At 39.3% G+C, this 51,500-nt stretch overlaps 1 protein-coding gene and 1 long non-coding RNA gene across 2 annotated transcripts; both read right to left on the minus strand.

Moving 5' to 3' along the window:
* Nucleotides 1–860: 860 nt before the first annotated feature.
* On the minus strand, nucleotides 861–19,001 carry LOC149011639 (putative beta-1,3-galactosyltransferase 12). Its single transcript, XM_089160745.1, has 8 exons — nucleotides 18,440–19,001; nucleotides 17,369–17,521; nucleotides 17,186–17,268; nucleotides 12,797–12,896; nucleotides 12,600–12,710; nucleotides 3,091–3,233; nucleotides 1,213–1,465; nucleotides 861–1,103 (listed from the first exon to the last, which is right to left on the minus strand). Exons 1-7 carry the CDS (start codon nucleotides 18,886–18,888, stop codon nucleotides 1,377–1,379), a joined length of 1,128 nt encoding a protein of 375 aa, XP_089016871.1. The 5' UTR covers nucleotides 18,889–19,001; the 3' UTR covers nucleotides 861–1,103; nucleotides 1,213–1,376.
* A 20,820-nt stretch (nucleotides 19,002–39,821) lies between these two features.
* LOC149011640 (uncharacterized) lies at nucleotides 39,822–45,588 on the minus strand. The gene is made up of 3 exons (XR_016174330.1): nucleotides 45,313–45,588; nucleotides 44,369–44,521; nucleotides 39,822–44,272 (listed from the first exon to the last, which is right to left on the minus strand). It is a non-coding gene; the product is annotated as an uncharacterized LOC149011640 (long non-coding RNA).
* Between the last annotated feature and the right edge of the window lie 5,912 nt (nucleotides 45,589–51,500).

Consider the following 51,500-nt stretch of genomic DNA (forward strand, 5'->3'; position numbering starts at 1 on the left):
TCTAGGAAATAATAAGTCCAAGCAGTCTCTGTTGTGACACTAAGTGGAAAGGAATATTATGCACCTTTGTCTACTCCTAAGCAATTGCCATTGATCTTGAGAGTCGAGAATATGTTGATTTGACCCATAAGAATGGTGATGATGCATACAAGCCTAGTAAAGAGACACCACTTGTGAGTGTTCTCCATCAATTTTCTTGTAAGAGATTACACATTTTGATTGTGGAGGGTTCTACTTCTGAATCTTATATTACAAAAGCCCCCTTCCATAAAGTTATTGAATCCTCATTTCCAGATTCTATAATAAATGCTAAAATGCAAGAGATGATTGACTTATTCCAACAAAATCATATTAATCTCCCTTTTATTGAATGTTATCAAGCAAGTCCTAGCTTATGCTTAGTTTCTAAAGGATTTAAGCACCTAAAAGCGTAAGTTGAAGACTTAGGGCGTGCAGTATAATTAATGGATCAGAGAAGAAGACTTTTGCCAGAGTCAGACATGATCAGCCTTCTTGTCACAGTCCTTCGAAATTAAAGAATTACTGAATGAAAATGACGTGACGTTTTCATAAAACGTGGATATCGATTCAAGGAAAACGGCCCTTTTCTTTACATCCTGGATATCGATTCGGGAAAATTCTCATTTGTTCCACTCAACTCACTCGCTGTGGTGGCAGTAAAAACTGAAAAAAAAAAAAAAAAAAAATAAAAAAATTGAGGACAGGAACCCTTATGTGATGCAACTGATTCACTTCTGCATTATGTTTGCCGGCACCACAGATATGGACCAAAGCACGTCATACATTGATATAATACATTGTACGTATTGATACAATATTAGGCACTCTAACCAAAAAAAAAAAAGAAGATACAATATTAGGCACACGTAAGTAGTTGATTCAGAAAATGATGGTAGTCCCCAGGAACAGAAGTTATTCTATTCTTCGGTAGTAGATTCAGAAACTGATTGTAGTCCCCAGGAATAGAAGTTGTTCTATTCTTTCTTTTGGTAAACCCAGCAACAGAAGTTCTCCATGACAAAATGAGGACAAATTCATCTTGCTTGCTCTGAATGTCAGGTGAGAAGCCATACAGATTCTGCCTGTCATCATCAAATGCTACAGACTTAAGAGCTCAAATTCCTACAGCTAAACCCCGAAATGCGGATAAAATATTGGGGGGGGGGGGGGGAAGCATGTGGAAAATATAACCTTCTTATGGTAGTAGATTCAGAAACTGATTGCAGTCCCCATGAATTGAACTTGTTCTGTTCTTCTTTTTTTGGGTAAAACCAGCAATAGAAGTTCTCCATAACAAAATGAGGATAAGTACATTTTACTGGTCTCTTAATATCAGGTAGGATCCCATGCAAATCCTACATGTCATCAGATGGTAGTGTTGGACTTTTGGAGCACATACTGATATTGTGCAGCTCCTTCAGCCTATTAACTGGGTTACATAAACCTGAAAATTTTTCCAGAGTTAAAAGTGTAAAGCATTTTATAGAGTAACTAATAATATTAATCATTCAGGAGGTAGTGGGCATTATAATCCATAGAAGAGCAAAAGGAAGATCACGAGTTTGGATCACCTACCTTGTGGGGGGGAGGAGGGGAGACAACTATACACCACACAATGAGATTATCAGATCTCAAAGGTAGGACCCCCACCCTGCATGTGGTATAGAGGATCTGGACTCCTTTTAGATGAGCAGAACTAGATATCTACAGAGTAAATTTAGAGTTCCAATATATGATATTATCATCCCAAACCTAGGATTACAATTATTGCTGGAGATTTCCAAATAAGTACTAAAAGAAAGGATATTTATTTGTCAATAACTTCCTAGTGGATAATCTTTGGAACCTCTCATCTAGATAATCTTTTCTAGAGAAGGTACCAATGTTTCAGTTGTAGACCTCATCGATCTATGACCTGCTAAACAGAAGCAATTCAGCCCTATACCAACTAAATGGGTCAGCTACATGGATACCTTCCCTCCAATCAGCTCTATTTGAGATTGAACGCAACCCCCCAATTGAACCTAAACTAAATGGCTGAAATCCTGTGATGTCAAGCTCTCGGTGTCCTCTTTGGTTCCATGCCAACACCACTACACCCACCCTTACCTTAATGGCTTCACTCTAACTCACACAGAGAAACTCAAAAAAGAGTATAACAGCCCAACAAGTCAGGGGTATGCTATATTGATGCTTCATGCTTGCCCTCTAATAGGTCATAATAGGAAAAAGACCTAGACCATGCATGTGCTTTCTCAGAATTTCTCTTATGGTCATTTTAACAATTTACATTTGAAGGAATCTGATGGGCACACGACACTCCAGATACACCTTCCCAGTTAATCAATCCCACTTTATTTCTTTGTCAAACGTCATCCTCTATGTCACCTTTATTTATCGACCCGAATATCAAAAATGACCACACTGTGGTATCTCTCTTTCCTCGATTTGCACCATGTCAGCATCAATTGTAGTATGCCTAAGATCATCGTATACTTTGTCTTTATTCTACTAATCTTAAAGCCTCTCGGTTCCAAGGATGACCTCCAAAGCTCTAACTCTGCATTAATTCCTGCTTGTTTTGTTCACCAAGGCACCAATATGATATCATCAGAGAAGAGCATACACCCTGGGACCTCATCTTGAAAATTAGGCTCTTTTAATAATGATCAAAAGCATAATCAAAGGTGTATGCTGCTAACAGAGTTTATCTTAAATCTGAGACCTGCTACTTACCAGCCTTTTCATATGACTCCATCAGAAATGTAAAATAATAAATTTAATTTCAATTGATCTCTTAGATTCTGAATCCAGGTAAAAAGTTATTAAAGATAGAACCTTCAAAATTAAACTCTTCTTCTTCTTCTTCTTCTTTTTTTTTTTTTTTTTTTTTTTTTTTTTGGGGGGGGGGGGGGGGGTTTAAGAATCGAAATTAAACTCTTACTGCCTTACTTTTATGCACTTGATATTTTGCCCCAACTTTCCTTTGATGCACTTCTAAACTGTAGGTGCCTTAACAAAAAATAAGAAATGAAATAAAAGGAGGAAACTACTAATAAACTTGTATACCTGAACATCCTGGAAAATCCCAGACAGCAATAGATGTAGGTGTACATTGAGGATCACATAACGCTCGGTTGTCTTCATGGTTGACATTCACGGACAGCATCCATAATCCAACAGAGACGTCATCATTGCTAAACATTCTCAGGCTAAACAAGGAATATGGCATTTAAACAATAAACAACTTTAGGATTAAAATAAGATACACTTGAAATTTGACCATAATGTTTGATGACATATTTCGTACTTATCATAAAACGTCGTCAAAGATACTGATTTTAGTAACTACAGAAGAAATAGGATCATTTAATATATTTAAAAATAAAGAACCAACATTCTAATGAAAATCATACAAAGAATTTGAAGTGAAAATGCTGTCTTTTTATTTATTCGAGGGCACAGGGGTGAGGTTTGCTGCAATGAACTCAATATGTAGAAACAAGGAACAAATACAATCATGGATGGGCAATGTGTACAGGATATTCCCCTTTGTGCGAGATCTGGAGGGATCTACCAAATTTGGACGGTATCAGCCGGTAAGTATGGAAAAGATATGCGAGAAGAAGTTTCCACCAAAATCAGCTTTGGAACCTCATCAGGAATAAAATTCAGAGGATGGACTGCTTGGCAGCATAGTGGGTTCCTGATCGTGTCCCGTTATGCATGACCAGAATTGTCGTACCCAGCATTGAAGCAAAGGGATCTCAGTTTTGGTGGGTGACTCAAATGCCCCGATTTTTGAGATCGGTGATGGAAGCAGAGGGATCTTGGTTTTAGATTGTGGGGGGGGGGGGTACGGTACAACCCGACCTGATGGGTCAACCCGTTTACCTGATTAAATTCTACAAATATGTACCTATGTTCTGTTATGAAGTCATTGTGAGATTTGGAATTTCTGCCTCAGGGTTTTGGGTGAGAGTTTTGTAACACTGTTTTTGGCAATCGGTTGAGAGATCTCCATTCTAGTCTTCTTCCTATATAATGAAAGTTTATCTTCTCACACAGACATAGCACACCGGTTGGTATGTGAAGTGTGAACCACATAAAATCTCTGTTTTCCTTCGATTTGTTTATGTTTTTGTTTGTGATTTCTTGGTTGTCCCTAGGCATTCATTCACCACCTGGAGATGTCTTAGGGATGCACTTCCAACTAGGGAGAACTAATCCACAAGGAATATTCATACGTAAACAAATTGCACTTTCTATCAGGCAGGCATGTATCACTTGTTTTACCAGTGCACATTCTGCTCTTCAGCATGGGGCGGTATATTTGAAAGACTAACCGATGAAAGAAACCTCATGACACAGGTGCAAGAGGCAGCACTATGGGTAATATATCACCAGGATACAACAGCACTACGGGTAACACATCACCAGGATACAAGTGACAATATTGTAGTGGTTGGTAAGTTAGCCACGTGTGACGAGAAAACGAGAAATTACAGAAGCAAGCATTGACACATTAGAAGACAAAATATCCAGCAGCTTTGGACTGAGAAATTACAGAATATCCAAAGATACAACGAGAGACAAGGACCAGCTGGTAGCAGCAAGCATTGAGGGCATTGAGGACATTGAGGACATTGAGGCCAAGTGTGGAGCCTTAAACATTACAGGGAAGCAGAATACTATGGCAGATTATTTGGCAGAGAAATGGAGCATCCTTATTGCCTGGCATCTGGAGTTCCTAGAGCCTGCGGTTGGATCAAGCCTTCCACTCACATGGTGGCTTTGCATTGCAATGGAGCTTTAGTGGATCCAGCAGCAGTCTACGGAGGTGTGTTAAGGAATGATATTGGGAAGGCCTTATTAGCTTATGCAGGGAAAGGAGTGGAGTTATCGGTTCAATTGAAAGGAAAATTTGCTCCATTAGAAGGAATTCAAACAAGTAAGCAGAGAGCAGAATCAGCCATCTGAGTGCACCGTTGCTGTCAAAGTGGATAATGGACAGCTTGTGTGGACATCTGAGGAGCTGCATAGAGCAGAAGAAACCAGCTGATTACACTGTTGCTGTCAAATCCAGAAGGATGCAGAGTCATATGTGCTTAAAAGGGGTAACTGGGTAGATCTGTTTTGGACACTGGTTCGGAGGGAATGACCTCGGAGCACCCTACCCCCTCTTCATAAATGGGATCTAGGGGGCTGCCCATTCTGTACTTTTTCTCATTCTAATAAGAAGTTTCTTACTGGAAAATAAAATAAAATAATTCCAATCATGTAGTGTGATAACCTCAATCCATAGACCCGAGGATTTAGAGGTGTTGATTCCAGTTTCTACACCAACAGCTTTGGCTACTCCAGTCCTAACATGAGAAAGTATATCACCAAAGTAGAGGTTCCAAATAATAGGACATGCCTAAGATTGAAAATAAACAAAATATGTTGGATAATGACCTTTTTTTTTTTTGGGGGTGGGGGTGAGGTACTAAGGCTAATAAGCGCTGACTGTGAATATTGCCATTTATATAGCTTGGATTGTCTCCAGATTGAGAATAGTTCATCTGATACTAGAGAGAGTACCAGAATCTCATGAGCCTCAAATTGGAGAAAGGAGTTGCACCATGTTGAGTTAATGGAATCATGGACCGAGAACTCACAACATCTTGCTTGTTTGACTTAGTGAGACAAGATGAGCATTGAATTAAAAACTACACAATCTCACTCAAAATCTTGGTAGAGTCAAGATCTAGGTTTGAGATTTTGGTTCAACCAGGTATCAAACCAACGCATGCCTCAAGTATGTCCAAACTTTATTTAGATTAAGATATCATGACTCATCTTGCTTAAGGTTTTGCACGCTTTGGAATTCCCTCTGTTAGAACCTCTCAACATTCTTCACGTTTTTCCCTAGAATCTTGGTTTGAGACTCCATTACAGGTGATTCCTAGGACATTTACACTACATCTACAAGTATCAAAACCCATGTTCATGTCCCCCAATGAAGCTAACCATTTACCCCTAAATTGATTTTTTTTTTTTTTTAATTTCTTCAAATCTCCTTGGATTTGTTTGCTTTGAATATTTGAACTACAACTTTGCCCAATCTGAAAGTCTTCATTGTAATTTGACTTGTTTATCAGAGACTTGTTTGTACATGAATTGTATGAGTTGATTACTTTTTGTTTGTATAGAATAGGGCATTTTAAGAATTTAATTCATCAAAGTGAATATGATTTATGGTCTGAGATGGAACACTAGTTTAGACTTGTTTTTTCATCAACCAGAGGGCACCACCAGGTTCAAAAAGCCTCAAATAGACTACACAACAAGTTCCAGCCCCATGCTCCATCATATACCCTAAGAGATGACCATTCAAGTTGTGGAAGAAAATGCAATAACTTGTGTACATCTCAAGTGAACTCAGATCCTTAAGGGATCAAGTTGGTCCTCAAGTTCGATTTTTTAATCCATGGATGGAATTTTGCAGATAATTGGATCAACAGAGTAGCTAGAACTGACCACAAGAGAAGCTATTTTTTTTAGTAAAACTGATTTCATTATGTTGAATTGAAAATAATTAGATTAACAGGGAAACAACATCCCCCTCGTCTCTACTTTCCCTAATTATACATTCTTCCCCTTGACTTTCATTGTTACACTCAGAGCCATCCTAGCCAACACCATTAGTCTGCCGTTAGCTACAGTTTAGAAAAAGACTACTTTATGTTTCTCCGTGTCAATTAATGTCTGGTTTAGTATAAAAGGCATACTTATCAAGGTGGCATTTAGAATGTGGATTTTGGGTGGTCCAGGCAGTGACCACCTCATTGGCATCAAATGCCTCATTGCTTATTTACACCAAATGTCATTAACTAAATGATTTACAATGTTTTGTGAAACAATTACTCGATATTGTTCAGAAATAAGCAAATATCACTTATTTGAATCTAATAAAAATATTAAAAAATAAAGTTCCAGAAAGGGGAAAAAGTCAACCTCTCTATTTGAGAACTAAAACTGGAATTTTAGCAGCCAGTGAAATCTTCAACTTTCTACTGCTGGATTTTCCAAACTAAGTTTCTATATATCTTAATATGGTAAATTATTAGTACAATCCAAAAGTGTGCTAGAATATTCATATTTATTTTTTGGTATCTAAAACAAGATTTTCATTTAGAGTAACTTAACAGTATTCACATGCACTAACTGAAGTTCAAGCAGAATATAACTCCTTTGATATAAATCAAATTCAAGCAAACTTGAGTTTCTTGAATAGTATAAACCAAGTGTGAGATAAGGAATGTCATGACAATGACCAATTCCAAAAAATTTCAAATTAAAACATCTTCTTGTTCTATGTTGATTTTTGATGACTTAATGTGGCTCAATATTGTTCTTTGATAACTTGAGGTAGCTCAATGTTGATTTTTGATGACTTAAGTAGCTTAATATTGATATTTGATGATTTAAGGAATATATAGTAACATACTAAATAATGTTGGATAAGAGAAGGAGAAAAAAAGAAAGCCGTAGTTTCCTACACTTCTTGAAGCTCCACCCCCTCTTGCCTACCCTTTCCTGTCTTTCTCTTACTTCCATCAACCACTTTCTATAGAGAGTGGACTACTTCGGAGGTAAAGGAGAAAGAATAGCCATTCTTCTTGCTACTAGTTGGCTCGCCATTTCCAAAGATGCTTGAGCAGATGAACTATCTTCTTCAACAATGATTCTAAACCACACACACCTAGTACTTTGTCCTCCTCCACGGCCTTGGATAATCTTGGCACCTTGACAACTATGATAAGGCAGGCCCCTTCACTTCTTCAACCACCACTGTACCCCTAACACCCACCACCATGCACCCTCACCGACCCACCAACTACTGTAATCTCAGACCAACCCTGCACAAGTTGGGAAAAATTACTCGACTTCTGAGTTTAGATACAATCTGGCAGAGGTAAAATTGCAGAAGATTATGAGTCTACAGGTATCAGTACAATTCTGGTTTTATTGGGGTAAAGGAGCACAGAAGGAACTGTTGCAGCCGTAGGACCTAATATAGATGATGAGAGCTCGATTGTATTTGCTGTCACCTCCACTGTTTCTGGTTCATTTTCAAAGGACCCCAAACCATTATCTTTTTGGGATGAATAAAAGGGTTCATTACCAAAGGAGAGAAAGAAAGGGGGGGGGGGGGAGAAGATATAAAGGCACACTAAAGGCCAACCCCAACTAAAAACTCATCAAACAAGAATTAATAAGACTAATAAGCAAAAATAAGGGCAAGCACCAAAAGAAAGTAAGCGGTAAATTAGGCTTAATTGGAGAAAGAAACCAGATCCTCATTCCTCCATTTGTTCTTTTTGTTCTTTTTACCATAAGTCTTCAAGTCTATAATGAAATCTCCATCTACGTGGTGGCGCCTCTTGGTACTGTGATTGCGTTGCCTACAATTGCCGCGGTCCAGCTCTGCAACATCTTTAAGGATGTCAATATCCTCAATAGCTTCAAGGATCTCACCATCCTCAAGGGTTGGGTGGGGGGGGGGTGTCTGAACCATGGATCTCAAGTTTAGGGGGCCCAACATCTAACTACCTCCAAAGGAGAATTCAAAGGGGTTAAAGCCGCAAGGGAATCAGTGATAAGGAAGGGCTGGCAAGGCTTATTAGGAAGTTAGAAATCTCCATTTCGGAGGGAATAGTGGCTGGGAAGGAGGGAGGGGATTTAAGGTCTAGCCCAGGCTCAGAGGAAGGGAAGGGGGATGGGGGAATTAGGCTTGGTGAGGGGGGGGGGAGAGGTGGGCCGAGAGGGTTGGCAAGGGTAGGGGAGAAGGAGAGGGATTGGATCAAGAAGGGGTTGGGGGGAATTGGACCTGGGTCTAGGGTCAAAAGCTCGAGTTTTAGATGATTGACAAAACTAGACAGGCAGTGCAGGGAATCCTAATGAGTGTAGGGTTGCAACATGGTAGTCAAAGCGGTGACCATCAAGGAGGGGTTGACTGGCGAAGGTGACTGCAGTGCGGGGGAGAACAGAGATAGAAGCCTGAGGACATCCCAACGATGAACTGGAAACTGAATGGAGAAGGTGTTGATAGTGCCAACCCCAAATGTGCGCACATAAGGGAAAGAGTGGAAGATGGTTCCAAAGCAATGAGGTTTGACATAAGGTTAATGGTAGTTGGGACAAAGATGAGAAGGGAGAGCTGGTTTTGCTAGAGAGTGGGGGCCTACAGCATTTATAGATGAAGGAAGGTTTTTCCTTTGGGGTGGGGTTGGGGGGGGGGGGCTTTTTGGAGCAGTCGGAAGTAGAGTGGTCAAACACCTTATAGTGATGGGAAAGGGGAAGGAGGTCTTCAAAGTGGATAACTTGATGGAAGCTGAGTCCATTATCTTCCCTGACCAAAACTGAAGCGGGCAACATGGAAGAAACAGAAATCTCCACACAAATTCTAGCAAACATTTTGCTTATAGGTTTTCGCGTCCAAATGGAGAAGCTTCCCAATGAGAGAGGGGATGTGGCATGCAAATTCAATTTTTCTAACTTAATTTTGGGATCCCATTACTGAAGGTAAATCTCTTTTTTCCTACTGAGCACCTTTGATTTCTCAAAGCTCAGCTTCTTCATCAAAGCAATGGACATGCGCCTTTATACAGCTTACTGAGGAAGCTTGAGCTAGTATGAAGGGTTGATGAGGTTGGATGAAGTTTTTGACAAGGCATGCCTTCCACTTCGCAATACCAAGGGCTACAGATGAACAGGGTGAGGTTAGTGTTTGTAAAGGAGAGGGTTGGGGAGAAAAGGAAGGGCCAAGAGGAATCCATAGGCAGAGGAGAATGGGAAGGGGGTGGATCTGTCATGCCTCTACTCCTTTACCTGGTAAAAATTCATTCCACTATTCTTGGTTGAGTTTAAATTCAAGAATCATTATTTCTGAAAACTAAAGCTCTTGGGTCCTATAACAAACTACAACCTCTTTGAGGTGCAGCCGAAGGCAAGAAGCTGAAGAAGAAGAAGAAGAAAAGAGAAGAGATTGAAGAAAAGACGTGAGGGGGTAGAGACCAGCTCCAGTAAGTTGCATCTCTACCCCTAAAGCTTCATTTATAGATGAAGATTACAACCCTAATCACTTACTAATTTAGAGTACATTCCAAAAAAAAATGGACTTTCTAAGACATTAAAGACAGTTCCCAAAAAGGAAAGATAATATTAAACTAAATCTACTAGGAAATTAGTAACTTTCTAATTTTGTAGAACACTCAAAACTTTCCGATTCTGTAATAACTTTTCCTCCAAGCTAGCACTTTCTATTTTCTAACAGCCTGCACTCCAAGTTTCCACATTTTTGTTTTTGGAACACCAAGTCATCAAGACTTGCTCCCCAAACTTCTATTTAGCTGTTGGCAACCCCCCCCCCCCAAGCTGAGAGAGTATTGATCACCAACTCCAAGCTTGCGGCATCCTTATCCACTTCTATGTGTTTGGTCCTCTCCTGAAACACTGGATTACTAGCAATGTAGATTGCTGCCTGATTATCAGAAAACATCTCAACTGGCTCTTCAACTTCAATCCCTACTTCTTTTAGGAAAGACTTGACCCAAAAATTTCAGACACCGTATGAGCCATAGCACGATGCACAATCTCAGCACTAGACCAAGCCACTATAATTTGCTTCTTATTCTTCCAAGTAACCAAATTCCCTCCAAGGAAAGTACAATAACCAGAAGTTGACATTTGATCATCTTGTGATCCTGCCCAATTTACATCTGAATAAGCACACAGCTCTAGAGGAACATTTTTCTTGTACACAAGCCCTTTTCCTAGAGCCTTCTTCAAATACCCATAGGATACACATCACGGCATCTCAGTGAGGCTTCTTAGGTGAGTGCATAAACTGGCTAACAATGCCTATAGCATATTACAAGTCTAAAGGACTCATAATAAGATATATAAGCTTCCCTACTAACTGTCTATACCTCTAAGGATTTGCCAAATCCTCTCCTTCGTCCTCGGTGATTTTGAGATGAGGGTCCATGGGTGTATTAACAAGTTTACATCCAAGCATATACAAGTTCAGTCAGCAAATCTAGCACATACTTTCGAAAATTATATACACGATTTTATTTTAACCTATATACAGAAGGAGAAAACATCAGTGTTGATCTTCTGATTTTCAAGGATTTATGTTAATCATAGAAGAGGGTGAATTGTTCTGGATCCAATTGCTTTATTTCACTGATCTGATCGTCATTCCTCCCCTGTTTCTTATCCATGATTCTCTCTGTTTTGAGTTCTTTTCTTCTAAAAATGTTCTCAATTCTCCCTCTTCCACCCTCCCTAGTCAAATATAAGTGGTTCGATGGAGTCAGAGCAATGGGAGGAGAGAGATCGTTGTTAGAAGTGACTTCCTCTGGAGAAGATGAAGCACTAAACAGACACTCGGATGCTTTCTCAACATTCCACCCCCCTAAAGGATAATAAGGTCATGGCACACTCACTCAAGGTTTGGGGATAAAAAAAAATACCACAGATGATGGCAATAACTTATTGTAAACTGTAGGAGATACATGAGTAATAATGGAATGTTGACAGTAGCAAAGTTTAATTTACCCTAAATAAAATATCCAATTTAGGGGTGCAAGTTTGGCCCTGGTGGCCTTGACTTGCCCTAAGCCGGAATAGGGCTTGTGCTCAACATTTTGGCCCTAAGGGCTAGTTAAGGCCAAAATATTCTAGCCCTGACTAGGGCCAAGGGCACGCTTAGGATTACTTTTCGCCCATCGGGCCCGTCTTAAACCGTCCCTAATTTTTTGCCTTGACCCTAGCCCTAATTTTGGCCCAAGTCTAGCCTTGATTTTAGCCCTAGTCTTAACCCTAATATTGGCCTTAATTTTGGCCCTGATCTTAACCCTGATTTTGGCCTTGATCCTAACCTAATTTTGGCCATAATCTGCCTTTTTACTCCATCTTCATATACCTTAATAGCCTGATTTTCTTGGCTTGATTTATTGCTTGGTTCCTTTTCTTTGGTTTTTACCCCGGGTCCGTCTTTTGTTCCCCTTTGCTCTTTCTTGCCTCCCTGGTCAAACTTTCGTTGTTGCTTCCTTTTTTTGCCCTTGATTCTGATATAATATATATATTTTGTTTGTGGTTGAATAGGGATATTAATTTATTGAACAATTGTGAATGAAAACATACTTTGTTAAGGATAGGGCCAATTAGTGTCAGGGACAAGGCCAGGGCCAATCAAAGTCAATCAAGGCTAGCCAATCAGGGCTAGGGACAAGGCCAGGGTCAGGGCCAAGGCCAACCAAGCCTAATCAGGGCAGGAATGGGCTTGCTCGAACCTGTAGGGCTTAGGACAATAATCCTTGGCCTTGAATTAGGGTTAAGACGGGAATGGGCTTAGATTAACATATATAGGGTTGGGCTTGGGATTGCAAAAGCCCGGCCCAGCCTGGCCCTATTGCAGTCCTAATGTCCATGGAACAATATCATTGCTGATGCAAAAGAAAGAATGAAAACCATCTATCATCCGGATATCAAAACTGTAAGTGCAATAAATTAAGAATGCAGACCTATTACTTCTTGTGACTGCCAATGCTGCCACAATCTCTTCCGAGAGAACATATATCGAACCATAACCATAAAGGAAATACTGTTTTGCAAAATGTCTCGACTTTTCAAACCTGAAAGTTCCAGATGAAAACATCATGAAAAATTGAATATCAGACCAACAAATTTCATCATAAACTATATAACATAAGGTCTTTACCATTGCATCTGCGGGTCAATAATCACTCCCACTCTCCTCATGCAGCCAATGTAAGTCATTGGACCAGTCCGCTCCTTAGCTAGAAGTGTTGCAAGTCGATCTGAGAAATGAACAATGAACAAATCATTTATTCATATTTCTAGGTACAGCGACAATTCCATAACCTGATTCATAATATAAGAAGAAAATGCAAATTCATCCATTACAAAACAGCTTCCAGGCAGTTGGTGACAGATCTCCAAGGGGTGGTATAAGGTACCATATAAAGCAGGAAGTCTCAAAAATGATACAACTGGAAAAGCCTTTTTCAACCTATATACAGCATTTGTTAACTGAATAGACTCAAAAAATATATATATAGATAGATAGATATGTAGATATAGACATATTTGAGTACAGTAGTTAAGATAAGTAATAACTAATAAGATGAAACTTATAAAGAAAATTGCAGGGAATTAGAGATAACCCAAAACACAGCCATAACCCAAAGAAGTAAAGGATGTGTTTAGGCAAAAACCATCCATCTATTGTAGTGGTGACTGACAAGGTGGCACATTAAAGGGAGTTGCTTCAACAATCCCCCACAAGCAAAACTCAATCACCAATGTTTGAAATGCTAAAAACCAATTAGAACTCTTAACTTCGACCAAAATGGTCTTTTGTATTTATTTCTCTATCCTGATCTTGGATTGCACTGCTCCAAGAATTTAATGTTGCACCATCTTAAATTACGTACAAAAATGAGCCTAATATCCAATATAATCTGATAAACTTCTATTTTCTGGAAAATATGTTCCTGCCCTTTTGCTCTTCTTCTTTGTAGCTTAGGTCCTTGATTGGGCTTCTACGTCTATAGATGGCTTTATCTCATAAGAACATCATCTTTGTCCATTTAGCATTTATTTCTATCAATTGACATTTTCCTGCAAATTATAGAGAAATATCCAGGTAGCTCCATTCTAAGTATGTTAAAATGCAGGCTTTATGGCCTGAAATTTCAGTGGCACATAAATGTGCTCATCAGTAAGGCAATGCATAAATTAGCATACCTTATTGACTGAAAATCAAATTGGGGGAGGTGAAGCTAACTATTGTAGGGTACCAACATGACATGGTGGAGGCCGTTGAAGGATGAACAGGGGTGTATCGGCTTCCAACACCATGAAACCTAGTTTTAAGAGATGACTACTAAGGAATGACTGCAAGTATACCATAAATGTGGGGTCATTCAAGGTAATAGGATTGAACACCCCACATAGAATGCAGCCAATCAGTTCATCATTGGCAAGAGGCTAACCAACAGCACAAGAGGAGTTAACAAGAGTCTTGCCCAAGGTAATTGGTGCAGAGATGTGTCCTTTTCTGAGTGCAGATAATTGAAGACATGTCTGCATGGTATGAGTATGACTGAGAGCAGAAACATACATTCCAATTTGGACCAGACCTAGCACAAGGCCTTGAGTTTCACAAATTCAGTATTCTAGTCCTCGAAAAAACAGAAAGTTAGCATCCCCAACAGTCTCCTAAACTAGTAAGCAGACATCCCTAGCCTTGCCTTTCTTCCACCTTAAGTCGCACCCTTCTTTTTTATTTTCTTGAGTTTTCGGACTTTTTTAGGGACCCAAAATTCAAGGTCACATCTACCAATCTAACCATTAGATCTGTCCCAAACTTTAGGAACCTCATCCTCCGAACCCTAGTGACCTTAGATCCCAATTTGACCCCATTTTGACCGTCCGAATTCAAGATGTAATTGTCTTCTTGAATTTTTGTTTCCTAAAACCCTTAGCCATCCAAACACCACCAAACTTGGGGATCATATCCTTATATTATTACCAAATTCCTCCAAGTTTCAACTTGGTCTGACACATATAGTCCTAAGTTTCCCATCTCAGGGAATTTATCCCATATCTCCCATGGGATGGGTTATGTATCCTTGAGATCCCTAGAATATATTTGACCACAAAACATTAATCCAACCACCTTTCCCCTTAAGAAATCATCCTTTCACATTCCATATCACAAAGGATCCCCATATCCCCTAAACCCAAACAACCGTAATCAGACCCATCACCATAACCACAGGGTTTAAGGACCTTAATTTTACTGTTGATTCAATTGAATTGATCCTGAAGACTGGCAATTGACCTAGGGTTACATCAAGAGGGAATCACGAAGGTTGGGATCAAGTAGAATGCTGTAGAGTTTTAGGCCAGGTGATACAGAGCCAAGGCTTCCCACACCCAATGGAAGGCCAAGAAGCCCCTAGGCTTCCTGCCTAGCAGCACAAACATTATTTTTTCATGCTTTTAGCTTGTTCAATTGGGCAAAGCCAGTTCAGTAATTCTGCCAATCAGAGGGTATTTTGGTTATTATTTAAATTAATTTACGTGTCATTAAAATCCCACAATTTGGGTCCAAACCCATCTACAGGTCTGACTTATAAAGACCAAATTAGCCAGCAAGTTAGTTTCTCTATTCCTATTTTGAATCAGATTCATTTCTATTTTCAGTTAGAGGTTAGTTAGAAGTTCTATTCAACAACTCCAGATAATTGTTCCCGCTCCCCCCCCCCCCCAAAAAAAAACACACACACACACAATGGGAAGGCATATTAATTCAGAATTCAGATTATCAATAAAGTACTCTAAGTTCAAGTCCCCCTTTGTAAGTATTGCTTCTGCAATTGGGTTTGTTCAATTTGGAAAGTCCAAGGTGAAGCCAGGCCTGGCTTCTTGCTGTGGCTGAAGAACAGTGTTCTACAACTTCATCTCCACTCAAGCCAACCTTCTACCTAGCCCTGTCCAGGAATCTGGTAGCCTACCTTATCCCCTATCTTATTCCCTTCTATTTTCCATTCAATACCCCCATTTCCAGGCTTGATCCCTTCTTTTCACCACCAATCAAGAATAATGAGATCCTAGCAACCCTCCATCAAATTTCAACCAAACTCCAGACACCAGAACACCACCATACCCTTTACCTTCAACCCCCATGCAGCCCTAAAACATGTTATCAATCCACAGATCTACACTTTCTTGATTTTGACATACTCATTTTCCTCCAAAGTCAAGAATCTCCATAACTTGAGATCCCACCATCCAAATTTGACGGAACTTGATGAGCCATCTCTTTGGTAACAGCACTAGGTATAATGTGTCATCCCATTCCATTACCATTAAGCCCCTAAACCTATCTGAAATTCCCCCCTTTACCGTATTTTTGGTACTTCTTGAAACATCCCCCAGACCCTTCAAACCCATTCAAAACCACCCCATACAAACCATGACAACTTCCCTATCCCAATCATGGGATTCAGAAACTCTTTTAGTTCAAACCCAATAAGGATCACCATCTAGAGGACACCCCAGAGGCTATAACCAAATTCACCCCAACCCTTTATTTTGAGCTTGGAAATAATGCCTGACCTGAAGATCTTGGTAGTTTCACCCACATTCAACTGAGGCTACATCACTTGGATATAAAATAAAAACTCTAAATATGTTGAAAGGCTTCTCAAGTGCGCAAGAAGAGATTTATCACTTTATATATATTCGTATGTGGTTCATTTGTGTAAAGTAGTTAAGATTAGATGGAACTGTACAGTACAGTACAGAGAATTACTAAGAGTTTCAGATAAAGAGAAAAACTACACCGAACTGTAGATAACCCAAACGGCTAACGGACACTCTCCAGGCAGCAACCAGCTGTCTGTTGTGGTGTTAACTGCCGAGCTGGCATATAAAGCACAATGCTTCAACATTACCGATCAAATCTTAGAAGAACTAACAAATACTCCTTACTCTCTTTTTGACTGATGCAACTAAGCGTTACCGTAAAAACAGAATTAATACTCCCCAATTATAAGCAAAGGATCCCATTTTTAGATGGAATTAATACTCAAATATATGATCAAATCTTAGAAGAACTAACAAATGCTCCTTAATCTCTTTTTGACTGATGCAACTAAGCGTTATCGTAAAAACAGAATTAATGCTCCCCAATTATAAGGATCCCATTTTTAGATGGAATTAATACTCAAATATATATATATATATATATATATATATATATATATATATATATATATATAGAGAGAGAGAGAGAGAGAGAGAGAGAGAGAGAGAGAGAGTATTAGTTGTGCTTACTATAAAATATGCTTAAATTGGCCTACGATTGGAATTATTGCTTGGCTGATTGAGTACTAAGTTATATATATAGTAACAACTATATGTTTATTTCTTTACACCATGCAAATTATGGCACACTATGTACATCGTCTATCACAGACAGGATAAATGAAAAAGAAGTTCAAGCCACTGTGCAACAAAAACTTAATGAACAAATTAATCAGTTAAATACAATCAGCAATGCATAAGTGGCACTTACCTGGTCGTAAATAGATGTTATCATCAACTTTGACATAATAATCTGCTTCAAAATGAGCATAGGCTGCTTTGAAAAATGCCAATCTACAATAAATATGAAAATGAACAGACCAAAAAAAAAATAATGATCACAAGTAACAAATTTGAAAAGTTAAGAGCAGCGTCACAGAGTTTCTGGTCTCACGTTTTATTTGGCAGACTTAAGTATTCTTCTTCAACATCTATAAGCAGAAAACCACCGTATATTTTTATCTCTTTCTCAAGATCTGCCATCTTCTTTGCATCTTTCAATCGTTCAGTGACAAAAAGGAAACCTAAGCCGGTAGCCTGCTCCAAACTGCAGAGGTTGAGATCAAGTTAATATGCAATAACTGTAGACGAAAAGTGCTATGAGCAGAAAAATCAAATAGATATTCTGTATCAAGCGTCTAGGACATCAGTCTTTGAGCACTAAGGCCCTCAAATCAATAATCATGAAAAATCAAACTTGCAGGAAAGAATTAAATTGATCTGGCTGAGTTTCACACTGCCAGCCATAAAAGTTGGTCAAACTCAGCTACCTCCAGGGAATGAGTGAACATATACGAAGTATCTTGAGTTGATTTGGCAAGTAATCATGTTTCAGCTCTATTTCCACAAACTGACCATCCAAATTTGCAAGATGAAGTTAAAAGCGGCAGCAAGGTGCTGCGAACCACCACAGGTGAGGAAGGAGATGCAGAACCAGAGATCGAAGGTGAGGAAGCCATGAGAAGGAAGAAAAAGAAGCAAGAACCATCACAAATGACCGAAAAAGTGATGGAAACAAGGAAGGAGATGCAGAATCAGAGGCCGGTGCAACCAAGAAAAGCAATAACCATCAAGAAACGAGAACGGGAAAAAAAAATCTATTGAAAAGTACACGTGATAAAAATAGTTTCAATAACATGGGACCTCTAAGGTTTACCAGGAAAGAAAAAGAAAAAAAAATATTGTGGGACCTATAACAACCGTTATTAAATTTGTTGTTAGGAACCGAGTTATATTATCGATTTGGGCGATTTACAAGAACTAAGTGGCAGGTCTTGATGAAAATTGCTTAGATTTTCTTTGAATTCAGAATATTAATTAATTTGACAAAAGCGCAAATGCTCTGTTAAAATGATGACGTGCTTTCAGCATTGAGTCCAAAACTAAATGAGCGAAATGAGAATTTTACTTAGATGTTTCTTCTGAAAATTGGCAAGAATGAGTAGAAACGATTGGGATTAATTACCGGAGATGGGCGTCGCGGTCGGAAGGGAACCAAGTGGAGCGGAGAGCAGCTCGGCGATCGACAGAAAAGAAGCTAGTCTGAACCCCAACACATCCGAGGAGTTTGGGGCGTTCGGTTTGGAGATTCTTGTTGCCGTTGCCAAGATTTCTTGAACTATTGGAGAAATCGTGAGGACGACTCAGGTATGTGTCTTGCTCAGGAGCAGTCACTACGGTAATGACGGAAACAAGGATTCCGGCGTAGACGGCGGCTAAGATGATAAGTGGAAGAGTAATGAGAGACATAGCAGATTGACGGCGGAGGTCACGCAGGCGAGTCTCTTCCCATCGTTCTTGGAGGTAAGAACGACGAACGTTGTAGACGCCCAGCCTTTCACGATCCCGCTCTGATAATATTTCCACTTTTTTTCTTAGTTCAAGAAATGCTTCTGTTCTGTTTTGCGTCGTCATTTCCACTTGGTGAGTTTCTTGGATCTGCTCCTTCGTTGAAGAATCTAATTAATAGTCACAACTCAACAGAATCGAAATCTTTTCGTGTAGAGACTTAGAGGGAGATACAGAAAGGCCTGTGGCATCAGCAGGTGATGGACTTCTACCACGTTCTACCACGTCACCAGTCCACTACATAACCTGAGGCTCTGGTGGGACCCACAAAGATCCACAGAATGGCGGCGACCCCGAGCGGATATCTCGCTAGTTGTTACAGATAGTGTCCGAAATCAGAATTTGCAAATCTAAGTGATAAAAAGGTCACTTTTGTTATAACCTGAGTTGAAAATCACTGATAAGATCAACACTTAGTGATGAGGTCGTAGGTTTAATTCTTATCAAGACATATTAATATCCCTATGTTCGTGCCTGCACTTTCGCATAAGTAAGTTTCAGGCCTGTCAAGCGATTAAAGTAACCCCTTGGTTGAACCATGGCTCAATCTTAGCTTGATGGGCTAAACCTGTCCACAAGAGTAAACAACTAGAGTGGACCAACAAAGGTTAGTGTTCAAGTCAAATTAAAAGAAAATAGTAGCAATCGACTCCTAAGAAATAGTCAATTGGAATGGTCCGATTTGTTTTTGCTGCTGAGACTAAGCTCCTTGGCGAATGAATGATACATTTTTCATTAAAAGGCTGTTTGTGTTGTGAAATGCTTATTGCTTCTGATCTTAGCAGTAGCAGGTGTTTCTACTCTGGCAAGGCAGATTTTCGAAAGAGTAACTGAAACTAATGTTGCAATCTTACCAGGTCAGTTAAATGGTTTGTAATACCAAGCACTAGTTATTTGAAAGCCCTGTGTTAATGGTTGGTCAGTAAATTCACTCTTTTGGGTTCCTTTTCATTGCAACTAGTTTTGGGTATTTTGAGGCTACGATCAAGGTCTCTCTCCTCTCTTCTCTCTCGTCTGTGTACAGGGGGTTTTCTTCGAAGATTCAGTGCTATAGTCTTGGGTGTTTCCATGGGGTTTCGGGTTTCTGATCTAGGCTATTGATTCTTTCTTGTGCACAAGTTTGTTATTGTTCTTGTGAGGTTTTGAGATCATTTATAGAGCACTTGGGCTTGGTACTGAGCTCTGGAGATGAAGGTTTGTTTTGTCAAACTCCATTATCATTTCTTGGTGTTTTGTTGTTCTTCTTCTTTTTCTTCTTTTCCTTCTCTATTTTCTATTCTCAAACTAAAGTTGCAAATAAATAGGGATTGGGATGATTCAAGATCTAAGTAAGGATGATGATACTCCCTGCAAGCTATGGTCTAAACTTGAGCAAATTTATCATAAAAGGAATTTAGGGAATAAAATAGATTTGAAGGAGAAATTATATGGGTTCAAAATGGATGCTTCTACTAGTTTAGATAAAAATCTTGATTTGTTTGAAAGACTAATCCAGGATCTTACTAATGCTGGCGAGAAAAATGAGTTAGATGATGTTAATTTGTCAATTATCTCGTTGAATTCTTTACATGCTGATTATGCTATTGTTAAAAATGCTATCGACTATTCATGTAAGTCTGTGACTTTAGAAGAATGTATTGAGGCTTTGAAAAATAGAGAATTTAAATTGTTGTCTTCAAATAAATCCAATGGTGAGACTTTATTTGTTAAGGGTGAGGACTTCAACAAGAAATTCAAGCCTAAGAATATGGCAAAAAATAATAATAATGTACAACATAATCAAGGCAATGATAATGATAATAATAAGGATGAATCAGTAGATAGAAGATGTTTTTTATGTAATAAAGAGAGCCATCTTAAGAGAAACTATTATGCCTATAAAAGGAAACAAAAATATACATCTACGGATGAACAAGCTAATGTGTATGAGGTAATAAATGCGTGTGACGATAGGAGTCAAGAGTGATGCTTGACTGAGGTTGCACTTTTCATATGAGTCCAACCTTGATTGATGATATCGAATGGGGGCAATGCCCAAGCGGGTGTCTCGCTAGTTGCTACAAATGTTGTCATAACTTGACTCAATAACCATTAGAATAGAACCTTCTATGGCAAATCATGCACAACTTATATAAGGTTTAGCGACAATTGCCATAAAAAAGGGCAAACAGGTGCTCAGACTTTGGTACAAGCAAGTCTTGGGGATAATTTTCCTAATTCAACTCAAATACTTATTAAGATAGGGTTGTGGTGATCCAAGTGAACCCCTTGGTTGAACCATGATCAATTTCACTTGATGGTCTAAACCAGTCCACAAGAGCAAACAATTAAATTGGACTAACAAAGGTAGTTGGGCAGCTACCTCCAATGTTCAAGTCAGATTAAGTAACAATACCACTTGAGGATAGGGCTTTAGAGGTCCAAGTTGAGTAACTAGAACGAATGGAAAGAGCGGTTGAACATCGATGATGGATAAACTGTGCAACAATGAAAAATAGGAAAGGCCTAGACAAATACACCAATGCTTTCTTTTATAGGGTGTTTACTTGGGCACGAGGTGAAGCCTTCGAGTAATAGTTCCTTTACAAATAAAATTGCACAGAAGTTGAAAAGAAGAGAAGAAATTCCTGCACCTCCTCTTTCAGTCTTTAAATTCCTTCCAAGGTTTCAAATTATATTCGATTCGCATAAAGGAATGGGAAAAAGAATTACTCAAGTGGGCAGAATTACTGAACTTGGCATGTATGTGTGGTGCTACCTAAATAAAGCTAGAAATGAATGCAGTTGAAGTATTCATGCCCAAATGACGAGAGAAGACATCAACATAGCACCGAGGAAGAGAGCAAAATTGGAGACTGTTGGAGAAATCCTGACTTGTGTCAAAAGGACACAGCAGGAGCTTATACTGAAAACTTACCAAATATAAAACAACCCTATCTTCTGAGTGTGGGAATCTTACAAGAAAAATAAGCTTCTAGAGAATCTACTCCCAATAAGGAAATAACAAAAAAGGAAATAAACCAACTAAATCTCCTCAGGTCTTTCAACGCTCTCCCTCAGGTTGGAGCATAAATTTTTACCATGCTCTATTTGCCAATGATACTAATAAAAACCTTGCTACTCAAGCTCTTTATAAGCACATCAGCCCACTGTTTGTCTGAAGTAATTGAAGTGATATGAATCGATCTAGCATCAATCTTCTCTTTGATGAAATGTCTATCAATCTTCACATCCTTGGTCCTGTCATGTTGTACTGAATTGTGAGCTATGTTGATTGTCAACTTATTATCTGAATACAACTATATAGGAACCTTTGAATTTGATCCAATCTCCTAAAGTAGCCCTCTTAGCTATAGTACCTCACAAATGCCTTGAGCAAGTGCCCTAAACTCATCCTTGGCATTGGACCTTGCAACTACATGTTGTTTTTGACTTCTCCAACTAACCAAGCTACCTCCACATACACACAATAACCAGAGATAGACTGCCCATCATCTGGACATTCTACCTAGTCTGCATCTGTGTGTGCCTAAACTCTATGATGTCTATAAGCTAAAATCAAAATGTCTTTCCCTAGAGTAGCATTAAAATAGCTCAGATTCGGTATACAACATCCAAACGTGAAGAATAGGGATCATGTATATACTGACGGACAACATTAACCACAAATGTGATATTTGATCAAATGTGTGACAAAAATATCAACTTCCTGACCAACTTTTGATTACTTACTGTCACACCCCACCCGCCGGTCTCGGTTACCCGCCCGACAACTCGTGGGTGCGTTGCGTCACAAGATCCAAGGTTTTAGTCTATCAACAATATTTAAGACAAATAAAGATAATCAAGAGCAAAGACTATTCAATAACTGAATTAAATGAATCACAAGAGTCCAAATACTCCAATAACAATAATAAAGGAAAGAAATAATGAATAAAATGAATAAGGGTTCAGTGGAAGTAAACAAAAGAGTTATATCAATTTCTTTCCAGTTTCCTTTTCTAAGTTTAAAAAGTGTTTTTCATGAATCTCAAGGTAGGGTGTCCTCCAATTCTTCTCTATTCGCTGAGCGAACTTTCTGACCACCTTCCGTCTCTAACCATCAATAGGTGCGATAAGCGCACTCCATGCAGCTGCAGGAGCTCCCGCACATGCTATTTCCATCTCCCACTGACGGTGCCACATCTTCTTCATACAGGATGGTTCATTCATAGGAAACCACTCCATCTTCCTGTATAATTCCTTCTTCTGTGCAGGCTAATAAACATATACAAAATAAAGACGTGAGTTCTAGAGAACTCAGTAAGAAACCGGCAAGGACTGGCTACCTCTATAGGGATCCTGGGAAAAAGGGGAAAGTCCACACCTGACTCTCATTTCCATGGCTGGGGTTAGGTCAACACTCTCTCACCACAACCATTGGTAATGAGTACTGGCGCATGTCGGGGTTTCTAATCCAATGCAAAGTCATACTGGTTACATGTCTACATGAAGTCCAGATACATCCCCTATGGCACCAACCAACTCGGTTCAGTATCCTTCGCAACCTAGGAGAGAGAATCCTCACGGATCCCAGCTCTTCGTGTTGGACTCCACTCCTTAACCCTATGGTCATCCACATATTATTGGGGTGGATGCTCTCATGATTCCTCACGACACCCGATCCGATCCTTGGACATCCATGAGCCCAACCCTAACATATGCAACCCTATCATTTATATGACTAACAGTGGACCACAATGTCACATCACTGTCATCACGGGTCACTCGGTTTCAATCCCCCTACCGAAAGGGTAGTAGCATGTGGGGTACCTAACCATGCAAATCTAGACTCTACCTAAATAATGCCATCAAATAGTAAAGACATTGCTGGAGACATCAGCAGGCATGTGTCCCATTCCACAGCCTTCTGATATCCCTTGCTAAGATATCCCAAAAATAGACACCTCATCCATCAGAACCATATACCAACTATCATCAATACATAACATTCATAATCAACACAGTATGTATATAAGTAAGACAAACAACAGTAAAGTAATATGATTTATATATAAGACATAAAAACAGCAGCATGTATAAAGAAATATGATTTCAAATAGACACTAGATTAACATATTACAAGTCTATTCAAGAGATAGGGTGAATTGTCCTTACCTGCATATAAGTAAAATTGTCCGTAAAATGAAATTCGATAACTATTATATGACTTTTCTTTCAAACAGTGATTACCTATACACAGGGTTACAGTAACATATAAGTTAAATGAATCAATTTGAATCAGAACCAAAAGTCATTTGGTCTCTGTTTACCAGCCGGTCGCTTAGGTTGAGCGACCGCCACTAGTGACCGCCCCAAAAATAGAGAGTTTCAATCTGAAACTCAGGCCTCTGATTACTTGTTTTCAATCCGGATTTCGAGTAATCTTGACCTAAGTCTCAAATCTAATACTCCCTAAGCGAAAGGGTGAGGGAAAACTAACCATTACCATCAATAGATTACCCAGAACTCTCCCCTTGACTAGATTATCCTTCTCACGAAAACAGGGTTTCGTTTATGGTTAATTCATTCAAGTAGATTGAAAAGAGAGTCAAAATGATCCAAGGGGGTAACCACAAAGACGAGGGGATGGGTTAACACTAATTTAATGGACAAAGAAAGTAAAGAACAAAGGATTAATTCATTACTTCACGTCAAAAAGTCAGAAAAGGAAAGGACTGATCTCCAAGTCATTGCCAATACTCTAGAGTCTCTTTTGGAACTTCCCTGCAGCCGTCTAACCTCCAGATTTAGCAACCACGAATAAAATATTTGTTACTTAGACGAGGGTTGCCTTTTATAGAAGTCAGGGGGCAAAATAGGGTAAAATTCCCAAAAATAGACCGGGCGGTCACTCTAGGCGGTCGCATGGTTTAATCGACCGCCACTAGCAACCGGCCCCATGTAATTTGCCATACAAGGGTGCTTTTGCTAGGGGGTTGATACCCAAGGCCATCCTAGCCCTAAAGAAGAGATGGGGGAGATCTTACCTTCATTCCGGACATCTCCGAACAACACTTGACTTCCAGAATTCCAAAAACCAAGCAGGGCAAGCTCTTCAGACAAAGGATTCAGATCCATGGGTTCAGGGTATGGATCATGGACTTCAATCTGGACACTCCACAAATTCACCCGACTAGACCTTCGGGTTCTCGGACCTGAAATACTGATCTCGGGTTAGAAATATGGGGGTTGTTACATTCCTCCCCCCTTAAAAGAAATTTCGTCCCCGAAATTACAACGTACTTGAAGGTCCAAAAAGGTGAGGATACTTGGACCGCATCTCATCTTCTTTCTCCCAAGATGCTTCCTCAAAAGAGTGATTCTTCCATTTGACCTTCACCAAAGGTATAGTCCGATTTCTCAACTGCTTGTCCTTCTGATCCAAAATCTCAGTCGGTTCTTCATCATACGTTAAATCCGCACTCAAACCTTCTGGTTCATGCTGGAGCAACTGCTCTGTGCTTGCCAAGCATTGCCTTAGCATAGATACATGGAAAACATCATGCACACCAGCAAGAGACGTAGGCAGAGCTAACCGATAAGCTATTGGTCCAACCTTTTCAATAATGTCAAAGGGACCAATATACCTAGGGCTGAGCTTTCCTTTAACATTAAAACGCATGACTCCTTTCATCGGCGAAACTTTCAAAAATGCACACTCACCAACTTGAAACTCAAGGTCAAACCTTCTTTTATACGCATAAGACTTCTGTCAAGACTGAGGCAGTTTTGATCCTTTCTCTAATCATATCCACCATGGTGCCGGTGGTTTCGATTAGATCAGGGCCAAGAACACGCCTTCCCCAACTTTATCCCAATACAGAGGAGTTCTACAAGTCTTTCCATACAAAGCTTTAAACAGGGCCATTCCAATAGTAGACTGATAACTGTTATTATAAGCAAACTCCACCAAGGCTAGGTGGTCATCTCAGTTACCACTCATATCTATGACACACGCTCTAAGCATATCTTCCAAAATCTGTATGGTCCTTTCCGATTGGCCATCGGTCTGAGGATGGTGAGCAGTACTCAAATTCAGCTGAGTACCAAGAGCTTTCTGCAAACTATTCTAGAAACGCGACGTAAACCTCGGGTTTCTATCTGACACAATGCTAACAGTAACACCATACAGTCTCACCACATTATCAACATAGAGTCAGGCCAACTTATCCATAGAATAGGTGATCTTCATTGAAATGAAGTGTGCCGATTTGGTTAATCGGTCCACTACCACCCACACCGAGTCATTCCCTTTTCCAGATTGGGGTAGACCAGTGACAAAGTCCATAGCAATGTCTTCCCACTTCCAACTAGGTCTTGGAAGAGGTTGCGAGGCAGAATGGCCGTCTCTGGACAGCTTTCACACGTTGACAAGTTCCACACTTAGCAATGAAATCTTCTACATCATTCTTCATGCCAGACCACCAAAAATATCCTTTCATATCATGGTACATCTTCACGCTTCCGGGATGAATAGTAAAGATGGACTGATGAGCATCAGTCAAGATTTCGCTTCTGAGGTCTTCAACAGCAGGAACACAAATTCTTTCTCTGAAAACAAGAGCACCATCAAAGGCTAGGGAGAAATCTTCCACGTCCTTAGTCTTCGAAGTGATCAGGTCAATCTTCTTCTTCAATTCTGGATCAGTCGACTCTAGAGCAACAATTCGGTCCCTCAAACTCGGTCGGATTGACACAGCTGCTAAAATAGCACCAAAACTTTCTGACAAAATCTCAAGTCCAAATCTGACAACGGAGAACAATAAGGGCTTACTGAGACACGTCAGAACCACACTTCCTCGATTACTCTTTCTACTCAAGGCATCAAGAACCACATTAGCTTTTCCTGGATGATATTGAATATCACAATCATAGTCCTTCACCAGTTCTAGCCATCTTCTCTGTCTCATATTCAACTCCTTTTGAGTAAAGAAATACTTGAGACTCTTGTGGTAAGTGAAAATCGATATCTTTTCACCATAAAGATAGTGACGCCAAATCTTCATAGCAAAAACCACATCTGCCAATTCCAAGTCATGAGTAGGATAATTATGCTCGTAGTTCTTCAACTGCTTAGAAGCATAAGCTACCACCTTCCCATGCTGCATCAAAACCCAACCCAAACCAACTTTAGAGGCATCGGTATAGACTGTCAAACCTCCAGAGTCATCTGGTATCGTCAACACAGAAGCGTTAGTTAACCTTTTCTTGAGTTCTTGGAAACTCTTTTCACAGTCTTCCTTCCACTCAAACTTGACTCCTTTTCTGGTAAGCTTCGTCATAGGTGCTGAGAGTCTAGAGAAATTCTCAATGAAGCGCCTATAATATCCCGCCATACCAAGAAAACTTCGAATCTCAGTGACTGACTTAGGTCGGTCCCAATCAGCAACAGCTTGAACCTTTGCAGGATCAACCTTAATACCATCAGCAGAAACAATGTGACCTAAGAACATAACTTTAGGCAACCAAAAGTCACATTTGCCGAACTTGGCAAACAACTTCTTCTCTCTCAAACGCTGCAGAGCAAAACTCAAATGCACAACATGTTCTTCTTCGCTCTTTGAATAAATCAGAATGTCATCAATAAATACAATGATAAACTTATCTAAGACATCCTGAAATACTCGGTTCATCAGATCCATGAACGCTGCCGGTGCATTAGTAAGACCAAAAGGCATAACTCGAAATTCATAATGTCCATATCTAATCCTAAATGCGGTCCTGCAGACATCACTGGACTTCACTCTTAACTGATGATACCCAGATCTCAGATCGATCTTCGAGAACACAGAGGCACCTTTCAACTGATCAAACAAGTCGTCGACCCTAGGGAGAGGATATTTATTTTTAATCGTCAACTTGTTCAATTCCCGATAGTCTATGCACATTCGCATACTACCGTCATTCTTCTTCACAAACAACACCGGGGCTCCCCAAGGCGAAACACTGGGTTGGATAAACCCTTTGCTTGACAAATCATTTAACTGAGTCTGGAGTTCCTTCAACTCAGTCGGAGCCATCCGATACGGAGCTTTCGACACAGGAGCTGCTCCAGGAATTAGATCAATTGAAAACTCTAACTCCCTCTCTGGAGGCAACCCAAACAAATCATCAGGGAAAACATCAGGAAAGTCCCTGACAACTTCAATATTAGACAACCGTTTCACACCTTCCGAAACATCCACAGAAGAGGAAAGAAGTCCAACATCTTTAGTCCACTGCTTGACTTTCACAGTCGCAACCACTATCTTCTTGCTCAACTTCCCTTGACTACTTTGATACTCAAAATGACTATCATCCTTAGGATGAAACAGTACCTTCCTTTCCGAGCAAAGGATAACTGCGCCATACTTAAATAACCAATCCATTCCAAGTATCACATCAAAATCAAACATGTCCAACTTGATCAAAAGGGCTTCAAGGGTTCTACCAGCAATAACGATAGAACAAGATTCAACCACTTCATCTAATCTAACAACAGATCTGGTAGGAGTACTAATAACTAGTCCTCTTTCCAACTTTGCAAGTGTAACAGGAATACGACTCACAAAAGAAGATGCTATGAATGAATGAGATGCACCAGTATCAAATAATACGAAAGCAGAGGTAGATGATACTGGAATAATACCTGTCACAACATCGTGATCTGTCTCAAATTCTGAACCAACAACACCGAACACTTTTCCAGGTGGGGAACATTCGAAGCGAGGCTTCAAACCGACACACCGAGAACTCGGCCTGCGAGTGCGATTCGAGAATAATGATCCGGCTTCCCACAGTTAAAGTAGATCAAATCCCTACCACTCGCAGGAGCTGCTGAAGAAGGATATGCAGGTCTCTGGTTATTAACCATTGGACAAGGGTTAGCATAGATCGGTCCAAGACCTAACTACACCGCAGACAGACACACCGGTGCACCACTAGAACCATAGCTCGAAGCGAGCTAAAACTGGAACTAGCTCCTCTAGGCTGAAACGAAGGGGCAGTATAAGGAGCGAGCCTAGAGAATCTCCGATTCACGGTCACCCAAATGATTCCCTGTTCGCAATGAACGATGGAGCGAATAATTCTCTCTCTCATTATCTTCTACCTTCTTCGCATTCTGTACCATCTCAGCATAATCCACAATCGGATGAATTGCCAGGTAAGTCTTCAGTGACGGCCTCAAACCTTTGAAGAACTTCTTTGCCTTCTCACGATCACCTCTGAAAGCAGCCAGCTTCATGCTGCAGTCTCTGCTCTGCACAAAGAATCTTCTGAGCTTCATTGCAACGGAGGTTGCGAAAAGCTTTTTCCATCTCTCGGATCCACTTGTTAGGGAACAATGTATCCGACGAAATACCAGTAAAAGCAGGGATCTGAAGCTTCAAGAAATGCTCCATCAACCTTGCATGCGAACCAGAGGCAAAACCGTCTACAAAAGGACCAGTTGCAGAAGTACCAGCTCCATTAGGATTAAGAGCTGTCTGGGCATTCTGCTGAGTAGTCGCAAAACCTTGCATCATTGTAGTAAACTAATTCTTCTGCTGATGCATCATGTTTCCCAAAATGTTCATCACATCCTGAATAGAGACTACTTGCAGTGCCCGCGGAGGATTTTCGCCAGTAGAAGGAATTTCAACTCGGGTAGGCTCAGTTCCAGTGTTTACTACAAGTATCTCAACACAGTTCTGATTCTCACCACCTTCTTCTCCAACTTGATCATTAACAGCACGATTCCTTAATTAAACCATTTTGTGAAAGAATTCTAGAAATTAGCAACACTAAATGATCCAGTCCGGAAAAGATTCCACAAGTCAAAATAACTCCACAACATGGCCAACATTCACAATCAAAAGCAGCAACAAGCACAAATTCCAAAATCAACAAAACAGAGCCAAAATCCAAAAATACGTGGCGCACCGGGAATCGGACCGCAGCTTGAGCCGGTCGCTCAAATCAATCGACCGCGCATTGGGACCGCCCCAAAATAAGCGCGACAACAACGTTTCAAATACGGTTTTTGGGTCTCATTTCACTTCTACTTTGCTCCAAACACATTTTGGGCTCTGGGGATTTCGTGCTAAGGGTTAGGAAAGTATTTTGGAGACTCCGTTGGCTTCGGATCTACTTCCCACGTGACGCTTACACACTACACAGGTAATTTTCTCACAAAACCCTTCATTTCTATGGTTTGCATGAGAGAACTACAATGTGCAACTATTTTTAGGTTTTCTTGTGCAAAAATGTTTATTTTACTTCCCATACCATGTCTAGGCATAGATCTACTGTTCACTATGCATTTTTACACTAATAAGTAATTACTAGACATCTCATGGCTTCTCATTTTGCATCTTTTTCTGCCTAAAAACAGATTTTCTCACTAGATGGCTGCCCGCGAAGGTAGGAGAGTACCCATTCACGGCCGAGGTCGTGGTTGAGGTAGAGGTGACGCACATGACCCAATCCATCCAGACTACTTTAAATCACTGGAGGCACAGGAGCTGTACTTTGGCCACTTTAGTCAGCGTCCGATTGAGCATGGTCGATCAGTAGTGACTGCAGAGGTAGAACAGTTCCAGATCGAGAGTAGATTTGCGGCTGTGGGATGAAGAGGTACCTTGTTTTTGAACGAGGATGCCTATCCAATGCTAGTCAGGTTATTCTACAGCAACCTGACCTTCCACAGAGAGATGGATGGAGAGCATGACACTAGGCTGGTGATAGAGAGCCGGGTGAAGACTACAAACATACGCTTCACCACAGAGGAGCTGGCTCACATCCTAGACGTGCCATACATCCACAGCGACAGGAGATGGTTCAAGCCGGGGGCTGAGTCAGACGATGTCATTCACTGGGAGGAGAGAGCTCCCGTCTTCTCGAGCATTTGCCCACGGGAGTGCAGCGGGGTAGAGTCAGTGACCAAGCTGCATCCCTTATGAAGGATCATCTCCCGGATCATAGCACGGAACTTGCTGCCTAAGGCAGGTCATCAGAGTGAGATTTCACTCATGCAGGCTATGATGACCTTCTCAGTGTAAACCCGCTACCAGATAGACTTGGCTCACATAATCCAAAATGCCATGATCTATCGAGTGACTCATCCGAGGGGAGCAAACCTTGGATACGGGCGACTTCTGACGCGGATCTTCGAGTACTTCGGGGTCGACCTAGAGGGAGAGGAGGCTGTCCCGGTTGGGCATGGCTGCACTATAGGTCACAGATTGGTCGCTCAGATGCACTTACTGGGGGGACCAAACTCACCAGAGATACCAGCTGAGCCGGAGGACATGGATGTAGAGGCTGATGATGAGGATCATGCAGACTCGCCACCACCTTCCCAGTTCGAGACAGGAGGCACATCCAGGACTCAGGATACTTCGGAGGTTGCACCACCTTGGGCTAGAGGTCTATTCACTCGGATGGACTAGTTCGAGCAGGGGCAGGTAAAGATGAGGGGTCAGATAGCAGAGTGCCTTGACATACTCCGCCAGATGAGACTAGCTCCACCACCACCACCACAACAGTAGATAGGTTTAGGTTTTGATTCATTTTGATTCAATATTGACATTAGGATTTATATATGTTTATTGTAGTTTTTATTCAGCACATGTTCATTTCCTAACATTTTGTAAAGCGTAGAGTACGCTCCAAGTTATGTAAAGCTTTATCTTATTAATGAAATACAATTATGTTTATTGCACTTGTATTATTGTCTCTTATGCATTTTCTTGATAATTACAATGTGAGAATGTATTTCACTTGACTTATTGTAAGATAACAGGGACGAGGTTTGCTGCAATGGACTCAATATGTAGAAACAAGGAACAAATGCAATGACGGATTCATTCAGAAAGGTGACTGGCAACGTGTACAGAACATTCCCCTTCTTTGTGTGAGATCTGGAGGGATCTGCCAAATGTGAACAGTAGCAGCCAGTGGCATGGAAAAGAAATGTTACGGAAGTATTTTCCATCAAAATCAGCTTTGGAACCTCATCAGGCAGAAAATTCAGAGGATGGACTGATCGGCAGCATAGTGGGTTCCTGATCATGTCCTGTCATGTGTGACCTGAATTTTCATATGCGGCATTGAAGTAGAGGGATCTCAGTTTTGGTGGGTGACTCAGAAGATTTTCGAGATCTATGATGGAAGTAGAGGGATCTCGGTTCTAGATAGGGATGTGGGTGGTATAGTACAGCCCGACTGATGACCAACCCGTTTACCCTATTAAATTCTATAAATATGTACCCTATGTTCTGATATGGAGTCATTGTGAGATTTGGGACTCTTGCCTTAGGGTTTTGGCTAGGAATTTTATAATGCCGTTTTGGCAATTGGTTGAGAGATCTCCATTGTAATCTTCTTCCTACATAGTGAATGTTCTTCTTCGCATATGGACATAGCACCCCACGTTGGGTGTGGAAGTGTGAACCGCGTTAAATCTCTCACACTTTAAATCTCTGCTTTCCTTCGATTTGCTTCTGTTTTTGTTCGTGATTTCTTGGTCTCCATTCTAACATGTCCCTAGGCATTCATCCACCACTTGGAGTTGTCTAAGGTATGCACTCCCAACTAGGGAGAACTACTCCAAAAGGAATATTCATACGCAAACAAATTGTAGTTTCTATCGGGCAGGCAAGTATCACTTGTTTTACCAGTGCACATTAGTGCTTCAGTATGGGGTGTTATATTTGAAAGACTAAAAGATGAAATAAACCTTATGACACAAGTGCAAGAGGCAGCACTATAGGTAATATATCACCAGGATACACGTGACAATATTGTAATAGTTGGTAAGTTAGCCATGTGTGCAACCATCCAGCAGCCATGGACTGAGAGACATTACAGAATACCCATAGATAAAAAGACAGACAAGGACCAGCAGGTGAGCAGCGATCACTGAGGATGTTGAGGCCAAGTGTAGAGCCTTAAACATTATAGGGGAGCAGTATACTAAGGCAGATTATCTGGCAGAAATTCTTATTGCCTGGCATCTAGAGTTCCAAACGCCTGTTCGAGGTTTGGTTCAATCAAGTCAAACCAACACATGCCTCAAGTATTCCGAACCTCAATTAAGCTCAACACATCTTGACTTGTCTTGCTTAAGGCTTTGCACTTTGGAATTTCCTCTGCTAAAACCTCTCATCATTCTTTACATTTTTCACTAGAACATGATCTCCATTCGTTGTTCTTTAGGTGATACTTCATAAATATCTTCAGGGTTAAAATAAGTGGATGAAGCTACATTGTTTGTGGCGCCTGTATCAACTAAAACACGTATTGGTATACGTCGTTTATTTATTTTAATTTGGCAGTCAACATATGCTGCATTAGTGTTGGGTCTAAGATCATAAGTAAAACTTGTGGGTTGTTCTATATTTGCCATATGTTCTTCTGGTTGTGTATCTATACTTCCAAATCCTCCTGCCCTTTGGACAATGGATTTTGGTTGGTTATATGCAGTATAATTTTCAATAAATATTATTTGAGCAATCTTTTGTCCAGTATGTAATGGAAAATCAAATTTTTTACGGTTAAATAAGATAACTGATATGGTTCCAGTATAATCTGAGTCAAGGACTCCGCCCAATAAATGAAGATTTTGTAGTGCTAAAGATGACCTATCTTTTATCAAGGCTCTGAAATAAGGTGGAATTTTATATTTTATATATGTTTCTACTTTTATGGAACTTTCTAAAGGTATAACTATATCTTCTGGATTTCCTATGTCATATCCTAAGGCAGTCAATGTAACTTCATACGGTATAATTCCTTTATTATCAGTTTTTATCCATTCTAAACTAAAATCTGGTTTCATAGCCTTAAATATTTCGAGTTCATCTTCAAGGTTTCGTATTTTTCTTTCATTTATATCTCCTTTTATTTTTTGTATACCTTTTTCTAACGGATTTATATTTTCTTGAGATGAATTATCTAGACAATATTTACACCTTTCTTCATAACATTTATTACATTGGTACCGAAATGCTATCCCTGGAAATTTGCTACATTTGTTACAGGGGATATGATCACTACCTTTGTAATTTACCAAGTAATGTTGGTCATCTAAACATTTTAAGACACTCATAAGGTTTATATCAGCAAATTGTTAAACCAAGGAAGGAGGTTGGTCAATTTCTAAGTTATTTTGATCAATATAAATAATTTGAGGATAAATACTCCATATAGATTTAGTGTCTGATACGTCATTATCTATTTCTATAAGACAGGCTTGACAAAATTATTAACAAGGTTTGCCTTTGTATTATGAATATTATTTACTCTTTGTGAACATTTGTTGCTAAAGTGTTTTAAAAATCCACATATAAAACATGCAAGTTTTCGTCCATAGTTCCTTCTGGGATTGAATCTTCTAACATGTTTGTTTTTATTGATGAATGGCTTTTTGGTCTTGTATTCCTTTATATTGTAAGTTTTCTTTTGTCTATAGTTAGGTGTCCTTCTAAACTTTTGCTGTTGTCTAGGTTGCCTTGCTCCAAATTGTTGTGTAGTATATATTTCTTTAAAAAAATGAGCAACTATTGTTTTCTATTTGCTTTTGCATAGCTACTAATGTACACTCTTTTTAATTCAGATACCATAAATATTATACGTGTACAGACGTTATCTTCAAATGGATCATCCGATGTATTGTTATTATCTTCCCATTCCTTTCGAATATTATCTCCTATAGGCCCAAAAGGTCTTTGAAACAATTTATGTTTTATAGTTTCATCATATATACATGATCCTACTGATGCTAGGTTATAATAAGTTCTGAGGAAAGGTTTTATATATCTATAATCTCTTATAGATAACTGTTCTAGGCTAGAGAGGGCTTTACCTTGTAGTTGTTGTCTCCAAGAGTTTGGATTTCTATCAGTACATAGCTGATGTATGGCATTTGTAAAATTATAGACATTAGGCCCTAATTTGAGTAAATCCTGAAATCGCTCAGGATATCTTATCTTAAAATCTTCCCAATTGGATTTTGCCACTAGGCCAAGGAAAGTTTCTAAATATGTATACATAGATTCTGTGTCCATAGGTCCTGCTCTTTTATAATTGTTTGTAACAATTTCTTTCCATACTTGTAAAACAACATCCCGGTTGTAAATTTATAGTGGGTTCCAATGGTAGAGGTTTCCCTATACTTCTATATTGTCTTGTATTAGGTTCCTCTATAAATTCTGTAGGATTTATTCTAGGCCTAGGGCGATTTCCCCATCTACATTAGGATTTGTATCACTATATGACTGTGTAGGATTATATTGGATAGGCTGAAGGGGTGATTCGGCCAAGTCATTTTCCATACTTTCTAAAAGTGTATTATAGTTCTGCATTATTTCTTTAGGGTCGTTTCCCATCGGTTGTAAAATTTCATTTGTATTGTTTAATCCAAAAGGATCATAATTTATATCTTCTTCACCATGTTGACTTTTATTAACAAAATGTCTAGATTCTGGTATTGTTATAGAGTCCTATAGAAATGGTTCCAAAATAGGATTTTCTTCTTCTATTTCTTTTAAATAGCCTTTTGGTAAATCATATTCTTCTGGTGGAAGTGGGTTGAGTATGACATTTCCTTTGTAATCTAAATAAAGTCCTTCATCTAGTCCTAGTTGTCCTTCAAAATATAATTCAAAGTCTAATTCATTAAGTAATTTCATATCAAAATTATGGTATCTATTAGAAAACAAGCATTAAATAATCAAAACAGCAACTGAACTTGTACAAAGAAAAGAGAGAAGAAAAGAAGAGAAGAGAGATGAAGAACTAGTAGAAGAGGCTTGTGATTCTTGCTTAAAAGTCTAGAATCACATAGCACTTTTATTTATAGCTTCTAATGAATCTAATACAACTTGAGAGACAAGTAATTGTCCTCTAGAAAAAGGAAACAAAATATTACAGCTTTAGTAACTTCCTAACTCCTAAAATAGAAGTTCGAAAATAAAAACTACCACCAAATAGAAACTATGATTTCTAAAAACTCCCAAAAGTTATGTGCAAGACTCCTACATTAGATAGAACTTGCGGTTTTGTTTCGTGACTGATTTCTTTCCGTGAACATAACATGACGGTATGTCCGGCTTGCATATACTTCAACCTCCTCCTCGCTGGAGTGTACCGAACTTCAGCTTGCACAATAAATAAACTTGAAGGTGCACCAATCTTGAATCGTGTGCATGGCGACGTCATAACCCGAACTTCACCCGGAGATAATCAACACCAATTTAAAAACTTTAATTCTTCATGTCAATGAACCATCCAATAATAAGAACAATCGACGATGTTGAAGGCGGCAGTCCATGTTATAGGATCAAGTACTATCCACATAATGCCGGTAGTGGAGAAATATCCACACTAAATCTTCATTGCAACTCCAATGTCCATGTATAGCAGGATCAGACACCATCCACATAATGCCGGTGTAGGGAGAAATATCCATACTAAATCTTCAAATTACAACTCCAATGTCCATATAAATGCTTCACAAGAAGGCAAGTAATAGGCAAGTATAGGTAGGTAAAGGCAATATTGATTCTGTGGACCAAGTAGGTAGGTAAGCGGATATGTTCTTGTGGACCAGTAGGTGGTAGTATGGGTTACTATGGACCAAATAGATAGGTAAAGACGGGTGGTTGCGGACCAAATAGGTAGGTAAACGATAGTATGGGTTCTGCGAACCAAGTAGGTAGGTAAGACAATATGGGTTATTGCGGACCAGTAGGTAGGTAGTATGGGTTACTACAGATCAGTAAGTAGGTAAAGGGCAATATAGGTAAGATAGGTAATGATATTGTTGTAGAATGCCATAAGTTGAGGGCAAGATCTTCACTAATAATATTCATCGGACATCTTGAGTAGATATAGAATAGGTATCATTCTCCCCTCCGTGTAGCATTACCGTGGACAGTTTGATTACCGGTGACAAGCATCTTAAAGTATGAGCACAAAGAAACCCAAGAAGGAAAAGTAGCGACCACGGAGCGGTATTATTCACCAATAAAGTTGATCAAGCAACGGATCGTCTCACGGGACAAAATCTTGTTCACCAAGGGGGAAAAAAATTCTAAACCACCACTAACCCTTAGGCATGAGCAAATTAGATAAGAAAAAAAAAAAATTATATATATATATATATATATATATATATATATATATATATATATATATATATATCTACTCCTCCGTTGATGAACAACGGTGGTTCGCGTATTCTATTTTATTTTATAGCTTTTATAGTGTATATATATATATATATATATATATATATATATATATATATATATATATATATATATATATATATCTACTCCTCCGTTGATGACACGGTGGTTCGCGTATTCTATTTTATTTTATAGCTTTTATAGCTGCTCGCACAATGTATATATATATATATATATATATATATATATATATATATTGAACCGCTTGGAATCTCAAAATTACGGTGGTCGCTTGGCAACCTACTCGGAAGAGTGCAATACGGGGTTGCGGTAGCAAATAATATCGATCTCGGACCATAGCAACAACCTTCTTAGATTTAAAACTCTAAAGATCTTGATAGGAAGGAGTAATCCTCTAGGTCTTTGTAGAGTTTTAGATTAAAAAAATGCTAAACTTGATTCTAAAATAAACGGCGAGCGTGGTAAGCAGGCGGTGCGGAATTTTTCGGAGAAATTCATTGAAGCGGGGTACTAGTATCGACTTGCAAAACTTATAGCACAAACAATGGAAGACAATACTTAGATCTTGCAATCCGAATTATGGCATATCTTTGCAAGAATCAAGAGGAATCCCGGGACATCGGTATAGTGTAGATCAAACTTCGTTTGCCCAAAAAACGGGTAGTAGCGGCCTCGGTTGAATTAAATAGGTAGCCATATCCCCGGCTTGGGGCCTTTTGTAATATCAAAACATAGATACTTGGTGCTTCAAAAGTCAAAGAAGAGGACAGCCATTCACAGTTCTGCAGCGAAGGTTGGGGCTGCCCTAGATAAGAAAAGGAAAAAGAAGAAGAAGAAAAAAATCTGGGCAGCCAAGAGAGAACGTCCCTAGGTTGATTAAACTTGCTCGATGCCATGTTAAAACAAGCATTAAATAATCAAAACGCACTGAACTTGAACAAAGAAAAGAGAGAAGAAGAAGAAGAGGAGAGAGGGAAGAACTAGTAGAAGAGGCTTGTGATTTTTGCTTAAAAGTCTAGAATCACAGAGCACTTTTATTTATAGCTTCTAATAAATCTAATACAACTTGAGAGACAAGTATTGTCCTCTAGAAAAGGAAACAAATATTCAGCTTTAGTAACTTCCTAACTTCTAAAATGAAGTTCGAAAATAGAAACTACCACCAAATAGAAACTATGCTTTCTAAAAACTCCCAAAACTTATGTAGCAAGACTCCTACATTAGAAATAGAACTATGCAGTTTTTACTGTTTACGTGAACAGTAAATTTACTGTTCCGTGAACAATACATGACGGTAATGTCCGGTTGCTTCTTCCGTATCCAATAGGAAATATTATTCGATATCCCTATATATCTCATTTGGGATCAAATCGTATAAACTCTTTCCCCGATGTATATCTAATATGTTTTCATCTCTTATCATAAGATGACGTTCTCTATTAAACATGTCTTCTAATCTATCTTCTGAGTAATCAGTTTGGGATTGGAGTCCTATTTGATCTTTATAACTAGTAAATCTTAAGTCCATATCTTCATTTGATCCTTCATAGAGAAGTGAGTTTTGTGGTTGGTAAATTTGCTTTGTTTTAGGCTCCAGGATTTTGCTAAGATTCCATTCTTAATCCTGCATTTAATGCTAGATCTATTCTAGGTGGTTGTAAGAAGGTAATTCCTTTTGATACTACTGCATCTACTATTCCACTTATACCTACTTTATAGTTAAAGTTACTATAATTAGTGGCTTTTAAGATGTTTCCTATACTTATTAAAAGATTTTCCCTAGTAAATCCTTCATAACCTTTAGTCATGACTTTAAGCTTTTTCTCTTTGCAAAAAGCTATTGTGATTGTTAAAACATTTGGGTATAACAAAATAATCCTACATTATTAGACATATCAACCTCTGTAGCAGTGATTAATGCTTCTTTTACATGTTTCTCATCCCATCTAGTATCCATAATACATAATAGGACTTTTGTTCCTAAGTCTTTTCGATGCAATCCTTTTATTCCTACAAAGGTTACTCCTAAATGTGTATACATTTTTCCTGAATTAATTAATTTATTTTTTGTTTCCTTAGTTTTTAGATCAATTGTAGCTACTTGTCCGTCTGAGCAGCTAACAGGTTGTTCATTACAATTTCTGAATAAAGAGGTATCAGGTAAATATTTATTATGTTCATAAAGTTTTTTAGGGTTTAATTTTCTAATTGCTTTTGTTTATATAATTCTAGGTTCTTATCAACATCTACAATTTCTTCTAATACTACTTTTCTTTTAGGGATAATTACTGTTGCCCCCCTGTATTATAGCTTTATTACTAAAAGAACCCTACTCTTTATGAAATTATTGTTGCCCCCCTCAATTCTAACAGTGTTAAGCGACCGTTAAGGTTGAATCTTTAATGTCTATTTTGCCCTTTTATAATTAAGAATGCCAAATAAAATATTATCCTCATTTAGAGAAAAAATCATATGAAATAATTATGTGTATTTTTATCATCTTGAATTAAAATAAAAAAAATAAAAAATAAAAAAGGCACCCTATTGGTAGTAGGACTTCTTAAAATAGCTAATGTCAAATTAGACAATAAATAAATAATAATCTATTGGAAGTATAAACTTCTTAAACTGATAACATTAAACTAGAAAGTAAATAAAAAAATTAAAAATAATACAAAAAGTTAAGAATTACTATTTTTTTTATTACCAAATTGAAAAGTACATATCCAAATTTGAAAATGAGTATCCCTTGATTTTCTCTCTTTCTTTAGACTAGGAAAGAAGATTGTTTAATTAGGTTTAAGTTTTCCCTAATTACTCAGAATAGTAATGTAATTTAATATAAAGTGTAAATAAATAATATAAGACTATAGGGTTAATTTGGGATTTTTAAATAAATAAAATATGCCATATCATCATTTAACTAACGGAGTTTAACAGTAGGGGGACAATAGTAATTACAAGCAAAGTTGAAGGTTGAATTAGTAATTTCAAAAAGTACAGGGGATAAATTAGTAATTAAGCTACAGTACATGGGGACAATAGTAATTATCCCTTTTTTTTATTATTTATTTTAGCTAATTTTCTAAAAGGGTTAAAGGGTGATCCTACAGTTTTACTCTGTCCTGAAAACGGTTTTAAACTCATTTTCTTGGTCTGAATTTATATTTTTTTTATCTTGTTGAGTAGGAAGAAAACTTCCTCGTTTAGGAGTTTTTTTTAGGCTATGATGTACTAGGGCCAATATTTAGGATATTTAGTTTAATCGATATCTGCCCTTGAGATTTTGGCAAGGCTTGTCGTAGTTGTACCAAATCTGTATTTAATTGACGTAATTTGTCTAGAATTTGTAATTCTACTAATATGATGATATTATTTTGTCTAACTAGTGTCTTGTCGGCTTGTGCAATGGGTTTTGTGGATGTAAGGCCTTCAGCCAGACTTAGGTCAGCAATTTCTCTTTTTGCAATAAGATAATTATAATCATCTACAGGGGTTCTGAAAAACTCATAAACTTTGTAGATATTTTTGGATTTCTGTTATAAGATTTTCTATTCTATTTTGATTCTCTAGTATTCTTTGATTGTCTAGTTCCCTCTGGATTTTAAGGTTCCCAGCTTCCTCCTGGAAGAGTTTTATAATATAAAAAGTTCTTTCTTCAATGTCTTTAGGTTTATGAAGCTCAATATTAATCTTTTTGGGTTTTATGTCCGGATTTGCAGCCGGCTCTACTACAAAAGGATGAAAATCACCACGAGAGTGGTTACAGCAGAATTTTCTCTCCTTGTGCAATGTAAGGATATTAAACCAAAACTATTTGCCGACATGTCTCGAAGGGTCTTACGTATGGCAGGGTTTTGCCCTTCAAATTCAAAGGTCTCAAGTTTAGTTTAACCCTAAAACAAAGCACAAAGAGAGATAAAAGGAAAATAAATATGCAAATGCACGTCACCGTCACCAATGATGAAGAATTGAGAGTATACAACAAAGATTCTTTAAAGGTGGAGTTTTAGTTATACGTGTAATTCCACTCTCAAATTCCACAATAATGATATGTTTTACACATATGCTCTTTTACTCTTCTCCTCCATAGTCTTCAACGCCATTGTCACCATCATCCATACTGACTATGATATTGTTGGATGTTGCGTCTTCTATATTGGATTTGGCTGTTCTGAAATTGTGAAATTCTTTTCATAAGCATATCAAATTTCTTTCCGAGATCTTGAATAAATACTTCAACAGTAAGAGTTTTCACAGGCTGCAAGATAGGGGTGGTTTCTTTGCCTTTTAACGAAGGTACCAACTTACAATGCAAGGTTGTGACCTCATCTATTTTAGTTGGGAGCCGATGCTGGAGGGACAGAATTTCTTCTTGTAGTTTTCTGATATAAGATTATTTTAATTCATTGTCCCTCTTTATGAGCTTGATTTCTTCTCTTATTCTCTCACAATGCTGACATAACCTTGCAATGTATTGCAAAGGGTCCCTGGAAGATTGTATATGGGCTCCCTTAAGTGCTGGACACATAAAAATTTGGGCCAATGGATTCTCTGGCTGCATCAAGTACCTCTGTAAGGCTATAACAGCCTTTGTCTAAGGGCTGTGTAATGTCTTTTATACACTGCATGACTTCTTTCCAGCTTATGTAGACACCTGGTGTATGGTCCTTTGTAACAAGACAGAATGGGAAGTTGCTAGACTTCTTATTCTTGGTTAAATAAAAGTAGTTTGATAGGGCTTCAAGGGTTGATGTAAAAAATCTTGCTTTGTACGGGTTGTCTGGTTGTTTTAGGACTTGGTTATGGGATATCTAGAGGTTGTTTAGCAAACATTGTTGTATATCATCAACCTCAACTGGTGCATGGTAATCTAGGTAGGGGTTAGAGGACTTTTGTAAGAATAGTTTCGGGGAGAATGTATATACTTATTTTGTACCTCCTGTAGATGGGTTGAAGGTAGTCTATCTTGTAATTTAGTAATTAGGATCAAGCTTGAATAGGTTAGTTGTAGAATTGGAGGATGCTTCTGTAGACATTTTGTACTTCTTAATGGGTTCTTCTCCAAACATTATATACAATTCTTTAATTTCCTGCAATATGAAGATTGAAGAAGATGTCTATCACAGGCTTGTATATGAGAATTAGGGCCATAAAAGATTCAAAAATCTTTTTGAGTTTTGTATCCGAACTTGCAGCCCGCTCTACTACAAAAGGGTGAAAATCACCACAAGAGTGGCTACGGAGGAATTTTCTCTTTGTGCAGTGTAAGGATATTAAACCAAAACTATTTGCCGCATGTCTCAAAGGGTCTTACGTATGGCAGGGGGTTCTGCCCTTCGAATTCAAAGGTCTCAAGTTTAGTTTAACCCAAAGGAAAATAAATATGCAAATGCACATCACCCGTCACCATCCTTAAGGCATAACCATTCTTGGACGGTTATGTGACTCAAGAAGAATGATGCAGAATCAAGAATATACAAGACAAAGAATTTACAAAGGTTACACAGCTATATACCCATAACAAAAGCCTCATTGTCTCGCTTCCTTTAGGAAGCTTTACCCCGAGGGATGGTTAGAAAGGAAAAATTAGAGAATAGAGTATAAGAAAACACACCTTTTTATTGAAGTAGGGTATATGATACAAGGACTGACTATAGTAGTAGAGAGGGCACTTCGTGGTCTTACAGGACCCGGATTTGTTTAAATTGGACTCGGACTCGAAAATTATTTAAAATGAACTTTACATAAACCAACATAAAGAAAAGGACATTGGGTCCTAAAGTATTTTAGGTACCCAAAATACCCCTAGGCTTTTCTAGAAATTATAACACTGCTTGATAATGACTTGTACGTCTTAAGGTGGAGTTTTAGTCATACATGTCATTCCACTCTCAGATTCCACAGTTTTGGGATGTTTTACACATATGTTTTAAACTCCAGAAACCATAACGCCTCCATACCCTAGCCTTCAGCCCCCATGCAGCCCCAAAACATGCTACCAATCCACAGATCTGCCCTTTCTTGATTTTCACAACCTCTTTTCCCTCCACAAGTCATCCATAACTTGAGACTCCAACATCCAATTTGATGGAACTTGGTGAGCCATCTCTTTGGTAACAGCACTAGGTACAATCCTTGTTTCATCCCATTCCATTACCATTAAGTCCTCAAAGCTCTCTCAAATTCCCCCCTTTACCCTATTTTTGGTACTTCTTGAAACATCCCCTGAACCCTTCAAATCCATTCAAAACCACTCCATACAAACCATGACAACCTCCCTGTCCCAATCAGGGGTTTAGAGATTTTTTAGTTCAAACCCAATAAGGATCACCATCCAGAGGACATACCAGAGGCCATAACCAAATTCACCCCAACCATTTATTTTGAGCCTGGAAATGCCTGACCTGAAGATCTTGGCAGTTAGAGGCGACATCACTTGGACATAAATTAAAGACTCTTAACTATGTCAAAAGGCTCCTCAAGTCCTCAAGAAGAGATTTATCACGTCATATATATTTATATATGGTTTATTTGAGTGATTTAGCTGACATAAGACGGAACTGTAGAGTACAGAGAATTACTAGGAGTTCCAGATAAGGAGAACAACTACAAGGAGCTCTAGATAATCCAAACAGCAAAAGGACACTCTTCAGGCTGCAACCAGCTATCTGTTGTGGTGGTAACTGATGAGCTGGCATATAAAGCGTAATGCTTCAACATTACCAATCAAATCTTAGAAGAACTAACAAATGCTCCTTACTCTTTGACTGATGCAACCAAACGATATCATTAAAACAGAATTAGTACTCCCCAATTATAAGCAAAGGATCCCATTTTTTAGGTGGAATTAATACTCAAATATAAGTAAAACTTACTGCTCAATCAGCCAAGCAATCATTCCAATCCTAGACCAATTTAAGCATCTTGTATAGTAAGCACAACTAATACTCCTTCAAAGTAAAACCTATATGTTTATTTCTTTACCCCATGCAAATTATAGCACACTATATGCATTGCCTATCACAGACAAGGTGAGGATAAATGAAAAAGAAGATCAAGCCACTGTGATTCTTTCGCGATATGTAACTTGCTAGCATAGACCTCAACAAAAACTTAATGAACAAACTAATCACTTAAATACAATCTTCAATGCATAAGTGGACTTACCTGGTCGTAAATAGATGTCATCATCAGCTTTGACATGATCATAGGCTGCTTTGAAAAATGCCAATCTATGATAAATATGAAGATGAGCAGCTAAAAAAGAAAATGATAACATTAACAAATTTGAAAAATTAAGCGCAGCCTCACAGAGTTTCAAGTCTCACGTTTTATATGACAGATTCAAGTAATCTTCATCAACATCCATAAGCAGAAAATCAGCGTATCTTTTTATCTCTTTCTCAAAATTTGCCATATCTTTTGCATATTTTGATCGTCCAATGACAAAACGCAAAGCTAATCCAGTAGTCAGCTCCAAACTGCAAAGGTCGAGATCAAGTGAATATGCAAAAACTGTAGGCGAGAAGTGCTATAACAGTAGAGAGGTCAAATAGATATTCCGTAACAAGCATCAAGGACATCAGACTTTGAGCACTGAGGCCCTCCGTTCAATAATCATGAAAAATCGAACTTGCAGGAAAGCATTACATCGATCTGGCTGAGATTCACACTGCCAGCCATAAAAAATTGTCAAACTCAGCTGCCTCGAGAAATTTAGTGGCCCGATTATTAAGCAGAGTACCAGAGTAATATATTTACACAAGAATGACACTGATCCAACAAAATGAGAGAAATGAGAATTAAACTTGAATTACAGGCGAAAGGCGTCGGGGTTTACCAGTGTTATCACAGATGTTTATTATTAATGTATAGAGAGATGAAAACCCAATAAGGAGATCGATACTACCAAGAAAAGCAATAACCACCAAGAAGACGAAAGAAAAGAGGCGGAGGAGACAGTTGACCAGCGTCGGAACCAGGAGAGAATGACCTAAAGCAACCTGATACCATCTGAGAGATCATCATCAGAGATGTCTATTACAAGATAGGATGACGGATAGAAATAATTTCAATATCGTGGAATCTCTGACAAGTATTATGAATTTCAATATAGCCGTATTATCGATTTGGGCCATTGACAAGAACTGAGCAACAGGTCTTGATGAACTTGCTTAGGATATCCCATCCCTCCATATGTATTGCATGAAAGAACTGACATTTTCTTTCAACTCAGCAAAAACTTAAAATTTTTTGACAAAAGTGTAAATACCAAGTGGATTTTGGGGCTTCCGATTTGGGGATTGTTGTTGTTGTTGCCAATGCTTTGGATAGTTGTTTGACCACAGCGGGCAAACAGGGAGTGGTTTAAGACTATGTCCAGTAAAGGCGGAAAAAGGGAATCCAGCGAGACGAAGCAGTTGTCGTCTTGGGAATATGGCTTCTCTTCTGTTGATGCCACGGCACAGATTGGCGATGGCGAGAAGTTGAAGATTCCGCTGCATTCTAAAAGCTTCTATTCTGTTTCACGTCGTCATTTCCAAATTCCAAATGCCGAGCTTCTTGGATCTGCTCTTCTTTGAAGAATCTAATTAATAGTCACAACCCACGACACCAGTCCACCTCCCCACCTAAGGTTCTGTGTCGGACCCACAATAGCACTTCAATTACATCCTCAAGGCCAGCTTTGTTGTCGGCAAGGGTTGAACCCATGAGCCACCCCTGCATTGAATGGGAAAAAATCATCTGCTGTATACATCTCTCTGCTGTGTATAGCAATGCGGCACTACATTGCGACACGTGTAAAATACCAATTTAATGGTTGAGATAAAAATTGATAATTTTTAAGTGTAAAAGTCCTAAGAAAAACCCAATTAATCCATACCCACCGCCCCATATTAAAAAACCCAAATGATTAGGCGTAACCTGCAATTTGTCGAGTTTCTTTTTCACGTTCCCGCCGCCTTCTGCGTTTTGAGTTTTGGATTTTCAAGTTTCACTCCCAACCGAGAAGTTTTCAAAGAACACAAGCACTTTCTTCTTCAGCAATAGTTGGAGGAACCCTAAACTCTGGCTTTCTTGCTCTTTCTCTTGGCTTTGCTCGGAATGTTGATGCTAGATGTCAACCTCGATAAGTTACTTCCTCTTTTGCCGAAACCGTGTTTATTGGGTCTTCAACCTCCGACTACCACCGAGAAGGAAAACTCTGTTTTGCCATTTTCTTTTGAAGCTAGAGATGGTGAAGAAGCTCAGGTAGGTGAAGAAGCGGAGTTTTGGAAGCAACCGGACGGGTTAGATTATCGTCCTTGCTTGCATTTTACCGAAGAGTATTGAAGGTCCACCTCTGATATTCTCAGGGATCGTACCAAATATCTGATGGTTGTGGTTTCTGGTGGATGAACCAGCAGAGGAACCAGATCGTTGATGCATTTGTTATTGCCAGGATTCTTGGAGCTGCTTTGGTCATTCGTGAACGTTATTTGGGGAGATGAAAGGTATAAAATGGAAAAGAAAAAAAAAAAATTGAACTTCGAATCTAGTTTTCCGGTTTAAAACATTAGATGATTCCATTTTTTTCCCACTCAAACTGGATAGTTGAACTGATTTTTATCTCAAAATTGTCTATGGTTGCAGCAAATTTTCTGATATTTTCGATCTGGATCACTTCAAGAGAGTTCTTGTAGACGATGTACGAATTGTTTCATCATTGGGATCGACTCATCTGATGTCAGGCAAGTAGAGGAGAAGTGAACCCCTCTTCATGTCTCCCCCATTGGATTCGCCGACGATACCTCAAGCGAGAATGGAGAAAGGAAGAAACGATTTCAGAGATGGGATTTTAAGAGTTTTTAATCATTCGGATTTTTTTGTATGGGGCCGGGTATGGGTTAAATGGGTTTTTCTCGGGGCTTTTACACTTAAAAATTATTAATTTTTATCTCAACCATTAAACTGGTATTTTACACGTTTCACAATGTAACGCTGCACTACTGTGCACAGAGACGATTTTTTTCCCGCATTGAATGAAAGCTTTGTTTTGGAAACTAAGGGTTTCTTTTCATTCTATAATAAGAATTGAGTATAAGGATAACTTCAGTAAGTGGCCGACTATGATTAACTGGTTAACTGAGGTACTATTCAGAATTTAAATATATTATATTATAATATTTAAAAATGATTTTAATTTTGATCAAATAAAAATTTAACGGTATATTATCTAATCCAATAAGAAATAGTCTCAAGCCAATTACTCATTGCATGAATGCGGATTTTGGCTACCTATTTATCCCAACTAGGAAAGATAAGGTAACAAATGATCATATTAGAGTTGGATTTTGAGTAGCTCCAAGAAATGATCAACTCTTTTTTTTCTATAAGTAACAAAAGATAAGCTATGAGAAATTCGATTAAGGTGGAATGCCCTTATTACGAAGAAGTGATTTAATCCAAATCGAAGGAATTATAAAAGCTCGAGGCAAATCTAAGATAACCTTAAAAATTACTTTCCATGTTTGGAATTAATCCCCTACAACTCTTTTTTATCCCTAACTCGTGTTGCCATCATCTTGCCCATCCCCTCCCCCTACCTCGGATCATCCATTAATGCAAGCATTTTTTAAACTCCCTACCCCTTGGTTCATCCCTATATGAGACTCCTCCACCCCATGAGGGTATCCCCTCTTTTGTGCCACCTAGTTTGATGGTCTTCGAGACCATCCTTCTAGTCCCCTCCCCAACCCTACCATGTCAAACACACTCATTTGGAATGTTAGAAGCCTCAACTCCTTAATTGCTCAAGCGGATATTGGAGCAATCCTTTCTTCTTCCAAAGCTTCTTTTGTGTGCTCTCCTTAAAACTCGTGTCCACCAACACAAAACTAGTCAGATTACCTCCTCCATTGCACCCTCTTGGTCCTTCGCTTCCAACTATGATCACTCCCTTGGTGGTCGCATTTGGATTCTACGGGACACATCTAAAATCCATATCGCAATTCTCTTCTCTTCTCCCTATCTCATGCACCTCTGTCTCTCCTTCCCATCCACCTTAGACTATTGTTTTCTCTCCGTCATCTATGGTTTTAATTGTTTCCTCCTCTAGTTTAATCTTCATATTGTTAGTGAGTCAGTAGCTGACGAACCTTGGGACATAGGAGGTGACTTCAATGTGGTTTGCTTCAAGCACAAAAAAGTTGGCCTCTGCCCTCTTTACTTGGCTACAATTGATGCCTTCAATTCTTGCTTTAATGATTTGGTTATGATTGACCATTTTAGTCTAGTCTCCCACCCACTTGGTATAATTGCAGAATTGGTCTTGATTGCATTGCCTCCTGATGCGTCCAAAATCTGCTCAGCCCTTAGATCTCCTTGTGATGACCTGCAAAACGAAAGCATCAGATGTGGCCTGACCGCTGGGGTCGGGAGTCCACCTCCGAAGGTTAAGTCAGTTGATGAACTTAATCACAAATGGCTCTTTTAGACACAGAGCTAAGGAATGAAGAACCTGGAAAGTGATCTAGATCGTAAGCCCCTGATGGTTTACGTCTACCAGTGTGTATATGGATATGAGTCCTCCTCACCTCGTAGGTAAGTAAGGTTTATATAGTGTGTACCTTCGAATCTTCTTCGTTGGATGCATTTGAGCCTTCTTCGGATAGTCGTTGGATTCTAACAGTTAGATCCGTTGAGCGATAGACTTCTACTAGTTTGAACTAGTAGAGGACTCCTGAGATAACCTCACGGTTATTCAATGATTATCCCTTCAATAATGATAAGTGACAGCCGCCAAGTTGTGTCTGCCATCATTAGGGTAATTAACCTAATCCATAAGTCGAATTAGGGCGTGCTTCTTGCCGATTTAGTTTTCTTCCTCAGCAAGCTATCTTCTGGACCCTGCTCGCTCGGAAGCGAGTCGATTCCCTCCGCCTCGACCGGGGTCGAAGGTCAACCGAGTACAAACCAAGTTCGATCATATTTCCTCCGTATCACGAGCCCCCCGATCAAGCGTTCGGTCGATCCCGAGGGCTTGGTTTTTCACTGGATTCTTCGTCAAGCAATAGTCTTTGCATATCCCACTAAATGTCATATCACATTTAATGCGGTGGTCACTTTTCCTCGAGCGTTGTGAGGGCAATGCCACGCGTCTCTTTGCAGGCAATCTATCGTGGCTCACGTAACCCAAGCGATGGCTTCCGAACGCCTGTTTTAGATTCGTGAGTTCAAACTTTCAAAACGTCTTCAAATCTCGACCGTTGATGCTGAATCAATCTCGATCGTTCAGGTCCTCGAACACTCGTCCGGGTGCTTAAAAGCGGTTTGTTGTCTTCGTAGGTTTCATTCTTCTTGTCTGGAATTTGAACATTCGTCGTCTGCTTCACGCCTTCTCGCTCTCAAGCCTTTGCTTCACCGAATCAGTAAGTTTGCTGATCCTTTTGCAAAGTTTAAACTTCCTGTCTCCAAATTTTTTTGTACCTTATTGAAACTAGTAATGGAGGATAATAGGGTTTCTTCTTCCCTGATACCCAGTGTCAGTAATAGTAATGGTAACGAAGCTTTTGCTTCCCTTCCTTCCGAACAGTCGGATAGTGATAATAAAACCCTAACTGTCCTCTGGCGCGAATTTGCTGAAGTTTCCCATAAAAGTTTAGAGAGAAAGGCCGAAACTTCTTTCGCCCTTCCTGACTGGATCTTCCAAGACTCCTAAGGTGACTGCCGAGTCTTCTAGGCAATCAAAACAAACTTCCAGGTCTAATGGCGGACCTGGTTCTGTTCCCTCCTCTTACAAGGAGGAAACCCTTCTTTCGGCAATCCAGGGTTTTGATTTTCCTTCCTCTTATCATATTAGGGCTTCCCATTCTGATGAGAGGGTTGATTCGACCCTTCCGGGCGAGTTTTCCCTGTACATAGATGCACTAGAAAGCGGGGTTCGCTTTCCTTTTTTCAATCCTTTGTTCTCAGCCATTCTGAATCACTGGGACATTTGCCCTGGAATGCTCCTTCCCAATAGCTGGCGTCTCATCATCGGCTTCTTGGGTTTGTGTTTTGATCTTGGCATTATGCCATCTCTTGCTCTTTTTGTGCACTTTCATCTTCTTTCTATCTCCCATCCTCCCGGCTGGGTTGTTCTCTCCAAGCGTAATAAGACTGAGCTTGACTGGAGGGGCAGCATTCTTGCCAAAGGAACTTGCCCTTCTAATCACAAAGAATGGCACGAACGATACTTTTTCTGTCGTGCGCCTCAGTCAGATCTCAACTTCCCAATCGTCTCGAAACAATATACTTCATACTCTGAAAGTAACCCGGTCCTTCCTTTATCCAAAGAAGACGAGACGGCAGTAAAGATGATCAAATCCATTCCATGGTATCAAGAGATACATGGTCTTGAGGTGGAGTACAACTCCATCCTTCAATACTAGGGCTTGGCTCATTATGAGCTTCTAACCATCATCCTTCAAATTTACATAAGTGATATGTCTTTTCGTAATTCTGATTCTTGTTCTTGTTTGTAGTGCCTCCAAGAATGAACCCTGAGCATCTTCGGGCGAAGGCTGCTAGGGCCGTTGTGACAACTGAGCAACGGTCGCCCCGAGCCCTAACTGCCGATCAAGAGGCTTCTGTTCCCTCTCCCGACCCTTCTTACAAGGGTATCAGGAATATCAAACCCGTGGTTGACGCTTCGGGAAAAGGGAAGAAGCCAATGGTGGAGAGGTCAAATATCTCCTCCTCCGCCCGAACCAAAAGGAAGCACGATACAGTTGATGCTTCCTCCCACAAAAAAATCCAAAAATACTGAATATTGTGAGGAGGTTTTCATTCCTCAGTGGACATTGAAGCAGACTGATAGGGTGACACAAAACCCTGAGAAAGATGCAGAATGGAGCTCCCTCAGTCTTCTACCCTTCGATCGTCGGGATTTTGAAGCCCTGAACGATGATGCCCTTGTTAGTCAGTCCACAAGGTACCACCGGCCTTCCTGATTTTTCATTGATTTTTTCATAATCTCTTATGACTTCTTCTGATAATCTCCTCTTCCCCAGGAATGTCGTTTTGAGTTTTTATCAGCACATTGAAGCATTGAGCCGGGTTGGCCGCAACGGCTCCTTACTGCAGACCTATGAAGAGAATTTGGCCAAGGCCAATTCTGAGATAGACCGGCTGACTGCAGCTGCCAAGGAGCTGCAGATAAAGCATGACGAGGAGATGAACTCCTTAAAAAGGGCCCTCGACTCTTCAACGGCTCGCGTTGTTGCTACCGAGCGCGAGGCTAAGAAGCAAAAAGCAGCTGCCACATTGTTCGGTGACAAACTTGAGCTTAAGTGTGCAGAGAACGAAGATATTCTGAAGCTGGCGGTTCCTAGCAAACCCGAGCATATCAAGCCGGAGCTTCGAAAGGATTGTGTTCGGAAGTAACTGAACAACGATACCTTTCTCCAAACTGCTGGGTGCCTTCAATATCCAAGCTTA

This window comes from Hakea prostrata, chromosome 7 (assembly GCF_041222555.1).
Source record: "Hakea prostrata isolate BN-2017 chromosome 7, UWA_Hpros_2, whole genome shotgun sequence".
NCBI classification, from domain to species: domain Eukaryota; kingdom Viridiplantae; phylum Streptophyta; class Magnoliopsida; order Proteales; family Proteaceae; genus Hakea; species Hakea prostrata.

What these genes read in the sequence shown, in the direction of transcription:
- LOC149011639 (XM_089160745.1), bottom strand. Translation starts at nt 18,888, where the DNA reads ATGACGACGCAAAACAGAACAGAAGCATTTCTTGAACTAAGAAAAAAA. An exon ending in ATTGACCCGCAGATGCAATG is followed by an intron (nt 12,711 to 12,796) that starts GTAAAGACCTTA and finishes TGGAACTTTCAG; the next exon opens with GTTTGAAAAGTCGAGACATT. An exon ending in GGATTTTCCAGGATGTTCAG is followed by an intron (nt 1,466 to 3,090) that starts GTATACAAGTTT and finishes AAAAATTTTCAG; the next exon opens with GTTTATGTAACCCAGTTAAT.